This window comes from Triticum aestivum, chromosome 4D (assembly GCF_018294505.1).
Source record: "Triticum aestivum cultivar Chinese Spring chromosome 4D, IWGSC CS RefSeq v2.1, whole genome shotgun sequence".
Taxonomy (NCBI): domain Eukaryota; kingdom Viridiplantae; phylum Streptophyta; class Magnoliopsida; order Poales; family Poaceae; genus Triticum; species Triticum aestivum.
Genome location: NC_057805.1, coordinates 472,578,576 through 472,639,523, shown reverse-complemented (window position 1 = coordinate 472,639,523; position 60,948 = coordinate 472,578,576). Strand labels below are relative to the sequence as shown.

At 45.9% G+C, this 60,948-nt stretch overlaps 2 protein-coding genes and 2 non-coding genes across 4 annotated transcripts; 2 read left to right on the top strand and 2 right to left on the bottom strand.

Annotated features, from left to right (window-relative positions):
* The first annotated feature begins 4,548 nt into the window (after positions 1-4,548).
* Positions 4,549-8,624, top strand: LOC123098730 (uncharacterized). The gene is made up of 5 exons (XM_044520796.1): positions 4,549-4,802; positions 5,198-5,515; positions 5,732-6,932; positions 7,032-7,178; positions 7,840-8,624. Exons 2-5 carry the CDS (start codon positions 5,459-5,461, stop codon positions 8,313-8,315), a joined length of 1,881 nt encoding a protein of 626 aa, XP_044376731.1. The 5' UTR covers positions 4,549-4,802; positions 5,198-5,458; the 3' UTR covers positions 8,316-8,624.
* A 462-nt stretch (positions 8,625-9,086) lies between these two features.
* TRNAY-GUA (transfer RNA tyrosine (anticodon GUA)) lies at positions 9,087-9,172 on the bottom strand. Its single transcript is given in 2 exon segments — positions 9,087-9,122; positions 9,136-9,172. It is a non-coding gene; the product is annotated as a tRNA-Tyr (tRNA).
* Positions 9,173-13,542: 4,370 nt separating this feature from the next.
* Positions 13,543-14,770, top strand: LOC123098732 (ice-structuring protein). Its single transcript, XM_044520797.1, has 2 exons — positions 13,543-13,763; positions 14,260-14,770. Exons 1-2 carry the CDS (start codon positions 13,626-13,628, stop codon positions 14,413-14,415), a joined length of 294 nt encoding a protein of 97 aa, XP_044376732.1. The 5' UTR covers positions 13,543-13,625; the 3' UTR covers positions 14,416-14,770.
* Positions 14,771-41,978: 27,208 nt separating this feature from the next.
* TRNAM-CAU (transfer RNA methionine (anticodon CAU)) lies at positions 41,979-42,052 on the bottom strand. Its single transcript has one exon. It is a non-coding gene; the product is annotated as a tRNA-Met (tRNA).
* Between the last annotated feature and the right edge of the window lie 18,896 nt (positions 42,053-60,948).

Below are 60,948 nucleotides of genomic sequence, written 5' to 3'. Positions count from 1 at the left end.
GAAGGCGAACCACCTCGCCCAGTTGGGCGAGTTGGATGCGTAGGCGGGCTCGCGGCGCTGCTCCGGCGTCAGCAGCGCCCGCCGGCGCCGCACCTCCTCCGCGTGAGCCCTAGCCGTCCGCGGCGCCGCCGGCACTGGGATCCTATCTTGATCCAGATGCCAGTCGTGCGACAGGGTCACGTCGGGGTACGGCAGAGGCTGGCGGTGCTGCCAGTGCCACTCCGCCTGGTGCACTGGCACATTCACGCGCTGCCTCTACCGGCGAGGCTCCGGCGGAGGCGGGAGGAACTCTGAGTGGAAAGGGGTGGCGGGGGTCTTGCCCTTGGCCTTGCTGCTGCCGGCGCCTGAGAAGAGCCCCATCTCGCTGTGGTTCTGGTGGCTAGGGTTTGCCGGCGACGGTGGAGCAAAGCTTGCTAGATGTGGACGGCCCCGCCGCACGATCGGCTTAAAAAAGGACGAGCGTTGTCGCTGACGCGTGGGCCCGTGGTCATAAATTAAGCTGACCGCGTGGGCAGCGGGTAGTTGGACGGCCGCCAGGCGGGGACGCCGCGGACAGCGAGAAGGCGCGCGTGGCGTCCGTTCGGCGTCCACGCCGACGCATTTGGGGCGCAAATTTGGGCCGCAAATGCATCGGCGCGGACGCGATGCGAACGTGATTTGGGTTTGGGTCGGCGCGTTGGCCCGCTACTTTTGTCCGTGCCGACCCAAACGGACGGCGGCGGACGAAATGTGTCGGCCTTTTGAAGTTGCTCTAATTTTCCGTAGCAAAGCAAGGCAGAGGGCTCGCAGATAAGTAAGACTAAAAGGCTTCCTGATGCTGATGCTAGGAAAGAGGCTCCGCCTACTGACATAGAGAGAATGTCAGCATCTTTCTTCCAAGAATTGTACTACAGCCGAGACCCGAACATCTCCAACTGGGATATATAGTAACAACGTGCAGTTGAAATTACCTACGAAAGCAAGTGCCAAATCCAGACGGTCGCAGCGGACGGCCGTTCACTTCTGCATCAAGATGCTACACCCAGGGCAGGACAGCTTTCTAACGCCAACAGTCAGCAGAGAAAAAAGAAAGACCTGGCAGAAGCGTACACCATTCCATTCCCCGGTTTTGTCCAGGAACGAGACAGTGCAGAAATAGAAGCCCACGACGGCGACCCGTGCGGTCACACATTGTGGCTTCTGGTCGCGTTCATGCATGTCGATGATTTGGTTGCGCATGTGGTTAACACCAACTCGACCATAATTTCAACGGGGCCCGCGGCCACGAGAGCTTGAAGTGGACCGGCGATGCATACGTAGTATATCTCCGGGGAATGACAGACAGGGAAGCCGGCAAATCCGACTAGGCATATTTGGCAAGATAAGCGAAGGAATTGGCACGGCTCCACGTGCTCGCTACTGATGCATCTTGTTCTTTTTTTTTTGCGAGGGCACTGATGCATCTTGTTCGGTCGATCAGTGAGTAAGAAACTTGTCTGATTTCCGTTTGGAGGTGAACCGACCGTGCTGAGCGGCAGGGGAGGCAACTGCCGCTCTCAGATGGCCAAGTGCATCGTGCAGTGGTCGGCGCGCGCTCGGCAAAAAAAAAAGGCCGGTACGTACGTGCAGTCGTACATACAGATGCAATGCACGCGCCGTAGGTGGCAAGTACGTGCCGTTCTCGGTACCTGAAGAACCACGAGGCATATATACTACTGCATCTACTCGTACTGTCGTGCAAGCTACTGTCCGAACCAAGGCGGTGAAAAGGGCTAGCTCGAGCCAGACTTGTGCGACTGGTCGTTAAAGATGGATCCGATGGACCGATGGTCTCAATTCGAGACGTGCAGCAAGAGGCGACCCGGATTCCCCGCGAGATATATGCGATCGCGATAACAAAGGAACAACGGGCGTGCACCTTCCGTTCCGATACTCGCTTATCCGTTATCCATCGGTCGTTCCCGGTTCCCCGACGTGCGTTCCAAGCCAAATTGCATGGCGCGACCGCCGAGCTCACCTCAGCGTAGCCAGGGGAGCGCCTAGCTAGAAGCGTTTGAAAAAAGAAGAAAAAAATATCCAGCAAGGATCGATCGATCGATCATGCATATGGGGGCCAGCCGGCGATCCAGCGAGAGCGACGGACGGGCCAGTCCGACCTGTAATCTGTACGTACGTTTCACTCCGGGATCGTACGAGAACGGACGGGCGAACTGCGGAACGGACGACACGAGATGGCGCACGTACGGCGGGGCTGAGCCGGACCGAACCCTCGCCGTCACGTCGCCCCGCGCGCAGCTGGCCTGGCCCGGGCCGCGGTGGACCTCTGCTTTTTTGTGCGGTGAGAGCTGCGGCGTAGTACTACGTCCTAGCATGTCTCCGATTGGATTTCCGGGCGGCGGCAGGCCTCAGGTTTCACGTCCGGCCTGGCGTCCGCCACATGTCGGGAATCATTCAGCTTGATTCCGACGGCTGAATGAATGCATCGTCACTCGCGTTGATCGTACGCTTGCTTCCGTGCGTGAACCCCCATGGGCTCGACAAGGCGGATCGTCCGTTTCATGCTGAGATTTCGTGCAAGATTATGAAGAAATTTTGAACTCTCAGCAAATAGTAATTGTGCAATCTTGGCGAACATTTTTGTAACTAGAAAATGAACAACGCGAGTAACTTTGTCGGAGTATATTTTTTGTAACTAGAAAATGAACACATAAATACGTCTTGGCGAACATTTTTGTACGTTTGTGTGAAAGTAATTGTACAATCAACTTAGAATTAGTTAGCTTTCGCAAAAAAATAGACTTAGAATTAGCTAATTCTCGATCGGCAGAGACAGAATTTTCTGGGTACTAGGTGAACGCATTTTTATAACATGGTGACCGTTTTTGTACATTTATATGAACAAATTTATGAAATCAATAAAATAATGTACTAGTGCATGATGACCGAAGTATACTAGTAATAAGTTCCCTCTAAATTTAAATAGATGAATCCAAAACGAAGAATAAAAATATTACACTGATAAGGCCACCCCAATGTATTATATCTTGATCTAGCTATATCTTATGCATTAAATGTGTATTTTTGTATGGAACGTATCTTGTTATTTTTGTAGATCTAAAATATCTCTCCTTTAATGTGATTTGAGAGAGACAAAGTATGAGTTGCTATAGCTTTAGTGCTAAGAGCTATATCTAGATTAAGATATGGTAACTCTCTCTTTTCTCCTTAATTAGGGTGCCACATCAGAGTTTACTTAGGTGCCATAATTAAGATATAGTCTAAGGTGAAGCAATGAGTATGTCCTAAATTTTGTACAACTCTTATCTCAAAACCCGTTGCTTGATATATTATTTAGTAAATAATGAATTCCTACAGGATTGCAAAAAAGAAAAGAATACCTATTGAAAATTATATCCAAATATACATTAATAAAAAAGCTATTTTCTAATGAGATACCTTTTTCCTGAAGGGAAATACCTCATCTATTCCAAAATATAAGGTGTATTAGTATTTTTTTGAAAAGTGAAAATTCTCAATGTTTGACTAAGTTCATAACAAAATTTAAAACACAAAAAATTAACATCTAATTAGTATCATTAGATTCAAGATGGAATATATTTTATTTTTTTGATATTATGAATGTCGATACATTATTATTTAAATTTGGCCAAACACATAAACATTTGACTTTTAGAATAATAGTAATATACCTTATATTTTGGAACAAATTGAGTTAGAACGATCATTATTAACGGTAGTTTTATTTACTTGACGTTTGCCAGGAAGGGATGGAAAATCAAAGGTTTTTTTGGTAATTTATATTGTCGTGAGGATGTCAAATTTAGTTAGCAACCATGACAATTCTGGCAAAAAAAAAACCCAGCGGATTTGCGATGTCAGCTAACTAAAATAGCCATCCTCGACCAACACAGATTGTCTTGAAAAATGTTTTGCATTTGCGATGCTTCCTGGCGAACGTCTGCTGTTTAAGCCGGTCCTTACTTTATACTCCCTCTATAAAGAAATATAAGACAAATATAAGAGTGTTTAGATCACTAAAGTAGTGGTCTAAACACGCTTATATTTCTTTACGGAGGGAGTACTTATTATCGGTCAATATTAATGTTTTTCCTTGTACAGTATAAAGCATGATGATCCTATATCCAGCTGGAGTATTTAATTTTGTAACCTCAGTTGATGTGGAGCATGCAACGAGATTGCCCTTATGAACATGAATTAATCGGTCCATGATAGATAGGCACTCCTGCCACTACCGGACAGCGCCGAACACGATATGGATATATGGTAACGCCATCCATCCAGCCTGCTCGTGCCGCCAAAAAACAAATTAATACTCGCAGCACAACGTCCCAAAGCCAGAAAGAGGCCAGTGTCTCCATGCGAACGCCAAAGTCAAACCCCAAACAAGCAAACACCTGCGCTTCCCTCGCTCGCCGCAACGGTCCGGACCCGGAGCCAGGGATACAGACCCGGAGCCGAGATCGGTGCACGCACGCACGGGTGGGCTGGGTGGGTGACGTCGGAGGCCGTAGCTGCCGTGCCGCGCGCGCAGCCCGTCCCTCCTCTCCTCCGATCGATCCCGGCCCCTCTCCTCGCTCGCTCGCTCGCCTATAACTACCGCCCGCGCCCCCCGGCCGCTCCCTCTCACTCGCTCTTCTCCCCGTTCGAGCCCCACAGCCACACACATCGCCCGCTCCATCGACACCGGCCGGGGCTGACAACGAGATCGCCGCCGCAACCGTCCGCCGGTTCTTGCTTCCCTGCCTGATCCTTGGCGATCTCGCCGGCTCGGTTCCTGGCAGGTAATGGCCTCTTCTCCTGATATTTTTCTCGCCATTTTTACAAGACCATAGGACGCACGGCCCAGGTTCCACATCACAGAAAGACGATGATAGTATCGAAGATATCTTTGTTCGGCCAGGGGGCACCAGAGCTTTGTTACGATCCTAGATCAGCACCAAGATATCTTTGTTCGGCCAGAGAGAAGGCCGGAATGGACTCTCCGCTATCCTTCCTAGGCGCCACCCAGCCTGCCTGCCACCGCATCACAACCACCGCCCGCCCGTCGCTACCAGCGCTATAGATCATGACGGAACATAGTAGTTTTCCCGCCATTACCCGATCGCGAGATACTGATAGGACACCACTTTGCGCCGTTGTCTCATCATCCATCGCGCCGCTCTTGTTCTTGTTGCAGCGCCCTTCACTCTGGACTTCTTCTCCCCGGCGGTGCCGCGCGGCGCGATAACCGGCGTGCCGGCGAGGGTGGATGCGGGCGCCGTTCCTGCCCCGGCGCTCCTCCTCTTCAAGGGATCTCCGATAGACAACGGCTGATCGGGCAAACGCAACGCCTTGCTTCTCCTGGTCCCTGTCGCCTGTTTCCTGCTGCAAATCCTTCATCAGGATCAGAAACAAGTAATTCAAGAAGAATCGAGGCGCGAGTCTATCTTGATCCGAGATGGCTAAGATCAGCTGCTTCTGTGCTCTGCTCGGTGGCAAGGGCAAGAAATCCAAGGTCAGTGCTCATCTCTCTGTTTCTCATTAATTAATGGTTAATTAACCGGTTTGGGGTGGCCAGCGAGTGCACTTCTGTACACAGGCTCTTTACCAAGCCTGTTAATTAACTTGTACTACGTACTTCGTCACGTGTTTGCACTGTGTTGACCTATGTAGATTTCAACTATAGTATTTAATTAGTTTGTGTGTGGTCAATCCATGGCGTGTGTCGCAGGATGCGAAGAAGGTTCCGTACGCCAAAAGGGCCAACGGCAGCGACTGGCAGAAGGTGAAGCCGGTGGAGTCCATGGACGGGACGGTCGCCGCCTCCATCAGCCAAGGCGGTGTCGGCTGCGCCCCTGCCCCAACATGCCGCGACACAAAGGTTGTCGCCGCGACACCCGCCGAGCTGCCATACCGAGGCCGTGACGACGACAAGGCCTCGCCAGCGAGGGACGTCGGCCTCACCGGAGGCGCAGCCACGGACTCGTCCGGCTACAACAGCGACAAGGATGCTGCCGGCACCGGCACACCGGACGTGGTGAGCGAGCTGCCGTCGCCGGCGACTCCAGCGAGGCTGGAGCGCTCCTGCTCCAACATCGAGACGGCGAGGCCTGGCTGGAAGGCCTTCGACCTGCTGCTGCCGCCGGCCAAGTCGCGCTCCCACGGCGACCTCGCCACCTTGCCCGCCGGCGCCGGTAGCTTGCTCGCTAGCCCCAACGGCGCGCCGGCCGGCTCCAGCCCGGCGCCGTCCGTGAAGTCGACGTGCAGCGCGGACCGCGTGATGCTGAAGAGGAGGTCGTCCAGCCAGGTGCTCCCGTCCCAGAGCCGGAAGCTGTGGTGGAGGCTGTTCATGTGGAGCCACCGGAACCTGCACCGGCCGGGCGCCGCCACATGGAGCACCTTGCCACCCGCTGGCGCGGACCACCAAATGCTCCACTCCCACCACCAGCAGCACGACGGGTACACGTCCGACACGTTCGGCGCGGCCGCGGACGGCAAGAACAAGGAGATCGCCGAGGTGGAGGAAGAGCCGACGTGCCCGAACCAGTGGGTGGCGTTCTCGGCGGAGGCCTCGTCGCCGCTGGACCGCGTCAGCGCGTGGGTGAGCAGCCTCGTGGACGGCCCGCTAATCCACGGCGAGGAGCAGGAGGAGGAGGAGGACGAGGAGGAGGAGGGGAACGGCATCACCGAGACCGAGATCGAGATCGGCGAGCCGTCGGGTACGACGTCGAAGGACCACGCGCAGGCGCAGACGCGGCAGAAGCGGCGCAGCAGGGCGGCGGAGGAGGCGGTCCAGCAGGCGAGCAGCATCGTGCAGACGCTCAACGCCTTCTCCTCCGTGGCGCACATCTCCGGCATGGGGCTCAAGGCCGTCCCCATGATCTCGGCCTTCTCCAGCCTCCGGGCGGTGAACCTCTCCGGCAACTTCGTCGGTAAGTAAATCGATACGACGTTTCTACACTCAAGATGATCGATCGGCAGCACAGGTGCAAGTGAGTGATATGAATTCGTTGGTTTGATTTGGCATGCAGCTCACATCTCGGCCGGGTCGCTGCCCAGGGGGCTGCACTCGCTGGACCTGTCCCGGAACAGCATCGCCAGCATCGAGGGCCTGCGGGAGCTGACGCGGCTGCGCGTGCTCAGCCTCAGCTACAACCGGATCGCGCGCATCGGCCACGGTAACCATTTCTGATTTCTTCTCTTCTCTTGGCAACGGACCATGAATCCACCATGGATCGCGCCCATTCCAGTACTACGTACGTGCTCTGGTGAAAGCCAGCTGCGCTTGGGGGTATACCTTGTACATTGTTCAGTGTTCTGGTGTCCACAAGGACCGCCCGCCCCGGTAGCATTACGAGCGAGCTGCCAGATCTTGGCCCAGGCTAGCCAGGCACAGCACTGTAGTAGGGAAAGGGTGGTCCGAGCGAGCGACAGGCTATTCGTACACCCAAATTGATGGGCGTCGTGTCATCGGCCGGTACCAATACGCCGCGCTGGAAAGAACCTCTCTGGTTACGGCCGACCGATATAGACATCTCGCATTCTGCTTTTTACTTCGGATGTTTGCTCTCACGATCCTCGTCACACTCACACAGTACCTGGTACTACTAGAGTAGCAGCAGCAGCTTGTTCAGGCCTTGGGAACCGAGTGGATCCTGCACAGCTTTGCCCATCCCAGATGTAGATGCACGTGACTGACTGACTGACTGACTGGGTGCCACATCGTGGTCCACTGCAAAATTATGATCCTGCCAGAATTTCACCACACATCTTTGAGCTTTCAATCTCACAACTGACCAGTGACTAATCCTGCCATGTTCCTTGATGAAAACATTCCAGGGCTGTCGAGCTGCACGGCGCTGAGGGAGCTGTACCTGGCGGGGAACAAGATCAGCGACGTGGAGGGGCTGCACCGGCTGCTCAAGGTGGCGGTGCTGGACCTGAGCTTCAACAGGGTCACCACCACCAAGGGCCTGGGCCAGCTCGTCGCCAACTACAGCTCGCTGAAGGCGCTCAACCTGCTGGGCAACCCGGTGCAGGCCAACGTCGGCGACGACGCGCTCCGCAAGGCCGTCTCGGGCCTCCTGCCGCTGCTCGCCTACCTCAACAAGCAGGCCCTCAAGCCGCAGCGCGCGCGCGAGGCCGCCAAGGACAGCGTCGCCAAGGCCGCCCTCGGGAACAGCCGCTGGAGCTCGCGGCGGCGCGCGAGCTCCACGGCGCGGCGCCTCGGCCACAGCCCCGGCTCGGCGTCGGCCAAGAGGGAAGGGAGCAGCGGCAGGAGCAGGTCCCTGAACGGGGTTCAGGCGAGGAGGTGAGACGATCGGGCAAGGAGCAATGCTACAGATGGCATTGTCACGTTGATCACCCTGGACTGGACGGCGTTGAGTTGAGACTGTGTGTACTGCTGGAAATAACTGCAAACGTTGTGAGACCCGAAAGGTGTACTTGGAAAACAAGTGTAGTGGTAGTGTTTCAAGCCTTTCCTGATGAGCCCAAAATGATTCAGGAAAGAAGAAATGACATGCGGATGGATTCATGTAAGTTGCGAGGTCGACCAAATTTGTAAAGTTAAGTAAAATGTTTGTAGATTTTTTTTAGGTCTAGTAAGCATTATTGCTTGAAAATGTTGTCGTTGGCTCCTAGCTTCTTCCATTTCTCCATTGCCATTGAGGAGCTCAATTGTACTCCCTCCGTAAAGAAATATAAGAATTTGAAGTTGGCACTAGAGCTCGAGTGCCCAGAATTTGAATTGTACTCCCTCCGCCGATGCGCTATGTACCGGTTTTCTGTTTTTCCTAACGCAGACTTTGCAGTAGAAAATCTAATTTCAGAGATCCTCCTTTTCCAAAAAAGGGTAGAAAATCTAATGAGAAAAGGAAAAACATCAGACATTATTTTACTGAGGTAGACTGGCAAGGCTGTGTGGTTCGGCAAATTGCTCAAGATAATTTACTGAGGCGGAGCAGAGGAGTGTAGCTCCTTTTGCTAACCAGCGTGCCACCTGATATAGGGCTCTTCCATCGTTTAGCACTTTGCTGGAATGATTGATAATGAAGGAGACTTGGCAAAAAGAAGCAAAAACAAAATCCGACCTACCGGATTCGAACCAGTGACCTAAGGATTTATCTGCAACGACTACAGTCCTCCGCTCTACCAACTGAGCTAAGGTCGGCTTGTGCTCTAAACTAGATCAGGAACTATGTAAACTAAGGCTGAAAGGACAAGGACAGGAATACCAAAAACCATATATATGGGCATCAGGGTAAAGGATCGTGCACGCTATACGGGCACCGAACAGATGCACCACAAGCAAACTTTTATCCTTGGGTCAATGTTCGGCTGTCTTTGTATGCAAGTCAATCATCCATTTTTTTTTGCGAGGGAACTCAATCATAACATAATTGAGAGAAAAAAATTATACTAACATTTACTGCTGGCACTCCTCTAAAATGCCCAGTATTGTGCTTAGTTGCATGATGGTACGTTGAAAATCTCTCTTTCATTTTGAAGTTCTACCATATTTACATTGATTTGAAATGTGCGGATTTAGCCGACCGATGAGCAGAGCCAAGGCAAATAAGCAGTGTGTGCCATTAGACCTTTGACCGAGCTCGTGAGATCCGCTCTCCATGATGGTGGAAGGTGATATACTCCACCCTCCTGGGACAACGACATGTGCAGGTATATGATGGTGGCGTCCTGTTCTGCCAAAAGGTGCTTCATTTTGGTCCTCATAGATGCCGAGGGGATCATTGTCGACGTGCGACATATACGGGAGGGAGGGTCACCACCATCGGGACGGTGTTTGATATACCGTGCCATTGGGCGTAGTTGGGAGAGCAAATTTTGCCGTCTCATATATATGCATCACTAGCAAAAGCCGATGTCAGTAATTGGGAAATGGGGGCTATCTCGCTCTCTTATGCTCATCATGCGCAGTGGTTGCATAGCCCACAGGTTTTATGCTGATGGCGGATTGGGACATGCATGATTTAGAGACTTTGGTGCAGTTGAAGGTGGATTAAACTCACATAGACCAGAGTTGTGTTCGATGGATTCAGACGGTGTAAGAGATATCGGTGACGAACCATGCGCCAAAATTGCCGTCAACCAACAGGCACCGGAACCTAATGAATGATATGGGTTGCTATCGGAAAGTGCTTCCCACTTCACCGATAATGGTCGGTGTGCTCCTGCCAATAAGGGCTTTGCGATGATGCAGATCTCTGAGCTGCAGGTGACGTCTTCAATGGCATGGGGATTGTGCTATGGATTTGGATATTTGTCTTTGGAATCTCATAGGCCGAAACATATCACCATGAAACAAATTCACTTAAGGGCAAGTAGCGGTTAGTGGGAAGAGGTGTAAACCTCTCGATCATTTGCTTACTTCCCATCCAACTCTAGACCAAGTACTCGTGGTTCCCCAGGTGGTGGCGGTTGCAACACACACCTACCACCACATGCGGCGAAGTGCACACCTTTAGTCGTTGGCTCATTGTCTGTAAAGCATCACTTTACAAACAACCTATCCGTCAGAGTAGCAAAACAAAACATTGTAGTAGGTTTGACAAATAAACAACACGATTAATTTAAAAAAATGGAACAAAATATGACTATTACAATATTAAAAAAAACATGGCCGTGAAGCTTCAATCATCATCGAGACTCTCTTCTGACTTGATCTCCTAATGTTCATCCCCTTGTGGTTTGAAGGGGTATTCCGTCTCTATCTGGTGTATTCCGTCTTATTGTTGATTGGGTCTCTTTATCTCGCATAGAGGCTATCCAACTATTTCAAGATAGAACACCCGAGTGCGAAAAAGACCGACAATTGGCCACTCGACCAATTGCTATCAACTTACCGGTCCAAAGTTTTTTTTCCAGTTACCAACATTTTTTCACTTCTTACATTTCTAACAAGTAAAAATGTTACTTCAGGAAAATCTACCTTTCTTGTTTCGTACAAACATATATTTATCTAGAGTTATATCATTCTATCGTCAAAATTGAGGAGTGTGGCAATGCTCACATTGTGATCTACTTTCTATAGAGTAAATAGCATAAAACTGTCACAATTCGGGTTAGAGTTCTAAAAAATTACTCGCTCCAAACTAAAACCACGACAATTATTGTGGAATGGAGGGTGTATCACCTTTTTTTTACAGATGCTTACCACCCTGAGGGCACTACGTTGCCAAAAATTACCACGGTGACCGTTTGAGACGAAATTAATCACTATTATGACATGGTTGGTCCATTCGTCAGGGCTGATGTGGCACACATGTCAAGTCAGTTAGGTTGGACCATTAAGCTGGCTGTTACGACGGATGGGTCAACATGCCAGTCCATAAAAGATATTTCAATATTTTTTTTTGATAAAAGAGAGCTCCCTCTCCGATTTCATTTAACAAAAATCACAGTGTCTTGTGATTACAAACTAAGAGAAAGCAAAAGAAAGCCCAAAAGACATTTTAACAAAGTTACAAACAGTGAGAACGGAGCGTAGCTCAGTTGGCAAGGCGCGGGAGTTCGCAACCAGCCCACCAAGGTTCGAGTCTTGGCTCGAGCGTTTGGTACTCACGGAGTTTTCTTTTATAAAAAATGCCAACAGGCTAGTCTAGCCCGGGTTGGTCTCGTTTTTTTTAACTTATGGCGATGCATCTGTAGCTGCCGGAGGGCCATTGGCCGGGCTGCCATCGTGATCTACTTTCTATATGGGCGAGCCTCGAGACATTATGAATGGGATAGGATCACCAGTGCACGCAATGCAACGCATAGGCACATTTCTCATCTCCATGGAGTTCATGTACCAATTTCATGGCACCTCGAGCCAGTCACAACCACATGGTGGTCGATCAAATCATGGAGAGACGTTGCACGGTGCAGGGCAGGCGTTTTTTTTTGAAATGGAGGATGACCCCCGGCCTCTGCATCTGGAAGATGCATACGGCCACTTTATTAATTATTCTCAAGGACCTTACAAAGTATTACAGACAATATTCCTGAATCCACCATCTCGGCAACATATGCCGCTACTCTTATCCATATGATGAAGGATGCTAGTTGGGCCACTACCCAAACCACTCACCTAAACCTAACATCAAAAGCCGGAAGCCCCAGCCGAGCCACATACCGGGTCTGGGGCACAATCCGGTCAGACACACTCTTGTGTCGTCGCAGCCATCTTCCACAGGTCCGTCTTCAGAATATATTGAGTCTTCTACCTTGTGAAGGCCACTCCGCCATCGACGTCACCATGACGCCAGACAACTACCTCCTCCTGCGCGAGTCCATCTCCGCGCATCGGGCGGCGAGCCTCCACAGCGCCATGCCGCCGATCTTCGCCGCCATCAATGAGTGAGATGAAGTACCGCTCCACCACGGCATGTATAAGGTGAGGAAGGGCGAGGTCCCCATCGGAGACACGGCCGGAAGAGAAGCACCGCAGCCACAAGACACTGCCCGGAGCTGCGACGCGGTAGATCAGACGGGCCGCCACCAGGAACCAGACAAGTTCGCCATGCACACCCAACATCCCCATGCCCAAGTCGGCGCCTTCAAGAAGGTGACGACGCTGTGGCGCCGCCGCCGCTTAGCCACCGGGGCTAGGGTTTTCACCCGGGCGCAGGGGAAGGGGGGAGGCAGGGGAGGTTTAGCCTCGGCGCCGCCACCAAGGAGGGAATGACGTCCGGGACGCCATCGACGCCGTGACCGCCACCGGCGGCCAAGGGTTTCCCCCGGCCAAGCACCCTGCCGCCACCTCCGAAACACCCACAACATCAGCAGGCGCGTGCACGCCAGAGATCCAGGCCGGCTGGGGGTCATGCATCACGAGCAGACCAGATCGCCTCCGATCTGACGAGGGGAACCCGGGGCCTCCCCGCGCCATGACCAGCGCCCACCGGGATCTCGCTGCCCGCGCAGCCGAGGGGATCCGGCCTACCTCACCGACGAGCACTCCCCGCCGCCGGAGGAGCGCCGTCCGCACCAGCGAGGCCGCCGCCTCAGATCCGGGCCCTCGCCACCGAAAGGGAGCGGCCAAAGGCCTCGCCGCCGCCCTCACAGGCAGCCGCGCGGGGGCCCCGACGACCGCCTCCGGCAGCGGCGAGGAGGAGGGGAAGGGGGAAGGGGCGGCGGGGGGGGGGGGGGGGGGAACCCTAGATCGCCCCCGAGTCGCCCTCGGGAGAGCGACGCGGGGGAAGGGGTAAACAAGCCTAAGCCTCCTTCTGCAGGGCAGGCGTTGCATTGCATAATTGCATTGCCATTTCCGTGCACAGTCCGCTTTAGATGAGAGATGGCTAGTGTTGCCATTTTTTCAGCTCCGGTTTCACATGCGGTGATCATGTGAAGTGAACGCCCAAACACCACACGCGGGTTCCACAGTCCATAGCTCGTGCTTTTGAGAGGAGTTTCCCCGAAACATGAGCCTATCGGGGCCGTCCTACTGGAGCCTCTGCTACACCCGAAACGAGAAACAAAGTATTCTCGATGGGTTGGCTGCTGGCTACTAGTACTACTCGGTTAGTTCCATCGCTTGGCCATAGAGCACTTCGCCCCACAGCGCATACCCTTCTCCATCTCTCGCCACTCTCTCTCCCTCTCTGCAAGCGTGCACGGACGCCATGGACAATCCTCCGCCCGCGGCGGCGGCCAACAACGTGGCCAATCCTCCGGCGGCGGCAGCAGCCAACGACGTTGCCAATCCTCCGGCGGCGGCAGCAGCCAACAACGTGGCCAATCCTCCGGCGGCAGCACCTGCGGTAATGTGGTTCCCAAATCACAATCATTTCTGTCAAAGTATATCGACGCTGATGCTTTCCTCCATCCTTGATTATGCTCAGTTTTCTCTACGTGATCGGCAGTAAATTAACTAGCAAATGATCTGACATATATGTAGCAGAAGATTATAGGAGTACCTCGTGACAATTGCTTGATGGAATTAACATAAGGCGTTCAGATTCGAGCTACAGCCTAATGTAGGCCAATTTTAGTTTTCTATCTACGTGTTCTTGTTTCAGTTTGGCCAGATCTAATTAGAGCTACACAGAGACTCCACGAGCTATATTTGCCCCTCGTTCTCTTTAGAAAATCTTCTGCTAGTAGATCATAACCAAGGTGGTGTTTATTTGAAGCTATATAGTTTTCCATAGCTTGGTTGCAGTTAAAAACCCTTGTTAATTTTCCTGACGATCGAACAAGAGAGGAACATGTGCTTGCAACTGAACTGAACTAACCCGTTGAGCTCAACTGATGCAGGCTGCTCCAGCAGCGAACGACCCCGCTGCAGCGCGCGCCGCGCGGCACACCGCCTGGAAGAAGAAGGACAAGAAGCTTGCAATCATATCTCTGGTCGTTCTGGCGATCGTCCTGGTTCTGGTTGCGGTGCTGTGCCTCCAACCCTGGAAAAAGTAGAGAATCTATGCATCAAGATGCGTGGCGTGCTCTGAGTGCTTCTGTGGGATCGAGGGACCTGATCGTGTGCGTGGTTAAGGAGTACTACTACGTACGTCCAACCTATATATGCAGTTTGTTCTTCGTACCATCTATGTAGTTCATTGTGGACCAAGTAAAATTTCAGATTGGTGTGCCGACGGTGAACATGCAACAGCTGCTTAATTAGAGCTCACTCAAGTCAGTACTGTGCTATGATAATATATATTTTTTCTTCACACGTGCTTCTAATCTTCTTTGTGGGCTGTTGAAGCTACGAGAGCCGAACTTCACCTAGCCATGTTCAAATTCGCAATATACATTTGTGAGATTCGCCGACTGTTTAATGTGCAGTTAGGTTGTGCCCTCGTGTGATATTATGCTTGAAAACCTGCAAAAAAGAAAGAATGATTATATTCATGGTGTTGTGTGTGTGTGCGTCCACAAAAGACCAAAACCCACACCCCTCCCCAAAATTGCACAATAAAGCATAAATTTGCACTAGTGAATGGTATGCAACTTTAGAGAAACTCCGGACCCAAGGGGCAGCTAAAAAGCTCCCTCGAGCATCTGAAAATAATAATAATAATAATAATGTAATATTTATATCAATTACAAAATTATGTTTTACACAAGTACATATACCATTTTGCATGTTTACTATATTTCACAAGCAAAGGACAAGTTTTGTCTCCTGAAAAAAGTCAGTGCTGTAAGCAACTTTTTAAGCATTAAATTGTGTTTCTAATTTCCTGCAAAAAATACGTTTTTAACATAAACGACATGAAACATGTACATGTATAAATTTTAGGCAGTTGTATTAACACAATTGGTTTCCATAATGAAATCGGAGGGGGAACCCTCTTTATAAAAGAAGTATACAAGTATGTTTTTTCGGATTGTTTTGACTTGTAAACCGGAAATTTTCCCTCTCAGTTTGCTAATGTGAAGACTAACTTCTAAAACGTAGCCGTCGCCTCCTCCCATCGCCACAAACATCGTCTCCTACCTCCCCACCCACCTTTCCATCGTTGCCGATAGAGACCAGTGGCCAGGCTAAGTATCAACACAAGTCGATGAAGGCGGCGGCGTGGAGCTAGGTCTTTGTTCTGGTAGTCTTTGGCGGCGAGATGCAATCTGCGGGTGACGACTTGAGTCACATGATATGGCTATGTAGCGGCCTCGATGGTGTTTTTGGCCGGACTGACGATCTCTGGTGGCGAGCCATCGGTGGATGTGATTCGAGTTAATGGGACGCGAGCGGCAACGGCATGCATTGCGTCCCGATGAGGCAGTCCTCAGCTTGGGAGCGCGTATGGCTCCATGGTCCTGCGCTGCTAGGCAACTCTCGCAATGGGCAGGAGAGTCTTGGACCTTCAAATCCGGCGACAACGACAAGTATGTTTTTGCGCACCAATTCTATGTCACATGCAAGGACGGCGGAGCATGAGGACACTGTGTGAGTGCTGGAGTGTCCCGAATTGGGATTTTGGCGGTACCGACGACCTTCCTCCCTCGCCAATCTTCGTCGTATGTGTGAAGGCGGCCTTCATCGTTCGGAGCCTTTGATGGAGACTAGCACTTGTTGGGGCTTGACACTGTCTGCTTATGCGGGCATGGTGTTCACTTGCGTGGCATCTCAGGTTAAGACCGTGCTACGCATGTAGCTACTGTGATTCCGAAAAGTGGTGGCAACAATACATGATCACTTGTGCGACATCTCAGGTCAAGACTGTGCTACGCATGTAGCTACTGTGATTCCAAAAAGTGGTGGCGACAACACACGATGACTTCAATTTGATGGTGGTTCTCGAATAGCTAGTCTCGAGCTCCAGGGTGAAATCTTAGGTTTGACCCTAGTTGGTTATACATGGCAATGATGGTGTTTTGCGTCTTAACCTTGTTAAAGGAGTTGCTTAGATTTGCTCATACTTTATCTTCAGGGTGAACCAAGGATCTGACCATTGGTGGTTGGATCCAGTGACAGCGGCGTTTAAGCATTGTTCCCTTCCTAGAGGCATTGCTACTCACTAGTGCAGAAATGCTTACACACAATCTTAATTGATGGCACGCCACTTTCAATCTACGCCACCACTATTTCTCCAAAATACCGGTGGCGTGGCAATATTTGGTACGCCAAGACTGATAGGTTACTGGTGGCGTGCCTTCATTTTCACACGCCACTAGTGTGTGGGGCCAAGTGTACACACCTGATATATGTTATGAAGGAGTTTTGGAGATGGAGAAGGTTCTGAACACTATCACTTGCAAGGTGTTGCAGGAGATGAACTCTTTATTGGCTGTACCATACAACGAAGAGGAGATTAAATGCGCTCTTTTCCCTATGCCTCCTTTAAAAGATCCTATCCCGGAAGGTACCCGGCCAAAAAAATTCAGCATCATTGGGAACTGTGTGGACCGGATGTCACTCAAACAGTTCTTAAAATTGTTGAGGGAAAGGACATCGTGGAGTCAATAACTAATATTGTTTTGGTGTTAATTCTGAAGGTACCCGACCCTTCTAGTCTCTCTTAGTTTTGGCCTATTAGATTGTGCAAGGTTTAGTACAAGATTGCCTCTAAGGTCTTGGCTAACTTGTTAAAGAAATACCGCCCTCCACCCTCAGATCATTTTTTCATAGCAATCAACTTTTGATCGGGGCACCTTATTACGGATAATATCATATCCACTACAAAAAACACTTCCGTAATGATACGTGTTTGTCACAGTAGGTCACGTTTTCTGTCATGTATGTACATCCATGACAAATTTATGACAGAATCAAGATAGTCATACCTGTGCTGTCGTAGAAGTGTTCCACGACATTACCAAAATTATCATCACGGAAGTGTCCACTTCCATGACGATAAATCGCGCGTCACAGAAGTGCTTTCGTCAAGGGTGACCGACACGTGGCATCCACCGTAACGGAACGCCGTTAAGCTATCGGGTCCGGTTTTGGATCCGATAACCCGTTAACAGCCCGGACCAATGGGGATTTTCCATGTGTAAAATCATCATTGGCTGGAGGAAACACGTGTTGCCTCACCGTTGGGACAGATGTCATCCACTCATTGGACAAGAGGCGCCTATGATAGGTCGACACGTGGCATGGCCCAACAGTGGCCCATTCCGGTGAAAAAGGCCGGCCCAGTAAAAATTAGCAGGCCGACCCATATAAGGCCTACTTGTGCCAGGTCCATTTAAGCCCACGACCCATACGAGATGTGCCAATTCGGCCCGTCAACAGCCCGTTAAAGATTTGACACCATTGCAGCCCATCGTCAGTTCGAGCCCGTTAACAGCCTGCTATATATTTGGGCTCAATATCGGCCCGATGAGATTTTGGCCTGTTAACGGCCCATTCAGTGGATGGGCCAATTTTCACGATGTACATCTTTCATCCTTTTAGCGACCCATTTAAATGTTGGGCTAATTTCCGGCCCGGTGTGTCTTTCAGCCTGTTGACGGCCCATAAATCAGTTGGGCCATTTGTAGTCGGACCTGAGTTTCGGCCTTTTAGCGACCCATTTAAGTGTTGGGCCAATTTCCGGCTCGGTGTGTCTTTCAGCCTGTTGACGGCCCATATATCTGTTGGGCCATATGTAGTCGGACCTGAGTTTTGGCCTTTTAACGGCCCATGCCCTTCATGGTCCAATACCAGCCCGGTTTCTCTTTCGGCCTGCTAAAGACCCACAACACAGTTGGGCCATTTACAATACGACCTGACTTTCGACCTCTTAGCGGTCCATGCTCTTCATGGTCCAGTACAAGCCCGCTGTCTCTTTCGGCCTGCTAAAGGCCCACAGTAGTTGGGCCATATGTAGCCCAAACTTAGTAACGGCCTGTTAACGGCCCGTGAAATCAATTGGGCCCACCTGTTGCCCGCTTCGATGTCGGCCTATTAACGACCCGGGAGTTAAGAGGGCCGACCATTAACTTTCGGCCTAGTAATGACCCATTAACTTAATGGGCCCACTAAAGTTCGTACATGTCTTTAGCCCAAATTAGATAATTTGAGCCCATTATGACGAGCAATTATGCACAGGACCAAAACCGATCAAGCAAAGGTACGACATACAGGAAAAAACGTTGCACATCCAACATATATTACAGGAAATTACATCCACTGGGCAATCAAAGATTGATGCCAGTGCAAATAAATGAACAGGACCTAACGATCTACAACGTCACAATCTTCAACCTCAGCACGGATGACGCCCATAAGCATGTGGGCAAGTTCTTGCTGCTTTGCTACATTGTCTCTGAAAACATTGATCAGTTGTTATGTCGCACGACTTTGCACCTCTGATTCCTCCACCATTTCCATCATTCCTTCAGCCATTAATTGGTTCACAAACATACATTTTTTCCGTTGCACTCGAGACAGAGGATACTGAATAGATTCAGATGGTGATTTTGGCAGACCTGTATTATTGATAGTGGAGAGTGTCTCGACCACTGCATCATAACATAAATTAGGAGGGGAACCAAACAGATTAATCATGAGTTATTGCCATATTACCTGGCCTAGATTTATTGGAAAGAAACAATGGGGTTGCCTTGCTGTTTTCAGAGTTTATCTTCTTATCTTCAGCAGCCTGCACCAAATTAAGACACTAGCATTGCTATCATTGGCCAAGTCAGATAATAGGAAAGAAACATTGGCACAACGAACATTTGGGCAACTAGTCAACACCAAATTAACACAATATGGCACAGCTATCATCAGCCAGGTAAGGTAATACGAAAGCAACATTGACACAATGAATGAATGGGCAACCAGAGCAGCACTACAATTCAGTAATGTGCATGATATGAGATAGTACACTCATGCAGCTCAGTATGCAAAACTACCAGGCAGTTTTCTTTACAAAAATCAACATTGGCGCCTTTAACATTTACTACAACTAATTTTAGATCAGATAAAGGTTGGATTCACGCCGATTAACAAAATACATGCTGATGTAAAAATATAGTGATATACAACAGGTACTTACATCAGCATTGGAGCACAGAGAATTCCCGCAAGATATTTTCCTCGAATACAATCCCAATGAAGGAAGTCTTCTATCATTTAACCTTATTTTTTAAAAAAGAGATGGGTAAGAAACATGTAGAAAACATGATCGGAATGCTATAAAATTTCATGATGCGACGATACGCACACACTTCTTAGAATGGAGTTGGCATTCTTTTGCTGGACTGGAGCGGACTAGTTCTTTGGCCACTGGAATCTGCTTATTATCAGTGGGAGTTGGGTTTCTCTGTGCTGGAGCAGTATCTATGAAAAATGGAGTTGGTTTATTATCTCCTGGCGTTTGGATCTTTTGCAAAGACCTGGTTTGTAACCCTTCAGATTCTAACATAGCCGCCTTCCCCTTGCATGCCTTATATAGAAGAATGGTGCTTCAATTATAAAACATGCTACAACAGAGATGGAATAGGTACTGAAGAATAGAAAGGCATGACGTATTGACATGTATTCCCTCCATCCGGAAATAAATGGATGGGTCTAGGCGTATTGCAGTTCTAGATACATCCAGTTTTATCCATTTCTGCGACATGTAATCCGAACGGAGGGAGTATGATGTAAAAGTTAGGGATACGACAGGACAACACAGTAAAAAAATACTGAAAACCCACTGCAGAACCAAAGTAATCAAACCCACTGATATGAGATAGTACACTCATGCAGCTCAGGATGCAAAACTACCAGGCAGTTTTCCTTACAAAAATCAACATTGTGGCCTTTAATCATACATTTTGCTACAACTAAATTTAGATCAGATATACAACAGGTACTTACATCTGCATTGGAGCACAGAGAATTCCCGCAAGAATCTTTCCTCACAGACGATACCAGTGCAGAAATTCTTCTATCTGTTAAGCTTATTTTCTAAAAGAGAGATGGGTAAGAAACATGTAGAAAATATGATCAGCATGCTATAAAATTTCATGATGCAAGGATACGCACACGCTTCTTAGAATGGAGTTGACATATTTTTACTGGACTGGAGCGGACTAGTTCTTTGGCCACTGGAATCTGCTTATTATCAGTAGGAGTTGGGTTTTTCTGTGCTGGAGCAGTATCTATAAAAACTGGAGTTGGTTTATTATCTCCTGGCGTTTGGATCTTTTGCAAAGACCTGGTTTGTAACCCTTCAGATTCTAACATAGTCATCTTCCCCTTGCATGCCTTGTATAGAAGAATGGTGCTTTAATTATAAAACATGCTACAGCAGAGAGATGGAATAGGTACTGAAGAATAGAAAGGCATGGCATATTGACATGTATTCCCTCCATTCGGAAAAAATGGATGGGTCTAGGTGTATTTCAGTTCTAGATGCATCCTTTTTTATCCATTTCGGCAACATGTAATCCGGACGAAGGGAGTATGGTGTAAGAGCTAGGGATACGACAGGACAACACAGTAAAAAATACTAGTTGAATGTAAAACTGTATGCTAGCGGAATATGTACAGAGAAACTAAGGCAACATACACATGTATGATTGGGAAACTAAGATGGCATTGCAACAGAGCACTAGAAAAACACTTCAATGTAAAAAAACATGGTATGGTAGACAGATGAAGTACATACTGATGAATAAAAATGCATAAGATATTCAGAAGCATGATGTCCAAATTAAGCAGATGGCATTGCGATAGAGTAGAATGACAGTACTTGAATTTAAAAACATGTTATCATGAATGGAATAGGTACTGAAAAACAGGAAGGCATGACATATTTACATGCATGATCAGCATGCTAAGCACATGGCATTGCAACAGAGTAGATACACTCCAGGACATTATATGCATGTTGTACCCATATCACGGGCCAAGTTAGAGCAAGGACCTTGTGGGGTGAAGAGGATTCAACATCTTTCTGCAAGTCTTCTGAAGAACTGCCTTTACATGTTCCATCATATTGGGTATCATTGACATCAAGTTTATTGGCCTTTACATTGCTCCGTGAGGTTCTTGTGGATATATCAGTGTGTGCAATTATATCTGACATGCATGGAAGACAACTAGTAGTTAGATTTATGTAATGAGTGCCTATAGGAGACGACATAAATAGTAGGACTAGGGTTAACTAGCAGCAACAGGTCTCAAAAACTAAAGGGAGAACACAGATGAAAGCTACAGAATATGTATCGTTTGTACTCGAGATTAACTAGATGGCACACAAAAGTATTAAAGAACAACATAGGTAATACTAGAAGTGGTATAATACTATAATCACCAGCCTGTGGGATAGCATTGGCTGATGGATGATAACTATGGAACAACGTTACCTAAAGAACAAGTATCTTAGCTGAACTATGGAACAACGTTAACTCTTGAACAAGACCCGTAAGAGATCAGCATGAATATATAGTGAAACGTGATAATCTATTTTCCATGCTTAGATGAATAACAAAGCCATAAATGTTGCACACAAGTAAGATGAGGGTACAACCTATCTGGCCGCCATCCATAGGAGTGAGCATCATGTGCTGACTTGTCGATGGCCCTGCAGTTGTTGTGGCTGTCCATGTCGGGCATGCGCATTCGATGCAGGGAACTGTTGAGTGGGGACTATAGCTCCCTTCTGGTGTATGCTTCCCTTGTTGGAGCAGCTGCGGTGAGTCGGAAGACGGTGTGGCTGAAGATGCAGATAACACATAATGTTAAGAACGACACATATCTTTGATCTGAAGAAATACACTAAGAGATCAATAGCAAGGTACGAGAGTGGTCACACGTCTGTTGACTGATGACTAAATTGGGGTCACACGATTTTATTTTATTTTGGTACTATCCGATCTACGCCGGATGGCTTGATGGCCGTCTTGTGCCTCCTGGCTGACACTGTTAAGAATCTTCCCTGAAGAGCCAACGACCAACGGTAGAGCAGCTTGCCTCCGCTGTCCGTGGCCTCGGCCAAAACCCCGCTCCCCGTCCCACCGCACTGCCGTGGTTGCGCCGCCCCGGGCCAATCCACAAAGACTCCCCGTCATCCAGATCCGGCGGCGGCAGTACCTTCAACCCACACAACTCTAAGATAGCCATCTAAGCGCTGCTTCCACGGCGAACTTGCGGCCCCGCACCCTTACATTAGACACCAGCCAACCGGGAGCCTAGGAGCTCTGCCGCCTCGAGGGGTGTTGCTTCCCATTGGGAATCAATTGGCCCAGAATAAAAATTCAGACAACTGACGCCTAAATTAAGTGATTTGAGATGAGGGTGCGACCTATCTGGCGGCATGGTGAAGTAGGCAGGTCCAGCGGCCGAGTCGGTGAGGCCGGCGCGGTTGCGGTGGCGACCGGCGGCAGGGAAATAGCGATGTCGCGACGGTCGACGGCTACGGGGAAGCAGCGCCGGGACTCTGGACGGATCCGAAGTTGGAGCCGCTCCGGCGCCGTGAACAACGGCGGGGGTGAATCGGCTCCGGTATGGTTCACGCGTGATGTCTACTACGCAACCTTCTTCTTGTAGACGTTGTTGGGCCTCCAAGTGCAGAGATTTGTAGGACAGTACCAAATTTCCCTTAAGTGGATGACCTAAGGTTTATCAATCCGTGGGAGGCATAGGATGAAGATGGTCTCTCTCAAACAACCCTGCAACCAAATAACAAAGAGTCTCTTGTGTCCCCAACACACCCAATACAATGGTAAATTGTATAGGTGCACTAGTTCGGCGAAGAGATGGTGATACAAGTGCAATATGGATGGTAGATATATGCTTTTGTAATCTGAAAATATAAAAACAGCAAGGTAACTAATGATAAAAGTGAGCGTAAACGGTATTGCAATGCTAGGAAACAAGGCCTAGGGTTCATACTTTCACTAGTGCAAGTTCTCTCAACAATAATAACATAATTGGATCATATAAATATCCCTCAACATGCAACAAAGAGTCACTCCAAAGTCACTAATAGCGGAGAACAAATGAAGAGATTATTATAGGGTACGAAACCACCTCAAAGTTATTGTTTCTGATCGATCTATTCAAGAGTCCGTAGTAAAATAACACGAAGCTATTCTTTCCCTTCGATCTATCATAGAGTTCGTACTAGAATAACACCTTAAGACACAAATCAACCAAAACCCTAATGTCACCTAGATACTCCAATGTCACCTCAAGTATCCGTGGGTATGATTATATGACATGCATCACACAATCTCATATTCATCTATTCAACCAACACAAAGTACTTCAAAGAGTGCCCCAAAGTTTCTACCGGAGAGTCAAGACGAAAACGTGTGCCAACCCCTATGCATAAGTTCACAATGTTATGGAACCCGCAAGTTGATCACCAAAACATACATCAAGTGAATCACGTGATATCCCATTGTCACGACAGATAAGCACATGCAAGACATACATCAAGTGTTCTCAAATACTTAAAGACTTAATCCGATAAGATTACTTCAAAGGGAAAACTCAATCCATTACAAGAGAGTAGAGGGGGAGAAACATCATAAGATCCAACTATAATAGCAAAGCTCGCGATACATCAAGATCGTACCACCTCAAGAACACAAAAGAGAGAGATCAAACACATAACTACTGGTACATACCCTCAGCCCCGAGGGTGAACTACTCCCTCCTCGTCATGGAGAGCGCCGGGATGATGAAGATGGCCACCGGTGAGGGATTCCCCCTCCGGCAGGGTGCCGGAACAGGGTCCCGATTGGTTTTTGGTGGCTACAGAGGCTTGCGGCGGCGGAACTCCCGATCTATTGTGTTCCCCGATGTTTTTAGGGTATATGGATATATATAGGCGAAAGAAGTCGGCCAGGGGAGCTACGAGGGGCCCACGAGGGTGGGGGGCACGCCCAGGGGGGCAGGCGCGCCTCCCTGCCTCGTGGCCACCTTGAAGCTTCCCTAACGTCTACTCCAAGTCTCCTGGATTGCTTCCGTTCCAAAAATAACTCTCCCGAAGGTTTCATTCCGTTTGGACTCCGTTTGATATTCCTTTTCTTCGAAACACTGAAATAGGCAAGAAAACAACAATTTGGGCTGGGCCTCCGGTTAATAGGTTAGTCCCAAAAATAATATAAAAGTGTTTACTAAATCCCATAAACATCCAAAACAGATAATATAATAGCATGGAACAATAAAAAATTATAGATACGTTGGAGACGTATCAGCATCCCCAAGCTTAATTCCTGCTCGTCCTCGAGTAGGTAAATGATAAAAACAGAATTTTTGATGTGGAATGCTACCTAGCATATTCTTCAATGTAATTTTATTTATTGTGGCAAGAATATTAAGATCCATAAGATTCAAGTCAAAAGTTTAATATTTACATGAAAACAATAATAATTCAATCATACTAACAAAGCAATCATGTCTTCTCAAAATAACATGGCCAAAGCAAGCTATCCCTACAAAATCATATAGTCTGGCTATGCTCTATCTTCATCACACAAAATATTTAAATCGCGCACAACCCCGATGACAAGCCAAGCAATTGTTTCATACTTTTGATGTTCTCAAACTTTTTCAATCTTCACGCAATATATGAGCGTGAGCCATGGACATAGCACTATAGGTGGAACAGAATGGTGGTTGTGGAGAAGACAAAAAGGAGAAGATAGTCTCACATCAACTAGGCGTATCAACGGGCTATGGAGATGCCCATCAATAGATATCAATGTGAGTGAGTAGGGATTGCCATGCAACGGATGCACTAGAGCTATAAGTGTATGAAAGCTCAACAAAAGAAACTAAGTGGGTGTGCATCCAACTCGCTTGCTCACGAAGACCTAGGGCATTTTGAGGAAGCCCATCATTGGAATATGCAAGCCAAGTTCTATAACGAAAGATTCCCACTAGTATATGAAAGTGACAACATAGGAGACTCTCTATCATGAAGATCATGGTGCTACTTTGAAGCACAAGTGTGGTAAAATGATAGTAGCATTGCCCCTTCTCTCTTTTTCTCTCATCATTTTTTGTTTGGGCCTTTTTCTCTTTTTTATGGCCTCTTTTTTCTCCCTTTTTTTTATTTGGGCTTCTTTGCCCTCTTTTATTTATTTTTTCGTCCGGAGTCTCATCCCGCTTGTGGGGGAATCATAGTCTCCATCATCCTTTCCTCACTGGGACAATGCTCTAATAATGATGATCATCACACTTTTATTTACTTACAACTCAATACTTAGAACAAAATATGACTCTATATGAATGCCCCCGGCGGTGTACCGGGATATGCAATGAATCAAGAGTGACATGTACGAATGATGAATGGTGGCCTTGCCACAAATACAATGTCAACTACATGATCATGCAAAGCAATATGACAATGATGAAGCGTGTCATAATAAACAGAACGGTGGTAAGTTGCATGGCAATATATCTTGGAATGGCTATGGAAATGCCATAATAGGTAGGTATGGTGGCTGTTTTGAGGAAGGTATATGGTGGGTGTATGATACCGGCGAAAGGTGCGCGGTATTAGAGAAGCTAGCAATGGTGGAAGGGTGAGAGTGCGTATAATCCATGGACTCAACATTAGTCATAAAGAACTCACATACTTATTGCAAAAATCTATTAGTTATCGAAACGAAGTACTACGCGCATGCTCCTAGGGGGATAGATTGGTAGGAAAATACCATCGCTCGTCCCCGACCGCCACTCATAAGGAAGACAATCAATAAATAAATCATGCTCCGACTTCATCACATAACGGTTCACCATACGTGCATGCTACGGGAATCACAAACTTTAACACAAGTATCTCTCAAATTCACAACTACTCAACTAGCATTACTCTAATATGACCATCTTCATATCTCAAAAAAATCATAAGAAATCAAACTTCTCATAGTATTCAATGCACTTTATATGAAAGTTTTTATTATATCCCTCTTGGATGTCCATCATATTAGGACTAATTTCATAACCAAAGCAAATTACCATGCTGTTCTAAAAGACTCTCAAAATAATATAAGTGAAGCATGAGAGTTTATCTATTTCTTAAAAATAAAACCACCGCCGTGCTCTAAAAGATATAAGTGAAGCACTAGAGCAAACGACAAACTACTCCAAAAGATATAAGTGAAGATCAATGAGTAGTTGAATAATTATGTAACTATGTGAAGACTCTCTAACATTTAAGAATTTCATATCTTGGTATTTTATTCAAACAGTAAGCAAAACAAAAGAAATAAAATGACGCTCCAAGCAAAACACATATCATGTGGTGAATAAAAATATAGCTCCAAGTAAAGTTACCGATGAACGAAGACGAAAGAGGGGATGCCATCCGGGGCATCCCCAAGCTTAGGCTCTTGGTTATCCTTGAATATTACCTTGGGGTGCCTTGGGCATCCCCAAGATTAGGCTCTTGCCACTCCTTATTCCGTAGTCCATCGAATCTTTACCCAAAACTTGAAAACTTCACAACACAAAACTTAACAGAAAACTCGTAAGCTCCGTTAGTATAAGAAAATAAATCACCACTTAGGTACTGTTGTGAACTCATTCTAAATTCATATTGTTGTAATATATACTGTATTCCAACTTCTCTATGGTTCATACCCTCCGATACTACTCATGGATTCATCAAAATAAGCAAACAACACATAGAAAACAGAATCTGTCAAAAACAGAATAGTCTGTAGTAATCTGTATCAAATGTATACTTATGGAACTCCAAAAATTCTGAAACAAATTGGTGGACCTGAGGAATTTGTCTATTAATCATCTTCAAAAAGAATCAACTAAATAGCACTCTCCAGTAAAAAGTTTTAGCTAATCTCGTGAGCGCTAAAGTTTCTGTTTTTTACAGCAAGATCAAAAAGACTTCACCCAAGTCTTCCCAAAGGTTCTAATTGGCACGAACACTAATTAAAACAAAAAACCACATCGAACCAGAGGCTAGATATATTATTTATTACTAAACAGGAGCAAAAAGCAAAGAACAAAAATAAAATTGGGTTGCCTCCCAACAAGCGCTAACGTTTAATGCCCCTAGCTAGGCATGATGATTTCAATGATGCTCACCTAAAAGATAAGAATTGAAACATAAAGAGAGCATCATGAAGAATATGACTAGCACATTTAAGTCTAACCCACTTCCTATGCATAGGGATTTTGTGAGCAAACAACTTATGTGAACAATAATCACATAGAGAGGAAACTTGATATTATTGCAATTCTTACAAGCATATAATCCTCCCTCATAATAATTTTCAGTAGCATCATGAATAAATTCAGCCATATAACCAGCACATAAAGCATTCTTTTCATGATCCCCAAGCATATAAATTTTATTACTCTCCACATAAGCAAATTTCTTCTCATGAAAAGTAGTGGGAGATAACTCAACAAAATAACTATCATGTGAAGCATAATCCAATTGAAAATTAAAATCATGATGACAAGTTTCATGGTTATCTTTATTCTTTATAGCATACGTGTCATCACAATAATCATCATAAATAGGAGGCATGCTTTCATCATAATAAATTTGCTCATCAAAACTTGGGGGGTAAAACATATCATCTTCATCAAATATTCAAGGAATTCGTACTAACAACATTGCAATCATGCTCATCATTCAAAGATTTAGTGGCAAACATTCTAATGCATTCTTCCTCTAGCAATTGAGCACAATTATCGGAATCCTTATTTTCACGGAAGACATTAAAAAGATGAAGCATATGAGGCACCCTCAATTCCATTTTTTTGTAGTTTTCTTTTATAAACTAAACTAGTGATAAAACAAGAAACAAAAAGATTCGATTGGAAGATCTAAAGATATACCTTCAAGCACTCACCTCCCCGGCAACGGCGCCAGAAAAGAGCTTGATGTCTACTACGCAACCTTCTTCTTGTAGACGTTGTTGGGCCTCCAAGTGCAGAGATTTGTAGGACAGTAGCAAATTTCCCTCAAGTGGATGACCTAAGGTTTATCAATCCGTGGGAGGCGTAGGATGAAGATGGTCTCTCTCAAACAACCCTGCAACCAAATAACAAAGAGTCTCTTGTGTCCCCAACACACCCAATACAATGGTAAATTGTATAGGTGCACTAGTTCGGCGAAGAGATGGTGATACAAGTGCAATATGGATGGTAGATATAGGTTTTTGTAATCTGAAAATATAAAAACAGCAAGGTATCTCATGATAAAAGTGAGCGTAAACGGTATTGCAATGCTAGGAAACAAGGCCTAGGGCTCATACTTTCACTAGTGCAAGTTCTCTCAACAATAATAACATAATTGGATCATATAAATATCCCTCAACATGCAACAAAGAGTCACTCCAAAGTCACTAATAGCGGAGAACAAACGTAGAGATTATTGTAGGGTACGAAACCACCTCAAAGTTATTGTTTCTGATTGATCTATTCAAGAGTCCGTAGTAAAATAACACGAAACTATTCTTTCCGTTCGATCTATCATAGAGTTTATACTAGAATAACACCTTAAGACACAAATCAACCAAAACCCTAATGTCACCTAGATACTCCAATGTCACCTCAAGTATCCGTGGGTATGATTATACGACATGCATCACACAATCTCATATTCATCTATTCAACCAACACAAAGTACTTCAAAGAGTTCCCCAAAGTTTGTACCGGAGAGTCAAGACAAAAACTTGTGTCAACCCCTATGCATAAGTTCACAATGTTATGGAACCTGCAAGTTGATCACCAAAACATACATCAAGTGAATCACGTGATATCCCATTGTCACCACAGATAAGCACATGCAAGACATACATCAAGTGTTCTCAAATCCTTAAAGACTCAATCCGATAAGATTACTTCAAAGGGAAAACTCAATCCATTACAAGAGAGTAGAGGGGGAGAAACATCATAATATCCAACTATAATAGCAAAGCTCGCGATACATCAAGATCATACCACCTCAAGAACACGAAAGAGAGAGATCAAACACATAGCTACTGGCACATACCCTCAGCCCCGAGGGTGAACTACTCCCTCCTCGTTGCTACCTCTTGAGCACTGCGTTGGTTTTCCCTTGAAGAGGAAAGGGTGATGCAGCAAAGTAGCGTAAGTATTTCCCTCAGTTTTTGAGAACCAAGGTATCAATCCAGTAGGAGGCCATGCACGAGTCCCTCACACCTACACGAACAAATAAATCCTCGCAACCAACGCGATAAGGGGTTGTCAATCCCTACACGTCACTTACGAAAGTGAGATCTGATAGATATGATAAGATAATATTTTTGGTATTTTTATGATAAAGATGCAAAGTAAAATAGGAAGCAATAAAAATAACTCAGTAGAAGCAATAAAAATAACTAAGTGTTGGAAGATTAATAAGATGGAAAATAGACCCGGGGGCCATAGGTTTCACTAGTGGCTTCTCTCAAGAACATAAGTATTTACGGTGGGTGAACAAATTACTGTTGAGCAATTGACAAAATTGAGCATAGTTATGAGAATATCTAGGTATGATCATGTATATAGGCATCACGTCCGAGACAAGTAGACCGACTCGTGCCTGCATCTACTACTATTACTCCACACATCGACCGCTATCCAGCATGCATCTAGAGTATTAAGTTCATAAGAACAGAGTAACGCTTTAAGCAAGATGACATGATGTAGAGGGATAAACTCATGCAATATGATATAAACCCCATCTTGTTATCCTCGATGGCAACACTACAATACGTGCCTTGCTGCCCCTACTGTCACTGGGAAAGGACACCGCAAGATTGAACCCAAAGCTAAGCACTTCTCCCATTGCAAGAAAGATCAATCTAGTAGGCCAAACCAAACTGATAATTCGAAGAGACTTGCAAAGATAACCAATCATACATAAAAGAATTCAGAGAAGATTCAAATATTGTTCATAGATAAACTTGATCGTAAACCCACAATTCATCGGTCTCAACAAACACACCGCAAAAGAAGATTGCATCGAATAGATCTCCACAAGAGAGGGGGAGAACATTGTATTGAGATCCAAAAAGAGAGAAGAAGCCATCTAGCTAATAACTATGGACCCGAAGGTCTGAGGTAAACTACTCACACATCATCGGAGAGGCTATGGTGTTGATGTAGAAGCCCTCTGTGATCGATGCCCCCTCCGGCGGAGCTCTGGAACAGGCCCCAAGATGGGATCTCACGAGTACAGAAGGTTGCGGCGGTGGAATTAGGTTTTTGGCTCCGTATCTGGTAGTTTGGGGGTACGTAGGTATATATAGGAGGAAGGAGTACGTCGATGGAGCAACAGGGGCCCACGAGGGTGGAGGGCGCGCCCAGGGGGGTAGGCGCGCCCCCTACCTCGTGCCCTCCTGGTTGATGTCTTGACGTAGGGTCCAAGTCCTCTGGATCACGTTCGTTCCGAAAATCACGTTCCCGAAGGTTTCATTCCGTTTGGACTCCGTTTGATATTCTTTTTCTGCGAAACTCTGAAATAGGCAAAAATCAACAATTCTGGGCTGGGCCTCCGGTTAATATGTTAGTCCCAAAAATAATATAAAAGTGTATAATAAAGCCCAATAATGTCCAAAGAATATAATATAGCATGGAACAATGAAAAATTATAGATACGTTGGAGACGTATCAAGCATCCCCAAGCTTAATTCCTGCTCGTCCTCGAGTAGGTAAATGATAAAAACAGAATTTTTGATGTGGAATGATACTTGGCTAATTTCAATGTAATTCTTCTTAATTGTGGTATGAATATTCGGATCCGAAAGATTCAAGATAAAAGTTCAATATTTACATAAAAATAATAATACTGCAAGCATACTAACTAAGCAATTATGTTTTCTCAAAATAACATGGCCAAAGAAAGTTCATCCCTACAAAGTCATATAGTTTATTCATGCTCCATTTTCGTCACACAAGAATGCTCTCATCATGCACAACCCCGATGACAAGCCAAACAATTGTTTCATACTTTAGTAATCTCAAACCTTTTCAACTTTCACGCAATACATGAGCGTGAGCCATGGGTATAACACTATAGGTGGAATAGAATATAATGATGGGGGTTATGTGGAGAAGACAAAAAGGGAGAAAGTCTCACATCAACGAGGCTAATCAATGAGCTATGGAGATGCCCATCGATGTTAATGCAAGGAGTAGGGATTGCCATGCAACGGATGCACTAGAGCTATAAATATATGAAAGCTCAACAAAAGAAACTAAGTGGGTGTGCATCCAACTTGCTTGCTCATGAAGACCTAGGGCACTTGAGGAGGCCCATTGTTGGAATATACAAGCCAAGTTCTATAATGAAAAATTCCCACTAGTATATGAAAGTGACAAAACAAGAGACTCTCTATCATGAAGATCATGGTGCTACTTTGAAGCACAAGTGTGGAAAAAGGATAGTAGCATTGTCCCTTTTTATTTCCCTTTTTTTATTGGGACAATGCTCTATTAATGATGATCATCACACTTCTATTTATTTACAACTCAAAGATTACAACTCGATACTAGAACAAAATATGACTCTATATGAGTGCCTCCGGCGGTGTACCGGGATGGGCAATGAATCAAGAGTGACATGTATGAAGATTATGCATGGTGGCTTTGCCACAAATATGATGTCAACTACATGATCATGCAAGGCAATACGACAATGATGAAGCATGTCATAATAAACGGAACGGTGGAAAGTTGCATGGCAATATATCTCGGAATGGCTATGGAAATGCCATAATAGGTAGGTATGGTGGCTGTTTTGAGGAAGATATAAGGAGGTTTATGTGTGAAAGAGCGTATCATATCACGGGGTTTGGATGCACCGGCGAAGTTTGCACCAACTCTCAATGTGAGAAAGGGAAATGCACGGTACCGAAGAGGCTAGCAATGATGGAAAGGTGAGAGTGCGTATAATCCATGGACTCAACATTAGTCATAAAGAACTCACATACTTATTGCAAAAATCTACAAGTCATCAAAAACCAAGCACTACGCGCATGCTCCTAGGGGGATAGATTGGTAGGAAAAGACCATCGCTCGTCCCCGACCGCCACTCATAAGGAGGACAATCAAAGAACACCTCATGTTTCAAATTTGTTACATAACGTTTACCATACGTGCATGCTACGGGACTTGCAAAGATCAACACAAGTATTTCTCAAATTCACAACTACTCAACTAGCACAACTTTGATATCACTACCTCCATGTCTCAAAACAATCATCAAGCATCAAACTTCTCTTAGTATTCAATGCACTCATAAAAAAGTTTTTACTAGTCTTGAATACCTAGCATATTAGGATTATTTAAGCAAATTACCATGCTGTTTAAGACTCTCAAAATAATCTAAGTGAAGCATGAGAGAATAATAGTTTCTATGAAACAAAACCACCACCGTGCTCTAAAAGATATAAGTGAAGTACTAGAGCAAAAACTATATAACTCAAAAGATATAAGTGAAGCACATAGAGTATTCTAATAATTTCCGAATCATGTGTGTCTCGCTCAAAAGGTGTGTACAGCAAATATGATTGTTGTAAACTAAAAAGCAAAGACTCAAAACATACAAGACGCTCCAAGCAAAACACATATCATGTGGTGAATAAAAATATAGCTCCAAGTAAAGTTACCGATGGAAGTAGACGAAAGAGGGGATGCCTTCCGGGGCATCCCCAAGCTTTGGATTTTAGGTGTCCTTAGATTATCTTGGGGTGCCATGGGCATCCCCAAGCTTAGGCTCTTGCCACTGCTTTTTCCATAATCCATCAAATCTTTTACCCAAAACTTGAAAACTTCACAACACAAAACTCAGCAGAAAATCTCGTGAGCTCCGTTAGCGAAAGAAAACAAAAGACCACTTCAAGGTACTGTAATGAACTCATTCTTTATTTATATTGGTGTTAAACCTACTGTATTCCAACTTCTCTATGGTTTATAAACTTTACTAGCCATAGATTCATCAAAATAAGCAAACAACACACGAAAAACGGAATCTGTCAAAAACAGAACAGTCTGTAGTAATCTGTAACTAACGCAAACTTCTGAAACCCCAAAATGCCAGCCAAATTAGGACGACCTAGACAATTTGTTTATTGATCAGCAGCAATTGGAATCAATATTTTATCACGTTCTGGTGATTTTTAACAATTGTTTTCTTGAACAGAAAGTTTCTGGAATTTACAGCAAGATCAAATAACTATCATCCAAGAAGATCCTATAGGTTTAACTTGTCACAAACACTAATTAAAACATAAAAACAAATCTAACCAGAGGCTATAAAAAATATTTATTCCTAAACAGAAGCAAAAAGCAAAAAACTAAAAATAAAATTGGGTTGCCTCCCAACAAGTGCTACCGTTTAATGCCCCTAGCTAGGCATAAAAGCAAGGATAGATCTAGGTATTGCCATCTTTGGTAGGCAATTCTTCAATGAGGCATCTATCATCCTTAGAAGTTTCTTTCTTTTTATTAATTATAAAACTTTTGGGCACAAGATCGAAAAATTCATTTGTAGCAAATGGTTCCTTAATAATAGTAAAAAGATTGGGATGAATACTTATAGATTTGAGATCCGCAGTTTCCTTACTAGAGGATTCACCCTTACTTTTAGGAACATGCATAAGCTTGGCAATTTTAGTTGGAGGACTTGTAGTATTCTTTACGGAAGAAAAAGCGGTTCCCAAGTTGGTAATGATATTCTCAAGTTTATCAATTCTAGTCAAATCCTGATTTATTTTCTCATTAACTATGGGTTCCTTCTCCTTAATATTTTTCAAAGTGACTCCTACTTTAGATCCATATTGGGTAATTCGGTTGCGAATCTTTTTATCCAAATTTTCAATTAACTCTACGGTAGCAACTTTATTTTCAATAATTTCAAGTCTTTGCATTACATGCTCCAAAGTTAACATAGTTCCATTAACCAAAAGAGGGGGTGAGCCAAACAAATTATCATAGCATTATAAGAATCAAAAGTATGGCTACCCAAGAAATTCCCTCCGGTAATGGTATCAAGGATATATCTGTACCAAGGAGTAACGCCTACATAAAAATTGCGGAGAAGAACGGAAGTGGATTGCTTCCTGGTAGATCTATTTTGAGCATTGCAAATTCTATATCAAGCGTCTTTTAGATTTTCTCCCTCCCTTTGCTTAAAATCAAGAACTTCATTCTCGGGAGACAATGGAGAAGAAAGGGGACTAGCCATAACGACCAAGCGAGCGGTAAAGAGGCGAACGGAAAAGAGAGGGCGAATAAAACGGCAAGGGTGAAGTGGGGGAGAGAAAACGAGAGACAAATGGCAAATAATGTAATGCGGGAGATAAGGGTTTGTGATGGGTACTTGGTATGTTGACTTTTGCGTAGACTCCCCGGCAACGGCGCCAGAAATCCTTCTTGCTACCTCTTGAGCACTGCGTTGGGTTTCCCTTGAAGAGGAAAGGGTGATGCAGCAAAGTAGCGTAAGTATTTCCCTCAGTTTTTGAGAACCAAGGTATAAATCTAGTAGGAGGCCACGGACAAGTCCCTCACACCTACACAAACAAATAAATCCTCGCAACCAACGCGATAAGGGGTTGTCAATCCCTACACGGTCACTTACGAGAGTGAGATCTGATAGATATGATAAGATAATATTTTTGGTATTTTTATGATAAAGATGCAAAGTAAAATAGGAAGCAATAAAAATAACTAAGTAGAAGCAATAAAAATAACTAAGTGTTGGAAGATTAATAAGATGGAAAATAGACCCGGGGGCCATAGGTTTCACTAGTGGCTTCTCTCAAGAGCATAAGTATTTACGGTGGGTGAACAAATTACTGTTGAGCAATTGACAGAATTGAGCATAGTTATGAGAATATCTAGGTATGATCATGTATATAGGCATCACGTCCGAGACAAGTAGACCGACTCCTACCTGCATCTACTACTATTACTCCACACATCGACCGCTATCCAGCATGCATCTAGAGTATTAAGTTCATAAGAACAGAGTAACGCTTTAAGCAAGATGACATGATGTAGAGGGATAAAATCATGCAATATGATATAAACCCCATCTTGTTATCCTCGATGGCAACAATACAATACGTGCCTTGCTGCCCCTACTGTCACTGGGAAAGGACACCGCAAGATTGAACCCAAAGCTAAGCACTTCTCCCATTGCAAGAAAGATCAATCTAGTAGGCCAAACCAAACTGATAATTCGAAGAGACTTGCAAAGATAACCAATCATACATAAAAGAATTCAGAGAAGATTCAAATATTGTTCATAGATAAACTTGATCATAAACCCACAATTCATCGGTCTCAACAAACACACCGCAAAAGAAGATTACATCGAATAGATCTCCACAAGAGAGGGGGAGAACATTGTATTGAGATCCAAAAAGAGAGAAGAAGCCATCTAGCTAATAACTATGGACCCGAAGGTCTGAGGTAAACTACTCACACATCATCGGAGAGGCTATGGTGTTGATGTAGAAGCCCTCCATGATCGATGCCCCCTCTGGCGGAGCTCCGGAACAGGCCCCAAGATGGGATCTCACGGGTACATAAGGTTGCGGCGGTGGAATTAGGTTTTTGGCTCCGTATCTGGTAGTTTGGGGGTACGTAGGTATATATAGGAGGAAGGAGTACGTCAGTGGAGCAACAGGGGGCCCACGGGGGTGGAGGGCGCGCCCAGGGGGGTAGGCACACCCCCTACCTCGTGCACTCCTGGTTGATGTCTTGACGTAGGGTCCAAGTCCTCTGGATCACGTTCGTTCCGAAAATCACGTTCCCGAAGGTTTCATTCCGTTTGGACTCCATTTGATATTCTTTTTCTGCGAAACTCTGAAATAGGCAAAAAACAACAATTCTGGGCTGGGCCTCCGGTTAATAGGTTAGTCCCAAAAATAATATAAAAGTGTATAATAAACCCCAATAATGTCCAAAACAGAATATAATATAGCATGGAACAATCAAAAATTATAGATACGTTGGAGACGTATCACTCGTCATGGAGAGCGCCGGGATGATGAAGATGGCCACCGGTGAGGGATTCCCCCTCCGGCAGGGTGCCGGAACAGGGTCCTGATTGGATTTTGGTGGCTACAGAGGCTTGCGGCGGCGGAACTCCCGATCTATTGTGTTCCCCAATGTTTTTAGGGTATATGGATATATATAGGCGAAATAAGTCTGTCAGGGGAGCCACGAGGGGCCCACGAGGGTGGGGGCGCGCCCAGGGGGGCAGGCGTGCCTCCCTGCCTCGTGGCCACCTCGAAGCTTCCCTGACGTCTACTCCAATTCTCCTGGATTGCTTCCGTTCCAAAAATAACTCTCCCGAAGGTTTCATTCCGTTTGGACTCCGTTTGATATTCCTTTTCTTCGAAACACTGAAATAGGCAAGAAAACAACAATTTGGGCTGGGCCTCCGGTTAATAGGTTAGTCCCAAAAATAATATAGAAGTGTTTAGTAAAGCCCATAAACATCCAAAACAGATAATATAATAGCATGGAACAATCAAAAATTATAGATATGTTGGAGACGTATCAACGCGGCCGTCGTCGAGGCAGCTCAAGCAACACGGAGTAAGAGGCACACGGCCCAGTGCACGACGGCAAATGGACAGCGTCTCCGGCATTAGGGAGGAGGGCCGCTGTGAAATTGGTGCGGTGGGGGGCGCCATGGAGGAGGGCCTGAGGTTTCGCGGCTCGGGAGAAGGGAGCTTCCGGGGAGAAGGTGATTTGGCGCCCACGAGGTATGAATGGGGTGTGGGAATTGGGAGGGGAGTGGAACCATGTTTTACGGACGCATTTGTCGGAAATTTGAGGGGGAGTTACAGTTCTACCCCTGCCTTTAGGCTTCTCGGCTTGGGTCTGTGTACTGAGGGTCGGGGATAGTAGAGTAACTTTGTTTCTCCCCAAATAGTGGGCGGGAGCGATTTCGGGCGAGGAGGGCGTGTTTTGAAATATAGTGGGCGCGAGCAATTTCGGGCGAGGAGAGCGTGTTTTGAAATAGTGGGCGCGAGCTATTTTGGGCGAGGAGAGTGTGTTTTGCCGACCATGGTTTATGAATTATTCGGCACATGTCATTTCGGCCGAGGAGAAGGCGCGCTGGGATGAAGTTACGAACCTACCCTCGATGTATAACGGGCCAATTGATGCATGTCCCACATAGGACGGTAATTTCGCGTCTCCCATTTATTTGCTCGGGCGAATTCCACCGAGCAGAGGATGTTTAACGGTTCGTTCAAAATTTGGGAGAACGATCATCCACATGTACCTTACCAAGTCGATTCGAATCAAATTTTGAAATATTAGCTTGCCACTTCTTTTTTAGATGGAGAGATGATGCTCGGGAGTAATGTGTTTTTACATGCTCGTTGCTAGCGATTTACTATATGACAAATAGTTGACCCACTCAAAAACGGGAATCAAATGCAAAATGAAATATCTCGATTCAATGAAATAGCTCGTTCACCAGGTCAAAATAGTGAACTAAATCCAAAATTGAACACCTCAATCGAGTAGCATGTTGTACAGTATTATAGTACTCCATGAACATGTTGAAAGTCAAATTAATGAACTTGTTTGATATACGCATATATCCGTTCATGTGTGGATTGCAGACAACATGTTCTCCAATTTAAATATTTGAATGCAAGTTTATATCGAAACATGGTTTATATCAGTCTTTGATGCATAAAACGCGACCTCCCCCTCTCCCGGACTCCTGCTCTCTCTCTCTCTCTCTCTCTCTCTCTCGCCGACAATCTTCAATTCTATCGCGCGCATCCAACACACAAACCTTGTTGGCCCCTCTCGCTTTTTCTCCATCTCTCTCTCTCTCTTTGTGTGTGTGTGTGTGGGGGGGGTCTTTCTAGTTCGCATGCATATATACTCCATCTATAGGTCTCTCTCGCACACTATGTATGATTCTCTAGTCCAAGCTAGATATCTTGGGTGCACTCATCGTACGCACACAAATTCCTTCGCTCGTTGCCTGTAACTCTCTCACGCATCACTCTGTCGTCTCGGAGCTCTCCCCCCTCTCTCAAACTCTCCATCTACCTGGGTCACACATACACATGCATATCTCACTCGCACTCGATAGGCCCATCTAAAACTCTATCTCTCTCCCTCGTTCTCTCTCCATCTCACGCACACACACACACAATCTCATGCCTAGCTAGCCAAGTATGATGGTCTCTCACGCACACGCAGTCCCCCCTATATGTATATGACTAGCTAATCTTAGTCTCCATCACAAAGATGTGCATGGTCTATCTCGATTTCTCTCGGGGCATCTTTCTATCGCGCACACACCTCCCTCGATCTCCCACCCATATAGTCCCCTCACGATCTCGAGGGGATCTCTCTATCACAAACACACCCTCTCGCCCTCCCCATGCGTCCATGTTCTCCAGGTGTCCCTCTCGACCTTTGTTCCTTGTTGGCCAGACCTCTATTGGACATGTGCTATAGGGGTGTCTCTCTCCGTTGCAAACAATCACACACTAGCTATCTTCATGTATCTCCTCGCCTCGCTTTTCTATCTCGGAGATGCATGCGTGAGATGTTCGCCTAAGAAACGAAAAAACACACACTCTCTCTAATTTATCATTTGTTGTCACTTTCTCTTTCACACACATACTCTTTTTGCACACTTACTCATTCTCCTTCACACGCACTTGATCTCTCTCGACTTAGGCACTCTCCTCGGTCCATAGCATACTGATTTATTGAAAAGTCAAACATCACAAAGTTTGACCATGTACGTGGAGAAAAACAATTACATCTAGAACGGCAAACATATACCATTAGATTCACCATGAGATGTAGTTTTGTATGATGTATCTTTGGTATTGTAGATATAAATAACATTTGCATAAACCTGATCAAAGTTTCCAAAGTTTGACTTCTAAAAAATTTACACGCACTGCATTATCGAGCGGATGGAATATCTCTTTCCCCCTCTCAGCTATCTGACGCACCACTTTGCCTTATCGGGGCTCCTCAATCTCTCTCAAACTTTATATCTCCCTGGTTCACACATACACATGTCTCGCTCGCGCTATACATATAGACCCATCCAACACTCTCCGCCCTTGTTCTCTCTCTATGTGACATGCACCCCCCTAATAAGTACCATAATCCCTCACTCCATCATAGGCGCAAGCACTCCCCCCCTAAGTATGATTATCTCTCACTAGCCACCAGGAACACACGTATTGTCTCCTTCCATCCATACGTCTATCTCGATATCTCTCGGGGTATCTTCTATCGCGCACACACCTTGTCACTCGATCTCCCACCCATGTAGTCCCATCACGATCTCCAGGGGATCTCTCTATGACAAACATACACTCTCTCCTCCCCATGTCTGCATTTTCTCCGTACGTCTCTCTCGACCTCTCTCCCTTGTTTGTCAGACCCCTCTTGGCCACGTGCTAGGGGTCTTGCTCTCTCGGTTGCAAACAACCACACACTATCTCCTCACCTTGCTTCCGTTGTCAAAGATGCATGTGTGATATGTTTGCATAAGACACACACGTTTTTTCTCGACTTTTATCGAGTGTTGTCCATGTCTCTTTCACACACGCACACACACTTTTTTCACTCACTCTTTCTATTTCACTCTCTCTCTCTCTAGTTAGGGACTCTCTCACGTCCATAAGCATATGGATGTTTTGAAAAGTCAAACCTCAGAAAAGTTTGACCAGGTATATGTGGAGAAAACCATTTACATCTCGAACGATCATTAGATTCATCACAACATGTACTTACTTCATACTATCATTTATCTTTGGTATTGTAGATATAAGTAATTTCTTTATAAACTTGGTCAAAGTTTCAAAAGTTTGACTTTTTAAAAAATGTTAGAACTACATTATCGAACAGAGGGAGTAGCTCTTTCTCTTTCTCTCTCTCTGCTACTCTCACGGGCCTCCCCTCTCACTCGAACACTCTATACCGACGGATTATATGCTCACTGTGTCAGCGTATAGCTCCGTATATTGTTTAGTTGACCGGTCAACCAGTCCACATGCTGCCTTGTCAGCTCGTGTTCTGTATCTTCGTGTGCTGGCCCATGTGGCAGTTGGTGAAAATAAGTAAACTAGAGGCCCATCTGACACGCGGTGAAGTAAACAAAGTTGAAACCACTCGGAGTAGCACCCTACACGCTAGTAAATTGAGGGCGCATTGAGGACACACTTCTTCCGCGTGAAGGACGCACTCGCGTACAATTCACCACTGCGCGACGGCATGCACAGAAGGACGCACTCGCGCACACCCAGCACACAACACACACCAGCACATGTGTACACCGGCGTTGCCGCTGGTTGAGATGGACGGTGAGGCAGCCAACAAGCGGAGGCGGCTCGAGCCAAAACCGCATCCGGCGAGCCTGGACTTCATCAGCAGCCTCCCCGACGACATGCTGCTCGTCATCATCGGCCTCCTCCCCACCAAATCTGCCGTGCGGACCGCCCTGCTATCGCGGCGGTGGTGCCCCCTCTGGCGCCGCGTCCCCCTCAACCTCACCGTCGACAGCTGCCTCTGCGACGGGGATTGCAAACGCATGGCCGCAGTCTCCAAGATCCTTTCATCGCACCCTGGGCCAGCCAGACGCCTTGACATCCGCATGTTCAGTACCAACTGCAAGGTCCAACCCAAGTAAGACGAGTGGTTCTTATCCCCCGCCCTAGATTAGCTCGAGGAGCTCAGCTTTGAAGCTGGACGATGTCGCTCTCTGCCGCCGTCCGCGCTCCGCCTCGCGCCAACGGTGCGCCGCGCCAGCTTCAGCTCCTGCTACCTTCCCCAGATTAATGTCGCGCCCGCCCTTCTTCTCCCTCAACTCAAGCAGCTTGACCTCTTCGACGTTGTCATCTCGAAGAAGGCTATGGAGCACCTGCTCTGCAGCTGTACTGCGCTCGAGTACCTTCGTCTTGAGTAGATCCATGGGTTCATTAGCCTTCACATCGCCTCGACGAATCTCCGATGGATTTATGTGTCTTGCTGGCCCCGCAACAAGACATCAATTGGGAAGAGATCACTCCAGCTGTTCCACGTTATGGTCATTGAGAATGCGCCTTTCCTTGAGAGATTGCTTGTATCGGATCTAGAAGGTCCAACAAAAATCAGGGTCATTGACGCGCCGAAATTGACAGCATTGGTGCACTCGTCTGCCAAATTCTCCGAACTCTTTATTGCATCCGTAATCATTCAGGTACAACACTCATCTTCTTCTTCGTCTTCTTGAAATTCACATTTTTAAATTTCTTCTTGATGTATTTATGACCGTCTTCCAGAAAATGATTCCCACAAGCTTGACCCAGTCTATGCGCACAGTGAAGATCTTGGCAATAAAATCTATCGGCCCCAATCTGGATCACACGATCGGGATGATCCAAACGGGTCAAAAATGAGTCAAAACTTGTAAAACCCCGGTTTTGGCCTTGTTACTAAGGAGAAATTGACATACTTAGCAAACAGAGATAGAATTATTTCAAAAAGTCCCCCCATTCTATGCTGACCCGGGCCGGGGCTCGCTTTTTGGGAAGCCCGTTCCCACCGCGCTCACGGCCCGGCTGGCCTGCCAGCGGTAGTGGGTATTCTCCAGGATCAAACTCAGATTTTGACTATGATTAGGCGGGGACAGGATTCGAACCTGCAGTCTTCAGGTCATGAGCCTGATGAGTTGACCAATTCCTCTACCCCGCTTCTTCCCCTGATCTGTCTTTCCCTCTTCCCGTTCCGAAAGAAATCAAGGTTACCAGGTCACAGCTCTGATTCTTCTTCCCTTATAGAACCTTCCCACAAGAAATCAGTGGAAGTGGGTCCGCCCCTACAACTCATCAAATCTGCCTTCTTTTCTGTTCTGCGCTGTACATATTCTCAAGTTATGAGAAAGAATGGATTTGAATGCAATTTGGAATTAACAAAATAAACGAAGGTAGTTGGGCACTGGATCCCTTCGGACCTGGAGAACGTGTGACATTGGGTCGGGGTTTGGTGAACCAACAGGTCGCTCCTCTTTTCCCGAATCTCCCTTAACGGAAGAAATAGAAGCTCGAGAAGGAATACCACCCCCTCCTTACCGTACGTGCGACTCTCACCGCATACGGCTCGCACAAAGACTCCAAAATCCATCCCGAGGTTTTTATCCACCTCTCCCTCCTCTCCAATCCTCGATCAAACTAGCCTTCCCCAGCAAGAAAACGTATCCGCTTTAGCAACAAAGCGCTCATCCCTTGCTTGTTCTTGAGTGCGCAAGGCACTCTAGACGGTGATTCTTGCTTCCGGGAGCCAAAGGAATTACCCCCTTGTCGTGCCTGTGACCACCAAATTCCGTTGGTGCCAGGTGCAGTGCCAGTCAATGTCCGGCCATATAGATATGCACCCCACCAGAAAACAGGTTGTTGGATTCCTTACATGCTTTCCGTGCACGGAGAAGCTACTCATCGAGGTGAAACTTCTTTCCTATTAGTAAACGGTAATCACAACGGAGCTCAATTTTTTCGTAATTTTCCCAAATTACGATGACAAGTGTAGTGTTCAAAACTGCATCTACGCACTGCACCAAAAGAAATGTTTTTAGTATTTTTTCTCACGTGATCACCTGCATCGTTTTTTTGTTGTACTACTATAGTAGCCTAGGCTAGTCATAGTGGAAAGTAACTTAGACTACTCCAGTAACTCTATGGTTACCCTAAGAGCAAGTACTACCTCCGTCCTGGTTTACTCTTCCTATTTTGTAGTATCAAAATTTGACCATTTAACTGACGAAATGTTAATGCATGTCACTAAGAACTATATTGTTGGATTCGTATTTCAACATAATTTCAAATGGTGTAATTTTTGGTGACATGCATTGGCATTTTCTTACGTAAATCTATGGTCAAAATATTATACTAAATAAGAGGTAGTACAAAAGTGGGCTATAACGGCCCTCCACTATGTAGGCCAAAACACGTGCCAAATTCACTTGTGATGCATTTGGCATCGATGCCCCTCCATTGCTCACCTGGTGCCCCAATCTGGATCACCTACTTTGCTCTGGTGCCAAATTAACTCATTCAATGAAAAAACACTTGCGTGGGAGAGAGAGAGGACTGAGGCAATGCAAAAACACTTGTTTGGGAGAGTGAGAGGCTAGTGTAGTTGGTTTGATTGATTTTTTTATACATGTGGGTCTGTGTGCACAGCGGTGCCAACTCTCTCACATCGCGAGAGCGGTGCCAAAATCTTTTGATTTGACATCGAAGCGTATTATGTGGCATACTTTTGCGAAATATGGCATCGGCCTCATAGTGGAAGGCAACAAATGCCCAAGCTCTTCATGTACTCCTAGGTAAATGAGAGGAAAGAGAAAGAGAGAGAGAGAGAGAGTGAAAAAATATCACTAGCCAACCAACCCTATCGTATGAGCGAATGATATTGGTACCTCTTGATGACACGGCAATCTTATACAGCCAACTGCTCTAATATGTTCTCTTCTTTTGTAGATAAAAAAAGACCCGAAAGGGAAAAATGTACTGCACTATAACAATCTCAATGAATGCCTTGATCTCCATCTTACAGAAATTGATTTGATCGACTACTGAGGCAGCACATCAGAGATTAAATTGGCCCGGTTCTTTGTTCTGGAGGCAAGTGCGCTCAAGGTAAGGAGGTTTGGCGTTCTGTGGCGCAACAATGAATGGCGTGGTGATCACCGCAAGCTTCTAAGCCTAAATGACAAAGTCTCCACAGAAGCTGAATTTGTTTTTGAAACATCAAGTGGCCAGAGACTCGAAAACTTATTTGCCCATTAGTGACTTGTCAGGGCGGTGGATTTTAGTTTGTACGATAATGCTGCATCCACCTAAAGTAATGAAAGTTCTTACGTAAACTTCCTAGTAATTCCCTCTTCGTAGGTGCATCATTACTCCTAACATTTGTAGTTTCAGTTTGAAACTTGTAATATTGCCGTGTCCTATTCCCGCGTTTTCAAAATCCTGCGAATCAAACAGGTCCTGAGTTGGTGATGATGTTGTGCCTGTCATCTTTCACCAATAGCCGTCGGATCTAGATCTGAGGCATACACACCAAACTTCTCTAGTTTTGCAAAAAGATGCCCGCACTTGTTCCCTATTTACAAACAACTCCTTGTCTCTCACAATCAGCCTTATCTCCTCCCCACGACATCTAGAAGGCCATGGAAAAATCTGGCGCGATAGCCGCTGCCGGCGCCGTCCACCCCCCAATCTTGGTGTTCCGTGCAATGCACGGGCATCTACACACGGGAAATTATGTCGAACACAGCTAGTTGTAAGCAGGCTAGGTCTACAGCCATGATGATACTGACTGCAGACGGTGAGGCTGACTATGGTATGCCGAACACGGCGCCTATACTCAGGTGTCATCTCCGGCAACGCGTAGGGTCTTGTCACTTCACTATGAGGAGCAGCACTTAATAATTTGACCAACGAGTAGGACAGTGCTACTACATTGGTAGTACTACTACTAGTACTAGCACCACCATCTGGATTTAGTAGTACTACCACGTCCACCTGGATTTAGTATTTGACTAGCAATATCTAGTAATGCATGTCACAAAAAATGTACTACTCCCTCTGTAATAAATAAATGGTGTATTGTTTTATTCCTATCGGCGAGATAACTTAATGTCTTTTTGCTACTTAATAGGATTACATGCAATGAACTAACCACCGCATGTGATGTTTGGTAGTCTCAAGTCATTGAAAGCATGCACGACCCACATCTCTCATTGGTTGATATGTCACGAAATAAGAGACGAGGAGGGAGTTAATGTACTGTGCCTAAGTGTTTTGGGATTATTTGGTTCTCGTAAGGTGACTTACACAACATTTTTGGTTACATGCATTAACATTTTATTAGTTAAATCAAAGGTCAAAACTTGGCGCAAAATCCAAAGGGGACCAATAAACCCAGTAAACATCAAAGTTCTCTCGTTTGGCCCCAACTAGAGGTCCGGTGAGATGACTATACTGCACCGGCATGGAGGGGGACGCAGCTTCATTGACTTACTGCACCTGCCTTTGGGTGTATGACACGTGGGCCCAACGGGTGGATGGCCAACCTGTCATACAGCCAAAGGCAGGTGCAGTAGAGGGGTGAGGAGTAGATGGCCAACACGCACGTGAATTCAACGCAGTCTGCACTTCTCATATAAAGGCTCCCGCCAGTCCAATCTACGAAATCCTACGCACCTACGCGCCCAAGGGCAAGAGTGATCACTCCAATCACAAGACCAGTTGACTAGAAGCTAGACCCATGGAGGTGATGAGCGTGAGCATCAGCCGGCTGTGCCAGATGGTCCACGACACCGGCCTGCGGCCCGGCACCGAGGAACGTCTCCAGGTAGTGCTTGAGGCCGCCAGGGCGAGGGGCCACTTGGACGACAGCTTTGTCTCCTTGTTCGATGAGGTCCTCGTCGGCTTCCTCAACAAGTTCACCGTCGTCAAGAAGCTCGCGGACGACCTTGATGTACGCCTCCAGCTCACGCGCCCAGGCTCTGCGATGCCTTCCACCCTCAATGGCCTCTATGGTGATAACCTCTTCGACGCACTGGTGGCCCTGCGACTGCCCGCCGTCGCGCCGGAGAATGTCCACCTCGAGGTCGCGCCCGTCGCGCAGCGCCTGGCGCAGCAAAACACCATCGACATAATCACCCACGTCTACGCGCAAATTGTCCACAAGGACTACTACATGCAAGAGGAGGACAATAGGACGCTGGCCTTCTTGGACCGCAGGGCAACCTTGGACGACATTGTTTAGAAGCACGTTGAGCTTGCCGCCAACGCCGCTACTCCCCACACGTCGGTTGGTGACCCGGTGCACTAGCGCGTGAGGATGTCGTTGATGGATCCGTATGTATCTTTATCTTTCCGTCAAATCCATGTAGTAGTATATGGTACTACTAGTAATTATCTTACCTTTTGCATCAACTTCATAATTTTCGTACGTACTCCATGCATGAACCGCACCACAACCAAACTTCTCATTACTCTAGGGAAAATTGTTATTTCTATCTATCGGTCGCGCCATGGAGCAGAACCAAGTTTTACAAGTTACAATTTCAAAAGGAAAAGCTTGCCGTGTTCGCGTCGCACCCCCACACGGTTGGTCCGGCACGCCGCTCAAGGGGGAATGCGTGCTGTGTTGCATTTTCACTTACAAGTAGGACCGCAGTTGAGCAAACCGACTATCGGCAAACCCCCACCCCACCCACCGCGCGATGGCTGAGAAAACATGAGGGAGAAGAGATGGCTGTAGCACGGACTCCAAGAAAATTGGTGTCGGATGGGACTCGTGTGGGTGGCGTGTGCCGTACTGCTAGACATGAATGCTAGTTATGGCCCATGCCACCCCACTATATTGAGGTGCTGGTTACGGAGAGCAAATTTCCTGGAGTCCATGCTCAGCCCTCCTCTATCTCTCTTCTCAGCCAGCCAGCAGACGCGCGGAGCCCATTGTCTGTTTGCTCATATGCGGTCCCACATGTCAGTGAAAATGCAAGAGGACCCACTGAACCTGCACATCTTTCACCTCGACGTGCTGGTGATGAAAAACAAATCCAATAAAGATCTTCGGTGGCCGCTTTTGGAGTTACTCAAGAGTAGTAAGATTCTATTTACAGTTTAACCCAAGATGCACATCACGTGGCTTCAACTACCACTTTATTTTCTTGCATGACACGACCTGGATGCTGGATGTCCCACGTGTCGGCAAAAGGAGGAAGAACTCGACCAAATCTTCGGTTGTGCTCTCGGATTAGACTAGTTGTGCTAACTTAAAATTTTATTGTGTAGAATGGATGCAAGTTTTGGTAGTGGGAAGAAGAGTACAACGATATATTGATAGAGCACAATTTAGTAGATGTTCTAGCACTTTTAGCTAGCATAGAGGCTAGAGATGAGACTAGTGCACTTGTTAATAGAATAGAGGCTAGACACGTCTACTTCTTTACACTCGAAGAAGAAAGAAGCATGCAAGATCGAGCCTCCGCAAATCAACAATGAATGCATCGAGAAGGCACTAATCCAACTTACAGGAGCAGTTATGGAAGTTGGATATCTTCTAAAATGTATTCTTGTGGTTCTTGTTTTCTTTGGTCTTGCTTTTCTATTCAAAATTTTGGTGATGTATTTCCATGTACAAAAAAATCAATGATGAAAAAAAGATATGTGTTTGCAAAGAAAAATGTACGCGGCCGGGATGCGTCCGCACGTTCGGCGCACGACCACCGCATCCGAGAAATGGCCCAGACACGACCCCATTGCCCTACCCAAATGGACAGAATCCGGGCAAAATGGAGGTCCGTTTGGGGTCGTGCGTTGGAGTTGGCCTTACAAGTGGGACCGCAGTTGAGGAAACCGACTATCGGCAAACCCCCACCTTGCCCACCGCGCGATGGCTGAGTTAGAGAAACGACGAGGTTGAAGAGATTGCTGTAGCATGGACTCCAAGAAATATGGGGTCAGATGGAAGTCGTGCTGGTGGCGTGTGCCGTACTCCTGGACGTGAATGCTTGTTTTGGCCCATGCCACCCTACTACTCCTACTACTTATAGTAGTAGTATCGAGGATTCGAGGTGCTGGTTACGTACAGCGAACACATTAACATATGGCCCACCTCACACTGTGGCCAAATTTCCTGGAGTCCGTGCTAGGTTAAAAAGTGTTCTTTGTGAGGATGGGTGGCTGGTCTCAAGTTGAAAACTTGTTGTATTACGTACGTAGACGTAGAGATAGTGCAGCATGTGAAGCTAGTACAAATAGTGTACTATTGTTGATTGGCCTCATCCGATAACCTGTTGCAATGCACGTACAATTATGTATTCAGAAAATATTTTTTTGCCTCGTCGCAGCACCCACTCAGAGAAGCGACTCGAAAGCCATTCATAAATTTAGTAACTTTATCACAGGCATATAATTTTATTACATACAACAGGTCATCAACCCACAACGACAACGAGGATACATTATAAATACTAAAGTTTTCATCACACAACAAATAACAAGCAATGAAATGAACTTCAACTCAACCAATCCTCGGCGTTGGAAACGCTTGCTTTGAACCACAAGCGATTCTCTGGGAAGAGCCAGCTACTGTCAATCTCAAGACCAACGTAGGACTGATCATCCAGGCTGAAGCGGCCTACTATATCACGACCAGGGTAGTGAACCACCGCAATGTCCGACGTAAAGATACAATTGCTTCTCATAAATGGTAGTAACATTGTGTCAACAGCAGTTGGATCGCCTTTCACCATCATTGGATAGTTTTGTCCAAGGAAGAGCGAGTTTTCTCCAAGACTATCAATACTGTACCAGGGAGAAGGTGTTGGCGCTAGCACACTAGTATCCATCTTGAATACTCCCTCCGTCTAGGTGTGTAAGTCACCTTACGGAAACCAAATAATCCCAAAACACTTAGGCACGGTACATTAACTCCCTCCTCGTTTCTTGTTTTGTGACATATCAACCAATAAGAGATGTGGGCTGTGCATGCTTTCAATGACTTGAGACTACCAAATATGACATGCAGTGGTTAGTTCATTGCATGCAATGCTATTAATAAGCAAAAAGACATTAAGTTTTCTCGTTTTCCTCTCCGCCTTGGTCGCGGTGCACAACGTAAGATGACTTACACACCTAGACAGAGGGAGTACTATGCAACGGGTGTTGGAATAGGTCCGGAGAGTGCGACCATGGGAGACAACACCTGCTCCCTCAGTAGTAACATCAGCAGTGGGCTGTATACAGACAAGAAGGGGTGATCCATCGGAATTAGTTGCCAGCCGCCAGTGAGCATATGGGCCCTGCTCGTCCTCATGCTCGTGATCATCACCATCGTCATCTCCCCCTTGGTTATAAAAATTTTCAAGTATAGGTGGTGGAATGTTCACAGGACTTGGAAACACAAGAAGAAGGTTAATTAGTAGAGAAGGGAAACTTGCTAACTCGCATGCATGTGGATGAAACAATTATAATTACGGTGGAAGACAAACGTACCGAAACTACGAGGATCCCATGCAAAAACAGTGCCACGAGTGGTGGCAGCAAACACAAGACCCTCGTATTGCATCACAGTACACATCCGTGTATAGAAACTGATTTTTGAGCAATATCCATCCAGTCGAACCACGAAGGACGGTAACAAGCTTGTCGAAGATAGCAACAACTTGATAGTTCTTGTAATTTCAAGAGCGGTTGGGAACTCGACAAATTGCTATCTTCTGTAGACGACAGTCACCATGATCGTATTTGAATGTATGTAGATCATCTGTGTGCTCAACCTCAGGGCACTCTGAGATTTTTAGAAGTGGAATCCGCTGACGAGTGTACACATTCACAAGTTCCCACTCGCAATTGTACCCAATATAAACAACCCAATCTCCATTTGCGCCAGCCCAGGCCTTACCCTTAAGCGATGGCATCTTGACATCACACGTATCATTATCAAGTGGCATCAACTTGCACAAGGCGAGGCCTCCATCGTCCGCGCCCATGCGAATAGGCTTATAGCAAAGAAGATAAGGGAGATCAAACCGCTCCTGGACCCTTGGGTTCCTTGTAATGATGTTATTAGTTGAGTCGAGAATGGTCTTGAACGAACCTGCCATGCTAGCCGAGGTGATGACGTCGCACCGATCAATGAGTTCCCCCACCACGTCATCTTTCAGATCGTTGCAAGAATAACGAGGTCATTTCCGGCTTGTTCCCTCCATGGAGAAGACGATCAAACAATGGTAGAAGGAATGGTGAAGGCAAATGGAGGAGGGAGGAAGAGCGTGCGACAGCAGTTCCAAATCGAGAGGGAAAGGCGAAGAGTCGGTGGACGGTTGCGAGTTTGCCACGGTACACGAAGAGGCGCCCCGGCCTACACGTCCTTTCGGAAATTGTACAAAAGGACTCCCCGTCGTCTCACTGACATGTTGGAACGGGACCACATGTCAACGAAACATGGTGTGTAACTTCTCGTGCAAAATGCGATCTGGCCGCGTGGCCCGAGGTGCCGCATTAGTTATCGACCTTTATTTTTTTAACATACAATCTGAGTGGATAGCTCCTGTGGTCATCACACATGAGCGGATATATAGGTGGGCTAGGTGGGCATGCAACAACAATCTGTAAGTGCTAAAAGAGTTGATCTCCAAAAAAGAGATGATCCAATGCTTGGTTTTGTTTGGATTTTCCAACTATGACCATTGGATAGAGTGAATCAATGGCTTACGTTCAAAGTTATTCTCATACTATAGAATGGTATAGGATCGTGGAGAGATTTGGTTGATTTTATCGCTGAATAATATAAAATATTATGAGTGCAGACGCTCCACCCCGAGGTTTGTTGCTCCTTCTCGGTCGTCGGGAATCTATGTTCTTCCACTCTTTCGTCTAAGACATGAGCTTTGTTCATCCTTTTGCCGACACGCGGGACATCTATATGCCTCCATGACACGCGGGACATCTAGCATCAAGGTGGCATGTCATGCAAGCAAATGGAGATATGCAGTGCGTAAGTGAGTCGTGCACTTCGATGGCACCTAGTACTACTACGCAATATTTTTTCTCCTCGATGGCACGTGAATAGTGCACATACTCAATGACAGAGCACGGGATGGTAGCCATGGACATGGTCGGCCCTTTTTGAAGAGAGTACTAATAAATAACTTTGATGTGTCCTGTCAACTCGCAGAACGACGAGAAGCTTGCTTACTACGCCTTCTCCCTCGCCAACGCATGCGCGGTGACTCGCAGCACGAGGAGAAACTTTTGCTTACAAGCGGTGGAGGTGCAGCAGTTCATTTGGTGTCAGATTGCCAGAAGTACTACTGTAGTACCATCATTATTGTTCGACTTCCGGAAGAGGAGAAGAGCCAAGCGCAAGGTCACCTACTAACCTAGTACAGTACTACTATAGCCAAAGCTGGTCCACCTTTTTAGAGCATGGTTAATTAATATAGGCAGCTCTTGCAGCGACACATCATTTAGAGCAAGTACTCTCTTTGTAGGAACAAAGGAAGTGAAACAAAAGTTGGAGTGGATGCTAGATTGCCAATTAAAACATGATTACATAGGAAAAAAATCCTATAGCATTCTATCCTATGAATCAAACGACCAATGTAGGAAAATTATGAGGGGGGTCTCTCCAACAGTGCTCCTCGGCTCGCACCTAGCATCACAGTGGTCGAACTTGGAGTCATTCATCTGGTACACATGGCATCTCATATTTGGACACAAGGTGACGCGACCTCTCACTTCCTCCGCCATTTGAAGCGGCGCGCCAGTGGAGGGCTAGCATACTCCAATATTAGGTTGGCTCTATGTGATGTGGCAACTTCATATACTAACCGGATGCTAGCTATACTACTACGGTACTCACACTCCAAGAAGTGAATCGAAAACCATTCATAAATTGAGTCTATGACATGCATTTGCAAATGTACCATTCATTACATACAACAAGTCATCAACACACAACGACAATGAGGATACATGTTGGATTATAGATTATTTCCAACAAAACATTCTAGTAAATACTAAAGTTTTCATCACACAACAAATAACAAGAAATGAAATGAACTTCAACTCAACCAATCCTCGGTGTTGGAAACGCTTTCTTTGAACCATAGGTGCTCCGGGAAGGGCGAGCTATTGTCAATATCGAGAGCAATGCAGGACTGATCATCCAGGCTGAAGCGGCATATATCAGGACCAGGGTAGGGAACCACTGCAATGTCCGAGGTATAGATACAATTGCTTCTCATAAATGGTAGTAACATTGTGTCAACAGCAGCTGGATCGCCTTTCACCATAATTGGATAGATTTGTCCAAGGAAGAGCGAGTTCTCTCCAAGACTATCAATACTGAACCAGGGAGAAGGTGTTGGCGCTAGCACACTAGTATCCATCCCGAATACCCTGCAACGGGTGTTGGAATAGGTCCGGAGAGGGCGACCATGGGAGACAACACCTGCTACCTCAGTAGTAACAATCACAGTGCACTGTATACAGACAAGAACAGGTGATCCATCGGAATTACTTGCCAGGCGCCACTGAGTATATAAGTTCTGCTCGTCCTCATGCTCGTGATCATCACCATTGTCATCTCCTCCTTGGTTATAAAATTTTCAAGTATAGGTGGTGGAATGTTCACAGGACCTTGGAAACACAAGAAGAAGGTTAATTAGTAAAGGGAAACTTGCTAACCCGCATGCATGTGGATGAAACAATTATATTTACGGTGGAAGACAAACGTACCGAAACTACGAGGATCCCATGCAAAAACAGTGCCACGAGTGGTGGTAGCAAACACAAGATCCTCGTATTCAATTGCATCACAGTACTCATCCGTGTACAGAAACTGATTTTTGAGCAATATCCATGGACGAACCATGGAATCAGTAACGACGACAACAAGCTTGTCGAAGATAGCAACAACTTCATAGTTCTTGTAATTCCAAGAGCGGTTGGGAACTCGACAAATTGCTATCTTCCATAGACGACAACCACCATGATCATATTTGAACGTACGTAGATCATCTGTGTGCTCAACCTCAGGGCACTCTGAGATTTTTGGAAGTGGAATCCGCTGACGAGTGTACACATTCACAAGTTCCCACTCGCAATTGTACCCAATATAAACAACCCAATCTCCATTTGCGCCAGCCCAGGCCCTACCCTTAAGCGATGGCATCTTGACATCACACGTATAATTATCAAGCGGCATCAACTTGCACAAGGCGAGGCCTCCATCGTCCGCGCCCATGCGAACAGGCTTATAGCGAAGAAGATAAGGGAGATCAAACCGCTCCTGGACCCTTGGGTTCCTTGTAATGATGTTATTAGTTGAGTCGAGAATGGTCTTGAACGAACCTGCCATGCTAGCCGAGGTGATGACATCACACCGATCAATGAGTTCCCCCACCACGTCATCTTTCTGATCGGGGCAAGAATAACGGGGTCGTTTCCGGCTTGTTCCCTCCATGGAGAAGATGATCGAACAATGGCAGAAGGAAGGGTGAAGGCAAATGGAGGAGGGAGGAAGAGCGTGCGACAACAGTTCCAAATCGAGAGGAAAGGCGAAGAGTCGGTGGACGGTTTCCAGTTTGCCACGGTACATGAAGAGGCGCCCCGGCCTACATGTCCTTTCGGAAATTGTACCGAAGGACTCGCCGTCGTCTCACTGACATGTTGGAACGGGACCACATGTCAACGAAACATGGTGTGTAATTTCTCGTGCAAAATGCGATATGGCCGCGTGGCCTGAGGTGTCGCATTAGTTATCGACCTTTACTTTTTTAATGGCGTGCCGTTCAGTTTTGAAGCACGACTAACTGGTACTGTTTGCAGAGAAAATATAAACTACTCTACCACTACTCCACCTCTAGTACTAGTAGTATAAAAAAGATATATAGGCTGGAGCTTCAGAGCTTTCTTGCTAAGGGCTGCCCACTTGCTTCTCACACTATCACCCTCTCTCCAGATCTAAAAAAGATGGCCTCTCTCTCCCTCCTCACCGGTGGTCATAGATCCGCCGGGGAAGAAAAGGACGTGCAACGTTGACGCACTCGTCATTGGCGAGCGAGGTCACGCACTGACGACAAGGCCGTCCTCTCAGACCTAGCGCCCGCGCGGGGTGGCCTCCGTCCCCAAGCTCGCTGCCATAGTGCGTGCGGAGGACGACGACCACGAGCAAAGCCACTTCCCGCCGACCCTTAGGTATGCTACCTCTTTTCGAACCATACCCTTGTTCTATTGCCCCATCTGCCACGTCCCTGCATGTGGATCTTTTTCCACTCTACCATCTTCCCAATTTCCTATCCTCTGCTCTGCTGGTCACGCAGATGAAAACCTTAATTTGCACTATTAAAGGAAACCCTACTTCATGCAGACTAATCCATGTCTGGGTTGAATAAGGAAAGGAAGGGAGACTGTACTGTCCAAGAGAGTAGGCATCGAACCCGCATCTAGGTTGAGGCCTCTTTTGGTTCATAGGATAGGATTATCATAGGAATAGGAATTTTGTAGGAAATTACATGACATGTATCTCAAATCCTATGAGTAGGAATAGGAAACGAGATGTCATTTGATTGACACCAAAGGAATTTTTCCATTGAGTCTAGGCTCATTTTTATTTTCCTATGAAATGTGGAGGATAGGAACCAATCCTATATAGGAATAGGAATCCATTCCTATGAACCAAAGGGCTCTAAAGGAAAAAAATCCTATAAGAATCCTATCCTCTAGAATTCCTATGAAATTCCTTCAAACCAAAGGAGGCCTGAAAAGGGGGAAATCAGTAGCTAAGGAACGAGTCTCGTGTCTCTTGGTTGAAGAAGGGTAGAAAGGCATGCAACGCAATAGAGAATGACCAGGTCGATCGATTTGTTGTCCTCACATAGGAAAAAGGTGGCTAAAGAGAACAAAAATGGGACGTAATCCACATATGCTGCCTGGATATTTGTTGCTCTGGGCAACCATACCTCCCTCACCACTCTATGCGTCCGTGGAGGTACATCGTACTGGTGCACCCACTGTCCGAATGGGTCTCCCATGCTCTTATTGCCACTTTTTTGCTGTTAGTATAACGCCAGTGGTAAAGTCAACCAATGCTATTGCTAAAGTGATGCCACATTTAACTAATGCCACACTCAGTCTAATGCCACCGATAAATTTAAGCAATGCTATTTAATGTCTCTGGATTATTTCAGGGTTAGCTGTTGATTGTGGATGTATTAAAGATTTTTCAGCTAAGGCATTCTAATGTTGTTGCACAACCACTATACCAACTATGAAACTTGTTACTACCTTCAGATTTTTGCACTGTTAATGCTTATAGATTACATACCTCACTTTCATGAGAAAGTCAAATTTTTTGTACAGTGTCACCTAAATGCCAAGGCGCTGATGTCATTTTATTTTGGTTAAACTGCACAAAAAATTATGAAGACAAGAGGAAAGGTCAAGAGTGCGCACCTCCTCCTTTGGCTATTGTATTGATTCGTTCGATCAAGTTTTTATGTTTGATCGATTATCAAGATGGGGATAGCAATTTTTCATGTCCACTCGAGTTTGAAATGATATTTACCTTGAAGGTACATGGTTTGCAATTTTTTAATACTGTCATTAGTTAATAATGCTAGTTACCTTTAGACTTTTGTATTTGGTTTAATGCTCTTGCACAGCTAGTATACCAATGCTGAAACTTGTTACCTTTACATTTTGTATTGTTAATTCTTTTAGAAATCTTCCAGTGCTAGAGCTTATGGAAATCTGTTCAGTAAAACCATTGTACTGTACCCTGTAATAAAATAACTACTCTACTGTTGCACTAGCCACTGGATTAGTGTATATTTGTACTATTCGAATGGTGTTGCATTAGCGTATGGACATATATAAAGTGTGGCAAGCTTTCCCAGATATGTGCTCAAGAAAACTACTACCTGTTTTTGTAAATACTGGACGTTTGGGTACTTTAAATTGAACTGCGAAAACGTCTTATATTAAGGAATAGAGGGTGTAGAGTTCACTCAAATTATCCCGGTAAAGCTAGTCACACCTTTGTTAAAATTCATGTTCATTATGTTATCGCAGGAGGTCTGTATGTTTGTCTCTAATGCCTGTCGACTACATACCTGACATTATGATGTAATGTTAAGTCATTTCCTTTTGTACAGTGTCACTAAATTGTCAAGGCGGTGATGGCATTTTATTTTAGTTGAACTGCACAAAATATGCTTAAAAGAAGAGGAAAGGTCAGGAATCAATCATTCTTTCAGAAATAACTATATATGCCTTTCTGACATCAGCCGTTGTTGCCTTATTTATTCCTTCAAACAGGTGGTTAGAAACAATCTTGCTACCTTTTCCCATTAAGAAATTGGAATGCTTATATTTGTGAGTCTATGCTTCAACTAGTGCCACTTTTATAGTAATCACACTTTCAATATCTATGCAAACAGGGATGCTCGATTTTAGTGGAACTGCACAAAAAGTCCAACTAGTTCAACATTAGGAGCATGTTTTCTTCCAAACCTTTATATCCAATTGGTGGCACTATGAGCTGTTCATTACGAAGGTACATGGTTTGCTACTATCTTGCTACTCTTTTTGTACTGTCATTAGATAGTAATACTAGTGGTTTGCATGTGAATATATTGGCAGGGTGGACCTACATTGGAGGTGCAGGACAAGATTCAATGATTGGATGCTCAATTTCGGTTGTATCGATTTCACCTCTTCCATCACCGCGAACATGGATATCCTTGGTCTGATGAAGAATATGCGCTATATTTCTGCTTTGAACCAGCAAATCAATTCAGTATGAAATTGTCCAAGGCAAAACATGACTGTATCAAATTGTCTAGTGCAAAACATGACAGATGCTAAGCGGAAGAGACATGTTTAAACCGAAAATACAAGGTGGGGTATATGTTTACTAGCTGCTTGATATTTGTGCAGACAGAGATGTCTGCCCGTTGCTATTTGGCAAACACACAAAGTGACCGCAATTTTGGTTGAACTGCACAAGAGAATAGTATAGTCACTGCATGCAGTGCCATTTGAAAATAGACACAGAAAGATTGGATAGTCACTTCATGGACTGCAGTAAAGTAGTACTGTACTATTTATTGGCCAACACTAGGTGCTTCATTGCTTTGGTGTTATTATACAATGGGCATCATTTTGCCTATGTTAAAGTTTGTATTCCGAAAATAGTCTCGCCGTGTGATCGAGAGAAGACCAAATCATATTGCAGTGGATGTTCCTCCATCATGTGTGGTTCATTCTCATGGTTCCAGCTGTTGGTGAAACCACTTACGTTTGCAAGAGCAATTGTAGACTTCACAAACAAATTTGTCTTTCAGTCTGTACTGAATGTTGGCCAAGAGAAACATCCATGTTAGTAGAAAGAACAGATGTTTTTTTAGATCTTTGCTTTTGGAGCTACATATTTATATATGATCTCTGAATCATCGAGATGCATTAACATGTTGATCTTATGTATGGGAATCGTACTAGTTGGTTTTGAATTTGGGCTACTAATGTGAACATATTACAATGACAGGCCTGTGAGTCTCGTGTGAACATTTTGAACGGATCTGCTCTTACTGATGTGCACAACATGATCCTTATTTCTGTGTTCTCAGTGTTTACAAGTTACTAACAATTCCTTATTTCTGTTCGCTCAGTGTTTACAAGTTACTGATCGATCACTAGCTAGCCTACTAATGCGTTCCTGGCAGTTTTAGTTCCGACGCAAGATCCGAAGTGGTAGTTTTTTGAATAAAAATGCCTACCTCTGAAGAAACTGACAAGCTAGTCTGAAGAAAATGCCATGCGAATCTGAAGAAACTGCCAGCAAAAACGTTCGCCAAATGCCTTATCTCCCAGCGAACGTTCATTAGCTAATGCGATCGTACACGTACACCATCCGACCTACTCGATCCTACACGTACACTATCCGACCTACTCGATCCTACACGGATAAATAGCGGATCACGCACGTACTACCTCCTTTCCGGTTTGCAGGGCTCAATTCAAAAAAACAACCTACTCGTTCCTACACGAATAAATAGCGGATCACACACGTACTACCTCCTTTCCGGTTTGCATGGCTTAATTCAAAAATCTAACCAACCAAGGTAGATGATGAATGGTGGAATCATTTTTGACAAGGAGGGAGTTCCTCATCTGGATGATTCGAGTGCACTCGTTTGACCGTCATGCCGGCGTGCGACCCAGCACGGACGGGACGCACCACTGACGGGACGGGATGGCACAATCATAATTTCAGTTTTTCTAGTTTTCCAAAGCAAGCTGGCACGCTAAGCCATGCCTGCTTATGCATTGAATTTCGATGACCGCGATGACCGTCGCGTTTCCCGTGACACGCTAGTTCGCCTACGTTCCGCCTATAATTACTGTTTCCCGGGCTTCTCCGGTGGCACCATCACCCAACTCGCCCTATCCTCATAAGCCCCCACTGGCCCGACGTCGCTCGCCACTTATCCTCGCTATAGCCACGTCCGCCATGCCCCCGCCCGTCCGTGATAGGCGACAGCGGAGGCGGTCACCGCCGTAACTAGTGTTCGGTTTTTCACCGGAAGGCAGACGGAGGGAGGAGGCATTCTATCGGTCTTTAGATGGCAATGCGGACTATGAGGAGTTGTTGGAGCGCGACCGCCTGTCGGAGGAGCAGCGTATTGCCGATTTGCGCCGCCAGTGGGACATGGAGCAACAGCGCACCGACTCTCCGAGTCGCGAGCAGAGCGCCCGCAACTGGGCCGACGACGTGGAGGCCGGCGCCCGGCAAATACCCCTGGAGGCTGTCGGGCACGCACGCGTTCGCGAAGCCAACTTTTACTACCGGCTCATCAAGTGGGTTCCCCGCTTAGAAGCCGAAGCTTCGGTGGACCACGCCGGCATGGAAAGGGCCAACGCGCGCGAGCAACGCGCCCTATGGCACCTCTAGCAAGTCCGAGGCGAGGCGGAGGACGCCGGTGCCGGCGTTTAGCGTGTACCGCAGATGGCGGCCGGCATCGTCTAGTTAGCTAAGAGTAAGTTAGTACTTGTACGCTACTAGAGTATTAGTGGGAGTAGATAGTTAACTTGGCTATGATGGTTGTCAACGTGGAAGTTCAGTACTCTATATGTGGATCAGACCTGTTACTTTGCTCTGAATGTTGAACTTTCCGTTTGAACGTATGGAATTGGCTGTTATTTTTTTAAATGGGTTGTATTTGTCCTCCACGGGTTTAGAGGCTGACTTGTGCGCCTACCAAGTTGACGCGTACACAATCAGGAGATGATTATACGTGGAGAGGATGACAGCAGGGACCCGCCAAGGTCATGGCAGTACGCAAGCAAGTGCCTCCTTATTTCAAGCTAATAAAAAATGGCACCTCCTAATAGATTTCTGACATCTGGGTCCCATGCCATTGTCAACGTAGTCAATAAACGAGAGAATTGCACAACGAGCGGCTGACAGCAGGGACCCAGCAGCTCGCCCAGTTATTTTTGTTTTGGGTTAATTTGATAAATGCCACTCCAAATCTGGTGTTTCCGAGAAATGCCACTGCAATTTCCAAACTTTGAAAAATGCCATTTCATGCCATTTCCAGTGGCATTTTTCGAAGTCTGGAGTGGCGTTTTTCAAAGTTTGCAAATTGCAGTGGCGTTTTCCAAAGTTTGCAAAAATTGCAGTGGCATTTTTCAAAGTTTGGAAATTGTAGTGGCATTTTTATGAATCGCCATAATTGGAGTGGCATTTATCTAATTTGTTTTTGAGACGGAAGCAGGGTGTCAACTGGGCTGTGCGGGGCACTCTGGCCTGTCTAGACAGCCTTCTCTTTTATGTTTACCACAGACCAGCCCAGTAGTTTTTTTCTTTCTGAAAATGGCTAGCCTAGTTTTTTTGTGATTTGCCAACTAAGTCGCTTTGTCAGGCCTGTTGGGCTGCAAATCTTTCAAGACGAGGAGAGCTTCATTCGGCTGGCCGAGAAAATGGCCTATCAGTAATGAGAAATGGGCTGTATATTTTTAAAACACATCAAACCGACAATTAGTTTCAAATTTCTTTTTTTCATTTTGAGATTTTAAATTGCATTGATTTTTATGCGTGGACAATTTGTTGGATTTTATATTGCTATACATTTATTTTTAAAATCAGTTGAATGTGACTCAAAATTTCGGGATTAAAACCAGTTCGGACCGCACCGAAATATGCAAAATTTCGTATAATTTTTTAACCGTAGCCAGGCTGTAATGCTAACAAAAAGAATATGAGCTAAAAAACCTTAAGAATTAGCAAATGGGTTGTAAATTATTAGAAATAATGGCAGATGGGCTGTATGGTGTTTTCCACATATTTGAGGCTTTCCTAAAAAAAAGGTTGACGCACAAGCAGTGACTGTTGGATATCCATCCAACGGCCGTCGTGCTTCTTCAATCTCTGCTCTTACTGCTCCAGCCGCTCAAACGAGCGCCGGCGAGACTGCCTGCTCCCTCCTCCCCGCGGCCGGCTGTGCTGCCGCGCAGGCCTCACCGCCCCACCGTACTCCCATCGCTGGCCTAGCCATCCCTCTACTCAGCCACACCTGCTGTTATTCTCCGGTGACAGCAGACGAACCAGTAAACCCTCGTACAGTCGTACTCCCCTCTGCGTGGGAAACAACTGCCGAGTCTTCCCTGGCTCCGTGTCGTTCCCTTCCTAGGCCTCGCCGTTGTCCACCGCCCTGGTGCTCTCGGCGCGGCCTGATCAACGACCGACAGGCATCTGAAGTGGACTGTACGTGGAGAGGCTGACAGCTGGGTCCACGGCCGCACGCAAGGAAATGCCTCCTTATTACGTGCAAAATAATGATTCCTCCACTGACATCCGGGACCCACCGAAAGGGCCTCTGTATTTCGCGAAAAAATGTTACCGCCGCTGACAGCTCGGACCCACCAACTATATCTTCGCACGCAAGGAAGTGCCTGCTTATTACGCACAAAAAAATGAATACTCCCCCTGCTAGCTGGGACCCAGTATAGTGGGAGGCTGACTTGTGGGCCTACTAAGTTGACGGGGATGGAGGGCTTTGT

Excerpts from the sequence above, each read along its gene's own strand:
- LOC123098730 (XM_044520796.1), top strand. The coding sequence starts at position 5,459 with ATGGCTAAGATCAGCTGCTTCTGTGCTCTGCTCGGTGGCAAGGGCAAG. Across the intron at positions 5,516-5,731 it reads GCAAGGGCAAGAAATCCAAG|GATGCGAAGAAGGTTCCGTA; the intron begins GTCAGTGCTCAT and ends CGTGTGTCGCAG. Across the intron at positions 6,933-7,031 it reads CCTCTCCGGCAACTTCGTCG|CTCACATCTCGGCCGGGTCG; the intron begins GTAAGTAAATCG and ends TTTGGCATGCAG.
- LOC123098732 (XM_044520797.1), top strand. The coding sequence starts at position 13,626 with ATGGACAATCCTCCGCCCGCGGCGGCGGCCAACAACGTGGCCAATCCT. Across the intron at positions 13,764-14,259 it reads CTCCGGCGGCAGCACCTGCG|GCTGCTCCAGCAGCGAACGA; the intron begins GTAATGTGGTTC and ends CAACTGATGCAG.